The sequence below is a fragment of the Canis lupus genome, chromosome 21 (genome assembly GCF_011100685.1).
Source record: "Canis lupus familiaris isolate Mischka breed German Shepherd chromosome 21, alternate assembly UU_Cfam_GSD_1.0, whole genome shotgun sequence".
Taxonomy (NCBI): domain Eukaryota; kingdom Metazoa; phylum Chordata; class Mammalia; order Carnivora; family Canidae; genus Canis; species Canis lupus.
Window position 1 is genome coordinate 27584832 of NC_049242.1, and position 63142 is coordinate 27647973.

At 37.6% G+C, this 63142-nt stretch overlaps 3 protein-coding genes and 1 pseudogene across 3 annotated transcripts; 2 read left to right on the forward strand and 2 right to left on the reverse strand.

The window, feature by feature from the left end:
* Positions 1-5382: 5382 nt before the first annotated feature.
* Positions 5383-6327, reverse strand: LOC119864987 (olfactory receptor 52R1-like). Its single transcript, XM_038568843.1, has one exon. It carries the CDS (start codon positions 6325-6327, stop codon positions 5383-5385), a length of 945 nt encoding a protein of 314 aa, XP_038424771.1.
* Positions 6328-23552: 17225 nt separating this feature from the next.
* On the forward strand, positions 23553-24162 carry cOR51F2P (cOR51F2P olfactory receptor family 51 subfamily F pseudogene; annotated as a pseudogene).
* An 8567-nt stretch (positions 24163-32729) lies between these two features.
* Positions 32730-33671, forward strand: OR51A8 (olfactory receptor family 51 subfamily A member 8). The gene has a single exon (XM_038568844.1). It carries the CDS (start codon positions 32730-32732, stop codon positions 33669-33671), a length of 942 nt encoding a protein of 313 aa, XP_038424772.1.
* A 5282-nt stretch (positions 33672-38953) lies between these two features.
* OR51S1 (olfactory receptor family 51 subfamily S member 1) lies at positions 38954-39919 on the reverse strand. Its single transcript, XM_038569352.1, has one exon. The coding sequence runs from the start codon at positions 39917-39919 to the stop codon at positions 38954-38956; it is 966 nt and encodes a 321-aa protein (XP_038425280.1).
* Positions 39920-63142: the final 23223 nt, after the last annotated feature.

Genomic DNA, 63142 nt, shown 5'->3' on the forward strand with positions numbered 1-63142 from the left:
TTCCTTTGCAAATTAAACAAGTTAGCCTGTGTTCCCTTAATTTCCTTTGCAAATTAAACTCTTCGAACACAAAGAGTGGGTCATGGGAAGCTCTGATTTATAGCCAGTATATTAGAAGCATACATAGGGAACAATATTGTTCCTGTGATTATTATCAGAGCACTCCTCTTCTGTAGGACTGAACCCTTAAGTTGTGGAATCTCATGCTATCTCTTGAATTGTGCGGTACACTGTGGTGTCCTGAGATTCGCTTGTTGGTATGGTGTACCCCAATACACAATGAGAGTTTGGTCTCTGAATACCATTGTAGAGGGAGAGGGAGAAACAGAGTAAGACACACAGAAAGTAAGAGACCTAACTTCACTTGCCTGGTAGACTGGGGAGACCTCTGGTCCCTGAGGCCTCTGCCTAGCCTATCCTCAGGACTAGGCAGGGGTGAGAATAGGGGGAAGTCCTAGTGTTATTGCAAGAAAAGAATTCAAAGACTGACCAGTCACAGTGGCTGAGTGGTTAAGTGAAGAGTTTATAAAAGAGAGCACACTCTGGAGTTGTGGGATGGGAAACTCAAGGGACAGCTGTGCAACTCAGGGTTTTGGTTTCTGTATTTTATTGACAGTTGGTAACTAGATAGTGGAATATTTATTTCATGAGAAGATTGTTTTATGGGAGCAATGCTTAGTGCCTTTTTCCCTTACTTTGGTCAGGGTCTCTGGCCTTCTTTGTCTTGGGCCTGTCTGGTTTGATCTGGCCTTTTGTGAGGTTTCTAATAGCTGGCCATGATTCACCTTTGCTATTCTCCACATACCCTGTTAAAATGCAATTACTCCAGAACTGAGCACAGACAGCATAGCTCACTCAATTTTGAGTACTACTTAAAATCCAGGAGAAGCTGACCTGATTTGTTAAATGTTTCCTGACCTCTCCTAGTCAGTAGGTCACCTAGAGGTGTGTGCTCTCTCAGAGAAGAGACACACTGTGATGACTCTGACCAACTCACAAATGGGAAGTCCAGTCCCAACTCAAAGCACTCCCTTGACAGGTTTTGGAGATGAATACAGACATGATGGAGTCAGTTACAGAATTTATGTCCTGGACCTAATGCCTTCTGGTTCTTCAGGTTGTAATGAAGGCAATAATCTGTTTTCACTGATTCAGAATATTTGAGGATACTTCTAATCATGACAGAGCTGTATGGCTTGCAGCTCTTAGCAGCAAAACTAAGTAATTAGTTTTCATATTAGAGCTGGAATTATAGCTGTCCAGTGTCCTTCTTTTGGTAATTTGATACTAACTACATTCTCTGCCAGTCTCTCTTGTTCACTATGCTCTCCCATACTTTTAGAGAATGTTTGGTGCAACATAATTGTTCAATAGATATTTCTTGGATAGAAACTTAAAATGTTCCAAATATTTGATATTTGTTAATAAAAAGAAGTGAGTGAGGGAGAAATTGTTATTTATATATCAAATTTACCTTCTTTGACAACAATATCCTTTCAAGTTTCCATGAAAAAATGAAAAAGTCTGGTATCCCACTTGGCATCCCACAATACCTGCACATGCCATCTTGTGGTCAGCAATGGAATTGTTGTGACAATGGTACCAGGCAACTGTAACCATTTAGTCATTCTTTCATGGAAGTAGGTTTTGTTTTGTTTTTCTTTGTTTGTTTGTTTTCTAGTGAGCTAGGGTTGAGTATTGGATAGTGAACACCTGTGCTATGCTTTTATGGAAGTTATATTCAAGTCAGAGGAATAGATGGTGAATAAGTACTTCAATAATTACATATAGTGTTAAGAGAGGGAGGAAATGAAATATTTGCGTTGCGAAAAATTACAGGAGCAAGAACTAGATGAGATAAGGAAGTTAAGAAACATCTCACTGTAAAGGAGGGTACTAATTGAGACCTAAAGGATGTCAAGAGGAATATCATATGCTTTAGAAAATAACAGCTGAGGAAAGAAGGAAGATTTAGAGCAAAGCTGTAGGCAGGTAAGAAGTGGATATGTTTGGAAGAAGGCCAGAAGGGCTGTAGCCAAGGAAAAAGGTAACAATTGGTATGGTAACAATACCTCAGCGAGTGTGTTGAAAACATAGACTAGACTACGCAGCAATAACAGGAAACGACCTACTTCTCATATATGCAACAGCACAGCTGAATCTGAAAAAATGTATACTGAGTGGAAGACACCAGACTCAAAGAATGTACTACTTATTCTGTCATCTATCAAAGTGCTAGTGAGAGAAAAATTAATCTATAGTGAAAGACATCAGATCAGGGTTTGCCTGGTTGGGGTGCAGAAGGGGTTTTGACTCCAGAGAGGCAAGAAAACGTTCATGAAGTGATGGCAATGTTCTAAGTATTAATCGGGCTGGTAGCTACAGAGGCATGCTGTATGTATCAGAGCTCTTCAAAGTGGGTGTTAAACTATTTATATTTTATTGTCACAGTTATGCAGCAACCAAAATGATTCGAAAAAGAAAAAGAGAGCCTCACAATCGGTAACGGATTTGCTGATGTCACAGTCATTACTGGTTTGCTGATAACAGGGTCATGGTCCCTTTACATCTCTAATATTTGGGAATCATGAAAATGCTCCTTCAGAATACCCATTCATTTCTGGGGACACTTTGGCTCTAATAGTTGTTTCTCCTGGGAGAAGCAAACATGGTCCCGATTCCTCTTCAAGCACCTTCATCTAATGTTGGTTTTAGTGACATAGGAGCCTGAGATCTAGAACCTTCTTCACTATTGGCTTTGACAGGAGAATAGTGAAGGAGGATAAAAGGACAAATGCAACAATGGTGATGGATGATTTTTACCTTGCTTATGAGGATGCTATCTTGTGTGTATGCATATGTCCAAATCCGTCAAGATGAATACATTATGTATGTGCAACTTTTTGTATAAGGACACCTCAATAGAGTTGAAAAAATAAGAAAAAAATACAGTTTTCTAAAACAGCTTAAATTTTTAATTTAAAAGAAATTAAATATTAACAAATACTCAAATTTCTAGTGAATTTCTTACTACCTGTAACCATACAATATATCTTCAGAAGACAATCTCCTTTTTCTTTCTTTTCCAAAACTTCTTCATTGTGAACTTTATTGTCAACAGGGAATAGGCCATTTGTGAAAAGAGAGATCAACACTCAGCATCCCTATTCCTCACAGTCAGCAGTCTCAAGGAGTTGTGATTCTGGCAGCACTCTTACATCAGATTTTCAAGCTTTTCTGGAATTTGCTGTATTCATGAGTCCTTCATCTTCTCAGATTACCCCCTCCGTTCCCCTAGGCTTTAGCACTGAGTTAACCTGTTCTGTACACTTTTTGGTGTTGTGTCAGTTACTTTTTCCTCATACTAAAATTAAACTTCCTAAATGAAGGATGTTTTTCAAAAAATACATGAAAGTGCAAAAGGGAAATGGAAATACCACAAATCTCACTACTCTGAGTTGCTATTATTACCATTTAGATGTATTCCCAGAATCTTTTCTATGCAAATTGTTATCAGCATTATGGGCAAATGTTATGTGTCTTTTTTCTTTACCACTATATCTTGATTATCTTTCACATCTATCTTTCACATCACATACTCTAGCAAACACATTAGTTAAATGATACATGATATTCAATTGCTCAATCTTTCTCTGGGTCTTACATATCAATATGTGGACATTTCCCTGTTTTTATAAATGATGAATCTATACGTGTCTTTGAACTTTTTCCATCAATTCTATTTTTATAATGAGATTCCAAGATGGGAAAATATGTACACTTTTTTTGCTGTTTTAGTGGCAAGTTCTAATCTCCTTTTTTTTTATTGAAGTTCAATTTGCCAACATATAGCATATCACCCAGTACTCATCCCATCAAATGCCCCTCTCACTGCCTGGCACCCAGTCACCCCATCCCCCCACCACCTCCCCTTCCATCAACCCTTGTTCGTTTCCCAGAGTTAGGAGTCTCTCATGGTTTGTCACCCTCTCTGATATTTCCCACTCATTTTCTCTCCTTTCCTTTTATTCCCTTTCACTACTTTTTATATTCCCCAAATGAATGAGAACATATAATGTTTGTCCTTCTCCGACTGGCTTACTTCACTCAGCATAATACCCTCCACTTCCATCCACGTCGAAGCAAATGGTGGGTATTTGTCGTTTCTAATGGCTGAGTAATATTCCATTGTATACATAAACCACATCTTCTTTATCCATTCATCTTTCGATAGACACCGAGGCTCCTTCCACCATTTGGCTATTTTGGACATTGCTGCTAGAAACATCGGGGTGCAGGTGTCCTGGCGTTTCACTGCATCTGTGTCTTAGGGGTAAATCCCCAAAAGTGCAATTGCTGGGTCATAGGACAGATGTATTTTTACCTCTTTGAGGAACCTTCACACAGTTTTCCAGAGTGGCTGTACCAGTTCACATTCCCACCAACAGTGCAAGAGGTTTCCTCTTTCTCCGGATCCTCTCCAACATGTGTGGTTTCCTGTCTTGTTAATTTTCCCTTTTCTCACTGGTGTGAGGTGGTATCTCATTGTGGTTTTGATTTGTATTTCCCTGATGGCCAGTGATGTGGAGCATTTTCTCATGTGCTTGTTGGCCGTGTCTATGTCTTCCTCTGTGAGATTTCTCTTCATGTCTTTTGCCCATTTCATGATTGGATTGTTGGTTTCTTTGATGTTGAGTTTAATAAGTTCTTTATAGATCTTGGAAACTAGCTCTTTATCTGATATGTCATTTGCAAATATCGTCTCCCATTCTATAGGTTGTCTTTTAGTTTGGTTGACTGTTTCTTTTGCTGTGCAAAAGCTTCTTATCTTGATGAAGTCCCAATAGTTCATTTTTGCTTTTGTTTCTCTTGTTTTCGTGGATGTATCTTGCAAGAAGTTACTATGGCCGAGTTCAAAAAGGGAGTTGCCTGTGTTCTCCTCTAGGATTTTGATGGAATCTTGTCTCACATTTAGATCTTTCATCCATTTTGAGTTTATCTTTGTGTATGGTGCAAGAGAGTGGTCTAGTCTCATTCTTCTGCACGTGGATGTCCAATTTTCCCAGCATCATTTATTGAAGAGACTGTCTTTATTCCAGTGGATAGTCTTTCCTCCTTTATCAAATATTAGTTGACCATTTTTATTGTGTTTTTGTGATGAACATTTGTCCACTCAGCATTTATGATCAGTCACATGCCTCAGGGAGCTCTTGTTCTGGACATTCTGAAAATTGTTCCTTTTGCTCTGGGGGATCGCTAACCTCTGGGCCTTTTGTTCACAAGATGACTTTGTGCTGATATGCGATGGCCTGGCAAACTTTTTGCATTTATGTTCCCAGATCCGTGGGGCGATGAGGTTGTTGTGATGTGGTGACCCTTGGCTTAGGGATCTTTTCCACAACAACTTTGAATAACCCTGTCCCTGATCTGCTTGGTTCTGACTCCATAGATGATGGGGTTGAGCATGGGAGGTACAAGTAGATAGAAATTGGCGAACATGATATGGACCACTCGGGGCACATGATGTCCAAAGCGGTGGGTGAGGAAAGTAAAGAGGGCTGGAATATAAAAAGCCAAGATGACACAGATATGGGAAGCACATGTGCCAAAAGCCTTGAACTGGGCTTCATCAGAGGGCAACCCCAGAACAGTTCTCAGAATCATCACATAGGATATACTGATGACAATTATATCAAAGCCAACCACAGAGAAGGCCGCAAAGAGCCCATATGCACGGTTTACTCTAGTGTCTGCACACACCAGCTTTAACACAGCCATGTGCTCACAGTATGACTGGGCAATGACGTGGTTGTTGCAGAAGGGCATCCTGGAGACCATAATGCAGAAGGGGCTCACCCATAGCAAACCTCTCATCATCACAACTGCTCCCAGTTTACCCACTACAGTTGGGGTCAGGATAGTAGAGTGGTGGAGTGGGAAGCAGATAGCCACATAACGGTCCAAGGCCATAGCCATGAGCAACCCGGACTCCACGGAGGAAAAGGCATGGATGAAGAACACCTGGATGAGGCAGGCATGGTATTCAATCTCATGAGCATGAAACCAGAGTATAGCCAGCATTTTAGGTTGTGTGGAGGAGGATAGAGCCAGGTCAGTGATAGCCAGCATGGCTAGAAAAAGGTACATGGGCTCATGCAGGGTGTGGTCAGTTCGGATTATATGAAGGGTAATGAAATTTCCAACTATAGCTACTAGATACATGGCACATAGAGGAAAGGCAATCCAAAACTGGTAATTTTCCAGTCCTGGGATCCCAAGTAGGATGAAGAACACAGGATGTGAAGAGCTGTTCCCTGATGCCAGCATCACTCGATGGGTAAATTTTTCTCCTTTGCAAAGGTAATCTACTCTCTGTCATTGATAATAATCAAGTAAGTAATTATTATTTTTAATATTTGAAAGAATCAAACAGTGAAGCATTTGGGATTAATGGAATAATTTCAACTGTTTTAATTAATAATTTTTGAAACAGAAGTGATGATACTCTTTGTCCCTCATTCATATTTATGTCTTCAAAATGGGATTAGAACACACTAGCTGTGTGATTTTCGTGGAACAATCAATATGTTCCTTGAAAGTTTCTGCCAACAGATAACTATTCTGACACTTAAGTCACTAATATTCATTCTTGCTCTTCTATTCTTCAGAACTAACAGATTTGTTTAACCTTCCCATAGATTCTTTTCAGCTTCATTCTTTTCTCTGAAGCTGAAAAGTTAGGCATTTTTTCAGGGTTGGAAGCTAATTTGGAAAACACTTTGTCTTAAAGGCTCATAGTAATAATGTATGTAGTGATGCTGAGTTTGTTCTGACTCTAGGAGTTACCAAGAGAATTTGGGCTGGAGGATAACTGACGATTGTACACCTCTGACTAAGCCTACTGTCCTTAGTGTATGTCCTCCTAGATTAGAGGCAAGCAAACTTTTTTGTTGTTGCTCTTAAAAGTTACATCATACATATTTTAGGCTGTGTAAACTATAGTTGCAAGTAGTGAGCTTAGCCACTGTGGCATGAGAGCAGCCACAGTCAATACAGCAATGTGTGAGTGTGGCTATATGTAAATAAAATTTTATTTATAAAACAAGTCTGCAGGCTGGATTTGGTCTGCAAGCTATAGTTTTCTAATTTCTGTGCTAGATGATAATTTTTATGAGGTGAGCCCTGAGCAGTGCACCATTCCTAGCACCTCTGTGTTGGCACAGAATAGGGATATAATAAAGATTTGTTGAACCAAATAACAAATAAAAGTCATGGTTCAGTAGCAATGGACTTTTTAACTGATGAGCCATATCTTAAAAATATCCTGATATAACTCTCTAAACACTACCTTGATGGCATGCCATTAGACCACTGTATATATTTTTTATACCAAACTCTGCCCTGCTGGCCAGTGAAAGAAATGAAAGTCCTCCTCTGCCTATACTTTCATTACGTGATTGAACCTGTCTAATCCCTCTGGTGACTGTCACTTACATAGGAGTCAATGACACAAAAGTTTACATGGTTCTTACTCAACAGCATTTTACTATGTCATCTTAGTTGACTCCTTTGTATGAGTCTCCTCCATAAGAGAAACACTCAGACAAGAGGAGTATCTTTTCAAATCCCCCTTAACAAATCACCTCTTTTGACTAACAAATGTTTCATCCAACCAGACCTAATGGTTCCTAAAAAAGCTATCTTTGAGATCCCAAATACGTGACATCTTTCTGATTTTCCCTACCTCTATAACATTTTGAGATAAATGGAGTTTAGGCTTTATCAATCTTGCTGTAAATTGGAAAGTTTACTACCCTATCTTGAAAATAGCTATAGGCTTCTTCAAAACAAATACTTCTCTCTAGAATATGGTGAAAATTCAGACATGCATTATCTAAAGTCTACAGCTGAGCTTTACCCCTTCTGTTGGCTTGGTCTTCTAATTGTATGTTCCCTTTGAACCAGAGTCTTCCTATCTAACCTCCCTCTGCCCCCTGTATGTCACCCTCCATTTGTCAGGACATGGTCATGGAGACTCATGGGCACCTGAAAAACTACTTAGACCATCTTCGTTCCTGTACTGGGTGCTGGTGAAGGTGCTGGCTAAACCTACAATTTCTAAGTGCATAATAATCTCTTTAATTAATTGTGGAAGACATTGCTGTTTTTGTAAATACAACACTGTAAGCTTTTACATTTATTGTTTTTAACTCACACCAAGTTTCTGCCCATGAGCCTTAATGGAGAACTCACCTGTTCTCCATATTCTGTTCGGAGTAGTGAGTCTTCATAGGTGGTGAGCTGGGACCCAAGTCTGAAACAGGAGATGGGGGCTCTTGACAGGTGCCTTTCTTTCTTCTCTACACTTATAATACCATGGAATCTGGTATCCTCACTATCAGCAATCCTTTTGCCTTTTTCACCCTCAGGCTTATGAACTCAACATGTGTAGAGTGAAGACTACAAGTCATGTGACTTGGAGAGGGAGTTAACCAATGTTAGATCATTCTCTATAGTGTGTGAGGTTTGCAATAGTATTTCTGAGGGAGGCACAGGTTATCAACTTGCTGCTGGGGGGGGAGGGATGATTCCCGAAAGAGTAGGAAAAGAAGAGCAATATACTTTCCTTTCTTGCCCAATATTCCTTCCCTCTTTCCTTGCTTTTAAATATGTACCTGTCCCTGTCCCTCAGGGGCTAGACGTCTTGTGAGTCCCATATGTAGTGAAAGAAGAAATTAGGTTACCTTTTTTTGGTCTTAAAGCTAGGGTGATCACACATTGCACTTCAGAGTCAATTTTTCTGTTCTCCAAAGTACAGGCTAACTTGTGCAAACTTGGCATAGCTTTTGGTTGAGGAAATACGGTTGCAAGAAGGATGTTCTTACACTGAGGGAGCTCATTTCATCTGTGAGTGTTGGTTTGAGTCCAGTGCTGGTACCACTGGCTCTACTGGACTTCAAGTACTCCTTTCATTAGGTGGAGTTATTTATGTCCATCGTTTTAACCATGTTGCTCAAGCCTGAAAGGGTGGAGGATAAAGTGGACTGAGAGCTTGCCAAGGAATAGTTTCAGAGACATTTAGTCTGTTTTCTCACTTTGGGGTATCTAAAACCAAGGCACAGAGTAATGATGCTGGAGCATGGTTTCAGATACAGTGTCCTTCCTGGAGGGAGTGTGTGTGGAGGCCGCCTTCTTACTTTTCCAGAATTTCCCTGGAGGACACAGTGTGAATAGCAGAACTTCTCTCCATCTCAGAAGGAAATCCATCAGTCAGAGATCTCTGGACCTGGAGCGCCCAGGGAAGCAGGCCATCTGCACAAAGTATTGCCTTGTCTTCCAGCTTCTGGAATCTCCGTGAGTCCTGCTGTTCTCTGGGAAGGGCAGAAGTGACTGGGGCACAGGGAAAGCACTCACCTTGAGCTCTGCTTCACCTCTGACTGGCTCTCTAACTGGTTGAGCATCTCTAACTGGCTCCTGTGATTCAGCTTTTAGCAGAGACTGTAGATTAGGACCTATTTAAAGACCTGTTAAAGTCTGGCCCTTCCCTTCCCCAAGCATTAATTTTCCCCCTCCTGCTAGGCCCCCCTGCCTCCCACTCTGGCTTCCTCTGAGACCAGAGAGTGAAGCTAGAAGCATTAACCCCTAACTTTCCTCTGTCCTCTGTGTACACAAATGCAAAGGGTGGGGAATTGAATGCATGGCCAAGAATGTGTGTTGTTGAGAAAACAATTGTGAGCTTATTGCTATGCATGTATTTTTTGTTAGCCAAGAGTATTTACAATTGAGGAGGTATTTTATACAACGTGAAAGTTTGTTGATGCTTGTTGATGTGTATACCTGAGAGACGTGTTAATAAACGTGTGTAAGGACTGGATTTGCCTGTGAATGTATGTGCATAACCTTGTGTGTTTGTGCAGGTGTGAATAATCATTTGTGGTAAGTATACACATTTCGTGGGATAGCATGGCTCTGTGAGTACAAGGCCACTGCATACACATACTTTGTGAAGACGTATCCTGAGCTCCAAAGCTGACAGTGTGAGATTATACATCAGTGTGTGTATATATATGGGCATGTATAGACAAACTGTATGGGTTTGAAGAGGTGTCAACAATTTTTTGGTGATATCATATGTACCTAGGAAGCTCTGGTTTTGGTGTCCTCTTTCTTCTTACGTGGAGAGGCAGGAGGACTTCCAGATGGAGGACTTGTCATAGTTATTTTTGAAACTTGGTGAAGTTGGAAGGCCCTCCTCACTCAGCCTGAACAGTCAAGCTTATGCAGAGCTTCCTCTCACTCACTTCCCATATAGGGCCTTGCTGGAATTCTCTTTCTTCTTTTTTCTCAGCATTCTATGATGTCTGATATGTCAAAAGAAGATTTGAGAAGAAAAGTGTATAAAAACAGAAAGTAAGAATTTATGTGTAGAATTCAAAAGTGTCAGATATCAGAAGCTATGCCTCACAAAATCCACAACCCCACATACATTTATAGGGAAACAAATCACTCAGAATTTTACCATGACTTTTAGGTTTACAGTGATCTGTTTATGGTGAATTGCCATCATCATGTTCACAAAGTCAGGATTTATTTTAAGATATCACCATAACAAAAATCTGGGATAGAACTGTTTTTGTGAGAGAGTCCAGGTTTACAGGGCAGATTCAAGGTTTTATTTTATTTTATTTTATTTTATTTTATTTTATTTTATTTTATTTTAATTTTATTTTATTATTTTGGGGATCAGGCTGGTATTTTAGATTCATCTCTGCTTGCAAATTCTTTTTCTTTGTCTGCTTCTTTTATTCCTTGTAGATTAAAAACTCAGTATTAGGAAAGTAGAAACGAGTTTTAGGTTCTCTTTCTCTCCCTCCTCTTCCTCCTTCTCTTCTCTCCCTCTGCAACTCCCTGCAACCTCCCCCTCTCTCCTGCCTCCCCCTGCCTCCTGTTCTTCTTTCTATTCCTCCTCCTCCTTTTCTCTCTCCTCCCCCTCTCCCTTCTCTTCCTCCTCCTCCTCTTCTTGCTCTTCTTCCTTGTACTCCTTTCTCTCATTGTTATCTTCTTTTTGTCCTTCTTGTCCTTCTGTCCTCCTTCTCCTTTTTCATCACTAGAGGAATGTTTCTCCTCAAATAAAATATAACATCTAGGGGTAGGTCCTAAATTCCTTATCTCTTGAATGTTCCACTTCCCAAATGCCATGCTGGCTTCAAGCAGTCATGACATCCATGGTCTTGTGGAAGTTACTTGTTAGGCCAACCACATTGTTTTTCAAGTTTAGTTGAAATGAGTATGCAGTAGGCACACTTTCTTGATTTACCCTCATAAATGTCTCCTCATGATTTTTGTCTTTCAAAAGCTTGTATCTCTGCAGAATGTATTAAGGATTTGGGCACCTGGTTCAGAGCCCTGCTGTAAACCCTGGTCTCAGGTAGAATGTGCAAAGATTTGTGACCTGTATTGAGAGGCTAGTTAAGGTCTGTTACCATAGAGTTCTTGTCACACCAATGTTCTGTATGGATAGATACTTTTGTGATTTGTCCTACATAAGCAACCATCTGGCCCTGCATGCACATAAGTAGGCTAAGGAATGTAAGACTTGTGCTGTGCGAATAACCTTGGGTGCCTAATAGTTTAAAATATATGATCTGGCCTCCCGTTCAGAACTGGCCCTTCTGTTTCAGATGACAAGAGCTACACATCTTGTTCACATCTCCTCCTGCTCCAGGCTAGGTTGGGCTTCTAGAATGGGCTCTGGGAGGGGATGCAGACACACATAACCCAGGGCTCCTTGAAAATACAGAAACATGCTAACATAAAAATGCAGCTCACTCCAAACTGTACATAGGCGAATAGATGTTTCATGTAAAACCCTATTATTTCCCCTATAAATCTGTCCTTTTGGGGGTGGTCCGGTGGAAGTGTCACTTGAAGAGCACCCTCCACCCATACCTCTTAATCAGCTCCAGCATGGCTGTTTTCATGGGGCATCCTTAGCTAATGAGGTTGGATGTTTTAAGTACCCAATTTGATGTAACTTGTCTTATTCTCATTTATTGCCTACTATTACCTTCATCTATGTGTAGATTCCATTTCTCTTCTATTTCTATTAGGTTTATACAATAATAATAAAGTTTTCTTTCCTTTTTGAAACTGAAACATGTTTGTTGTGACTCTTTTGTGCAGAATAACCAATCTGTGAGTTAAGTTTTGTAGGGTTGTGAGGGAGGGATGACAGAGAAAAATGTTTGGAAAGGAAGTTTTGATGGAAGAAAATATTGTTGAGAATATTGGCATGAGAATCTTGGGATACTTCATTATAACTATGTCAAAAACTCATTCATATTCATAGCTTCATAGCTCCTATATCCTCAGGTATGTTGACCTTTATCTCCATAGTAGACAGTCAGTCATGTATGCACATTGCCTGAACCTTGTCACAGCTCAGAGCTACTCAACCTCTGAATTCTTGAGCATCTCAAACTACACCAACTCATCTTTCTAGTTTTTTTACACATTCCATGTTTTCTACATCATCAATTCCTTCAAATCCTATATATTTTTTTCAGTTCCTTTAGGCCCTCTTCTCTTTTATAGTTCTTTGCTATAGAGTTCACAGAGAAATCTAGTCCTCATAGTTCATCATTTCAGCCATACTCATGAATAATTTCAACAACTATCTATCCATCACAGCTACTACTCCAAGTGTCATTGTCTCCTGCTGCCTCTGTACCACTGAGCAACTGCAAGAAGCAGTAATGATCAGATTGGAGCCATCACAATTTCATGGTAACTGACTTTACCTGAGCTTTCAAAACAGCCCTAACTATTTTCACATTTCTCTCACTGTCATTGTGCTGAGACATGGTGCTAGGTAATATAATAACTGACCTCCCTGACTAAGTATATTGTTCAGACTTGGTCCCCTAATTATAGTTAAAATCTTTTGTTCCTTTCTGCATCACCTCAAGAAGCAGAACTTCCAACCATAATGTTGAAGAGGAAACCTTCTTCTGTTGGGCCTCAGAAGGTGTAACACCAGATGGCTTTTGCCTGCCTCATTTCTTACATACCTAAACCAGGTGTTCTCACTGCCAGTTGCTCCAGCATTCATGGTTCATTACCACATTCAAATTAGGAAATCAAATCTGGGCAGAGGGGAAATAATTCGGTCTATGCTCTGCTTCCTCAATCCTCAGGGAGAAACTTACTGATGTCAGCATTATAATAAAGGTCTTAAACACTGCAAAAAGGCAAGAAAACGTATGTGCATTGATTGGAGAATTGTTATAGTTTGAATTGTGTTCCCCCCTTAAAATCACATGTTGAAGTTCTAATCCCTAGTACCTCAGAATATGACCTTATTTGGAAATAGGGTCATTAAAGATGTAGTTTAGTTAAGATGTAGTCATAGTGGGGTAGGGCCCACTATTAGTAGGGTGGGCCCTACTCCAATGTGACTGGTGTGTTCTTTTTTTTTTAAGATTTTATTTATTTATTCATGAGAGAGAGAGAGAGAGAGAGGCAGAGACACAGGCAGAGAGAGAGAGAAGACTCCATACAGGGAGCCCAATGTGGGACTCGATCCTGGGACTCCAGGATTAGGCCCTGGGCCAAAGGCAGGCGCTGAACCGCTGAGCCACCCAGGCATCCCTGACTGGTGTCCTTATAAAGAGAGGAAATTTGACACAGAGACATATAAAAGAGAGAGAATGCCATGAGGATAAGAAGGCAGAGATCAAGATGATGTGTCTCCAGCCAAAGTTTCCAGCAAACCACCAGAAGGCAGTAGGTAGGCATTGAACAGATTCATCTTCATAGCCAACAGAAGAAACCAACCTGGCTGATACTTTAATCCTGGCCTTCTAAACTCCAGAACTATGACACGATACCTTTCTGTTTTTTAAGCTATTTAGTTTGTTGTGCTTTGTTATGGCAGTTTTAGCGAACTAATATAAAAATAAATATATTTTTACCCATTATTTTAAATCTTCGTCTATAAATAATTGTACTTCACATGAGCCAGTAGATTACTAAATGTAGTTTTTATAATTAATTGTTGAATGTAGTTTAATTAAATTATTTATTTGTTGGGCAGCCCTGGTGGCTCAGTGGTTTAGTGCCGCCTTCAGCCCAGGGCATGATCCTGGAGACCCAGGATCGAGTCCCACATTGGGCTCCCTGCATGGAGCCTACTTTTCCCTCTGCCTGTATCTCTGCCTCTCTCTCTCTCTCTCTCTCTCCCTCTCAAGAATAAATAAATAAAATCTTAGAAAATTATTTATTTGTTTACCTAATTAAATTGTTACCTACTTAGGGATCCTACAGTGTTCTGCATACCTTAGGAGTGGCCTCGTATTTATGTAAGGATAGATCAATACATTATGAAGAAATGATTTAAAAAAGTGGAAATAGCTCTAAGCACAATTAATTTTCAACAGAAAAAATGCAAATCAGTGACAGAAAAATGTCATGGCACTAAACTAAATTGTCTGTCTAAAAACAAAATGAGGGACACCTGTGTGGCTCAGATGTTGAGCATTTGCCTTCAGCTCAGGGCGTGATCCCGGAGTGTCTGGATAGAGTCCTACATTGTGCTCCCTGTGAGGAGCTTGCTTCTTCCTCTGCCTACGTCTCTGCCTCTCTCTCTCTGTGTCTCTCATGAATAAATGAATAGAGTCTTTAAAAAAAAGAAAAGAAAAGAATAGAAAAGGAACCTCAACTACCTCAATGTGAAAAATCTTTGAATTGTAATATTAACCTAAATTTGAAAGATAAAACTATAAAGATCCTAAAAGAAAAAAATAGAATAATTGATTTTAATGAGGTTGAGAAAAGCAAAGATTTCTTAGTCTGCCAAAAGCATAGCTATAAAAGAAAAAAATCAAGGATTGAACCTCATCATAGTAAAAACATCAATTTCAAAAGATAGCATTATAAATTTAAAAAGCCAAGTCACAGATGGGGAAAATATTCACAATGCATATAACTGAAAGAGAAAGTTCTACAATCAATTAATGGAAAGATAACCCATTAAATTTTAAGTGACTGGTTTAAACAGGTACTTCACAAAGAGCAGTAGATGAATGGCTAATGCACATATGAAAAAGTGCTCAACATTATTATTCATGAGGAAATAAAAAATCAAATCAGAATGAGATACCAATCAAACTTATTAGCATAACTAAAATTAAATACTACAAAACTAAATACATAAAGTATTGGCAAAAATGTGAGTCAATTGGAGCACTGAGGCACTGAGTACAGTACTTCAAGAAACTCCTCTTCTAGCTCATACCCCCAATTGTTGTTTTTTAATTTATGTACCAAAAACATCAAAGAATATTTGTACTAGCTGTCTATATAGCAGCTAAGATGAGAAAACACCCACATATGTCAACTCGAGGTTAAACAAATTTGCTGTATCTATCCAATTGAATACTACTGAGCAAAGAAGGAAAAAGTATGAAGAAGGGGAAAAACGGTATACAGAGAAGCAATATTGTGGAATTTCAAGGTACCAAGAATAAAAAAAGTGGAGCCTAATGTAGTAGAGTAGGGAAAAAATGACCTATAAAGGTAAGAAAGTTCAGTTTTGGTTTACAGAGGCTTAGTTATGAATAAGTGAGGTTTAATTGTTTCTACATGCCAAAGTGTATTCTACTGGTTTTAAAACTACAGAATTACTGATTCTATACAACTCAATACAATAGATATCAACATTTTACAGGTAGAGAAACCAAGTCACTGAGGAGTTAAGTTTTTACAGTTTAGACATATAGAACCAGAATTTTATCTCTAGTCTTCTTTACTATATTAAACTAAACCTTAAAAGTGTTCAGAGAAAATTATTACAGCCTCGCAATTGTATATACAGCCAATCCATCAATAAAGTATAAGAGCAAAAATAATTTTTTAGACAGGCAGGAACCCAGAAAATTTATCATTTTCTACAACCTTTTTTTTTTTTTTAAGATTTTGTTTATTTGAGAGAGAGAGAGAGAGAGCAAGAACAAGTACATGCAGGCAGAGGGGCAGAGGGAGGAGAAACAGACTCATTGCTGAACCAGGAGCCTGAGACGGAATCCATTCTAGGACTCTGGGATCATAACCTGAGCCAAAGACAGACACTTAACCAAATGAGCCATCCAGATGCTTCTGCATCTTTTTTTTTCTTCTGAATAAAACCAGAATATGTACTTCAGCAAAATAAAATAAATATCCAGTTGCTAACCAAGTTTGAACGGAATTTATTCAAGGATGGCTTGTAACGTAATCCCAGGAAAGCAGTAACCTGATATGCCTTTTAAAAAAACAGAGGATGTATTAAAGCCTTGCACAAAATATGGCCTCAAAAAGTGATGTCAGAAATTCAGAACTCCGGTCCCATCCCAGACCTAATGAATCATAATTTTCATTTTAACAAGATCTTGAGGATATTTGTATGGTCATCTGATTTTGTAAGCATTTAATTACCATTATGGATAAATAGCGGTAAGTAACTAGGGAGATGATGAAGAAAGTCCATCTTATCCTGTTAGCATGCAAAATGGAAGATGACTTTAATTTTAGAGAAACAGAAAGTTGTCCTAGAAAACCATGGTCCAGTGTGAATTGAATGGAAATTTGACATAATTGTGGGCAATTGAATGAGTGGAAAAGGAAGGAATTGATTTCATATTGATGAATATGGGTTGGTGATATAGGATTCTATGCCATTCTTTTTTTAGTCATACCAGGTATTCCAGATACTGTGTTGAAAAATGTGTATTTAATCATATTTCAATAAAAATTTATTTGCTTTAAGGTTCAAGCAACTGAAACATGAATGTATAATATTTAATCATACCTATAAGATTGTACGTAGGAATGTCTGGGTGGCTCAGTGGTTGAGCATCTCCCCTCAGCCCAGGGTGTGACCTTGGAGTACCGGAATCGAGTCCCACATCAGACTCCCTGCATGGAGCCTGCTTCTCCCTCTGCCTGTGTCTCTGCCTCTTTCTCTGTGTCTCTCATGAAGAGATAATAAATAAAATCTTTTAAAAAAAGACTGTATATAAGTTTATATATCATATCCAGGCAAGTATTATGCTGTAGGTGACTAAATTTGGGAATGAAGAAGGGAGAGAAGGTAGAAGTATGAGAAGTTTAAGTATTTCTTGTCTGCAGCCTACATGGCAGTAAATAGGATCTAAAGATAATGGAGAAAAAAAGAATGTTTATTGAAAAATATTATACATTTTTAAATAATTAAAATTAAATTTAAATAATTAAATATTAAAAAAAGTTAAAAGATGGTAAACATATTATTTAGACTTTCTTCAGTATGATGAGCCTCTTAGGAAAGCCTAGTCCTCACACCGAGAATTATGCTGCTCATCTGATATTATCCCTAAGCCCCAAGGGTCTCTTGGCAGCAGGGCTGGGTTACATGCTGGGATCCTTATAGAAGCTCAGCTCCAAGAGGTACCTGTGTGCATACGTGGCTGGGCAGTGAGTGGGAAGGGCAATTCTCCCTCTGCTGGGAGCCAGGTAAGATGCCAGAAGCAGAAAGAGCAGACCAGGGAGAGGGACTATTGAGAACTAATCTGGAAGACCAGGAAGAAATGGAGCAATGGGAGCCAAGGAGCAGGGCAGGTACTGAGAAGCACAGGACTGCAAAGCAGAGGTAGAAGAGTACAGATGATGGGAAGTGGGTTTCAGAGTGGCAGGCAAAGCTGAATGTTGTGGGAATTAAATGAGATATCAGCAGCAAGTTTGCAAACAAATATTTATTCCCAGGGGAAAAAAAAAACATTCAGTTACATCAAGGAAATGTAGTGAATTGTGATTCTGTGTGGCCCAAATTTGACATGTGTTATGTATCTTATTGTTTCACTCAGCTTTGAAATTTGACTGATTCCCATATCCCTATTTGCTAGAAAATAAGCTTTTTGGGTTATTTCATTTAGCTTGAGCTCTACCTTTTTACAGGATCCTGGTAGTCGGAGCTTTCTAATAGCTGTCTTCATAGAAGCCATTTATACTTAGAAATAAGTACTTCAAATACATCTGGGTATTTGACCAATCATCACAGACAAACTGGAAATAGGCAGATCAGGGATTTTTTTTTAAAGTTTAAGGTTTACCTATGAGGAATATTAAATGGGAATGGGTCACCAAGGTCCTACCTCCCATCAGTGTAGGCATAAGGACACCTACCTTCATCTTTATTATGCTACTGGACCAGAATGATGCATCCCAATGTCCACCGTGTCCTTCATGACCAAAAGTTCTGGACACAGGGATCTACTGTTTCCTATTCCCCAATCCCCCACCATCGCTCAAACCAGACTATCATCAAACAAACAACAGATGCACAATCTAGTTTGAAGTGCAAGAAGCAGCATTCTTTGGTCTTGGCCTTCTAATGCATGTATGATATGCTGTACTTTTTATTTTGTTCACAGGTATCTTGTGCAAACAAGAGTATTTAAATTTGAAAAAAAATAAATAAAAAAATAAATTTGATACAGTATTTCTTATTAACATTTTGCTTAATGGCTTTAATTTCCTCTTAAGTAGGCCTTTGCTAAAGTCATAAATGCATTTTCTCTTATTTATTCTAATATTATCATAACTGTTCTGTTTTACCTTGAAAATCTTAATCCAAATGCAGGGATCTGTATAAAATAGGGGTATTTTAATATTTTTATATTCATGAAATTTTTAATATTTTTATAAATTGTTAGCCAGTTGGCCAAACATTATTTATCACGTCAGTTATTTTTTCTAATGATATAAGATGCCATTGTCATCATATTCTTTATCTTCATTCACACATTTTTTGAAATGTTATTTTTTTCTGGGGATATATATTTTTAAACTTTTGACAATATTTGTTAATATAATAACTTTACATTACATTTTGATATACCAAAGGACAAGTTTCTTCTCTTTGTCATTTTCAAAATTATACCGAATATATTTGCATATTTACTATACCTAATACACTTTGGGATCCGTCTGTCACTACCCATTAAAAACTCTTGTGTTTTATTGATTGATAATGCTTTAATTTATGAGAATATTCATGGGAAAATTCACACCTTTTCACTATTGAATATTCCTATCTTCAAGAAAGAAATAAAGGATTTTCTTTATTTTCTTCAATAAATCTTTAGAGACCTCTTCTCTCCCTGCCAAACACAGACATTGTGTTATACAATACAGTTTATAGTTTTATGGCTATTTGTAAATAAATCCTTATTTTAATAAAATTTCTTCAGTGGTTAATTATTATTAACAGGAAAAGCCATTAATTTGTGATACTGATCTGTTATGTGGTCACTTTGGTGAACTATATTTTAAGAGTTTGCAGTATGTTCTTTTAAATTTTTAAGGTAAAGAGTCAATTAAAACCTAAATAAAAACTTTGAGAAATTTCTTTTCAAAAGTAGCACTCTCAAAAAAAAAAAAAAAAAAAAGTAACACTCTCCTTTCATTTACTTGCCCTTTCTCATTTACTAAGACTTATCTATAGAATGCTGAATAGTAGTTGTGATATTAGCTATCTTTATCTTTGACTGGCTTTAATAGAAATACTTTTAATAGGTCACCAGTAAATATGTTTGCTCCAAATTTCTAGATGTCTTTCATTCAGGAACTTACTTTGTTCCTAAATATCAATAATTTTATTATGAATCGCCATTGAATTTTCTGATTTTTTCCTCATCTCTTGATCAGGTTTTTCCTCCATTAATCTTTTTGTATAGCCATTCCATTGATAGATTTCTTAGGTTGAATAATTTTTTTCATTTATGAGACAAAGTCCATTGTTTCAAAGTGCAATATTCTTTAAAAGTACAGTTACATCTGACTTGCTAAAAAGTCATTTGTCCTGTTTGCATGTGTCATCATGAGTAATTATATGACTAGCTTTCCAAGAATAGGACTTTTCAACCTCAATCCTGTTAACATAGTGGGCTGAATAGTTCTTTGTTGTCATGTGCATTTTAGGATGTAAGCATCCCTGGCATCAACCCACTGGATCCAGTAGCACTCTCTCCCCCGTTGTGACAACCAAAACTGTCTCTGGGCATTGCCAAATGATCCTTGCTGGAGGAGCAAAATTCCCTCTTTTCCATTCTACTAGAATTTATAAAATATAGAAACACTCTACTTTTTTTTTTTCTTCAAATTTGGTTGTGGGAGGTTTACTCATCTTTGACATTTCCTCTCTGCTGGATTTGATTTCTTAAACTAGTTTGGTGACTGATGTTTTTCTATAAAGTTGTCCATTTTGTATTTGTTTCCAAATCTATTGTTATGCCATTATATTTAAAGTTTTATTTCTCCATACTTTTGTTTTCTTTTACATTTCTCATGAGTTAATCACACTTTTTCTAAAATTTTCTTGGACTAGTCTTGGAAAAAGTTCACATATTTTCTTTTTAAGTAATAAACTTTGGTTTTATTTTTAACCGATTCATTTGTACTGCTAATCTTTGTTAATTAATTTTTCTCACATTTATTTAAATACTTTCCTAGCATCGTATGTTGAAAAAATTTTAAATTATTTACGTCCTCATTTTCTAACAAATGTGTATTCTTCAGAATACACACTGCACTCCATTGTCTTGCCCTACAGGTTTTCATATGTGGTTTTCTTATTTTATTCAGTTTAAAGGATTGTTTCTCTCATTTTTATTTTTCTGGCATAGAGAAAATGCTTAATAAATGGATGTTGTTATTGCTTTGAAAGTCTTGTCATTTTATATTTATAATACATTATTATTTGTAGGTTAATTAATAGACTAGGTTATACAGAATGAAGACCTGGAAGAGATTATTTTGTGCTTAAATAAAGAAGAAGTGGAAGAAGAAAGTCATTAGAGTTTGAATAGAAGGGACTTGGTGATTGATTGGGAAATATATAAGCATACAGGACAACTCCCAGAGTTCTTATTTAGAGAATTGGTTAATTTTTATGAAAATTATAAGCTTTATTCAGAATATATAGGAATAAGAACAATTATAGGGGAAAATGATCAATTTGGTTTTGAAATATTGAATTTGATTTACTCGTGAGAAATACCTACGGCAATGTTCAGAAGGAAGTTCTAATCTTCAAGAACCTGGAAACTACGGCTGTCTTCAGATATCTTTTTGAAATTTTTCATTAAATAGGTGAAAGATGAAACTGTGAAAATAAGTGAGATAATTATTTAAATGACTCAAAAATGGGCAAAGCACAGAACACTGAAGGATTCCAAAGTTAAGGTTCTTTGGGTACAGTATGGGAAACCAGAGAGAGAAATTGCTGAGTGATGGGAGAAAAGTAATAGAGACTAGTGCCTAGACATGAGGAGAGAAAATTTCCAGAAGGAAAGTATCCTCAGTAAAATATGTAAGTGTTGGATAAATGAGAGGATCACAAAAATGAGTCAACTGAATTTGGCAATTCTTTTTTTTTTTAAGATTTTATTTATTTATTTATTCATGAGAGAGGGAGGGGGAGAGAGAGAGAGAGAGAGAGAGAGAGGCAGAGACAAAGGCAGAGGGAGAAACAGGCTCCATGCAGGGAACCCGACGTGGGACTCGATCCAGGGACTCCAGGATCACACCCCAGCCGAAGGTGGCGCTAAACCGCTAAGCCACTGGGGCTGCTCAAATTTGGCAATTCTATTTTGCTGTTATTTTTCATAGTGCGTGTAGCCTTGACAGCTGATTCTCTGGAACCTTTGCATACAGAGACCATCAATGATAAGGTTCCTTTACCCCAGAAGCCTAAAGAGCTTCATAATGACATAATTCACAGGGAATTAACACCTGGAAATTATTTACTCCAGAGATGCCATATTGACCAAAATGTGTCTGGAAGGCACAAATCTGAAAAAATATTTACCAGGGACATTTTGTCAGACTGGTTTAGAGATTCCTCCTATGTGTTCCTCAGCCCTATTAAATGAAGGTATTGGAGTCATACGCAGGTTAGCACTGCATCTTTTCTGATTATTTGAGAAAATTACTTAATTGCTTTAAACATCAGTTTCCTCATAAAAATATTAGGGATAACAACTGTATTTCATTGGGTAATTGTGATGATTGGATGAGATTATAGATGTAAAGATGTTTGCATCTGGTACACAGTAAGTGTTCAAGAAATGATGGCTGTTATGGTTCTTTGTGTTTCTAGAGCAGCCCATACTATTTATCAAAATGTAATGCTTACTGCACTATGTTAAAATAATGGAAAGGTTTGCCTTCCTCTCCCTCTCTTTTTCTTCCTTCCTAAGGTCGAGAAAGGGAGAAGACGAGTAGAAGGAAGAGAAGGAGTAGAAGGGAAAAGAAAGAGAAGAAAGGAAGGAAGGAGGGGGAGGGAGAGGGAGGGTGGAGAGAGGAGAGAGGGAGGGAGGGAGGGGGGGGGGGGAGTGTAGGGAGTGGAGGAGAGGGAGGTCGTGTAAGTCGTAGAGTAGGGCGGTTGAGGGAGTTCGGATGGATTGTGCTGTTCTGTCGTATCTGGATTTGGTCTTTTTTCTTGCTTGTTTTCTTTCTTTCTTTCTTTTTTCTCTTTTTTTCTTTTTTCTTTCTTTCTTTCTTTCTTTCTTTCTTTCTTTCTTCTTTCTTTCTTCTTTTTCTTTCTTTCTTTCTCTTTTCCTTCTTCTTTTTTTTTCTCTTTCTCCACCTTTGTGTTTTATATGGTATCTCTCAACAGTTAGGTGGTGCTTTATAAAGATAACCTTGGGAGATTAATTTTTGAGTTTTAGTTTCCTCATATGCAAAATATACTATCTACCTTCTAGAGTTGGTATGTGGTTGAAATTACATAATGCATATAAAATGTCAATAACAGAGAACTTTCAACAAGTGGGAGTTATAACTATTTTTGTTAGGGTGGTTCTTTGAACCATCTTGATATCACATTTATAAACATACATGTCTTGGGGATATCTTTAGCATTCACTAATAATATCCACATTTCAAATGTAACTTGATTTTTCAGTGCTTTATTTCAGGATTAGTAATTTATTTAAAAATACTGAAAAACATTTTATTATTATATTCTACACTTGAAACTAATATAAGACTATATGTTAACTATACTTTCAGTTAAAAACAATACTGGAAACCAATTTTCTCATCACGTTTAAATATTCTTCTGGGAACTTTTACAGGCAGGGATGACTTAATTGCGTTGTTTGTTGTCACCAAAGAGTATTACAGGTTTAAAAAAATGTGATGTGGCATAATTCAGGGAATCCTCTCTTTTCATTAAATGAGGAGAGTCATGGGGAGAAGCATCCAGTACTAGAAAGCTCAGGAAAACTAAAGTTCTTAAATAATCAGCAGTAGTAATTCAGTGAATGTGAGAGTGCCAGAAAAATGTTCTAAGTAATAGCTATATATTTATTATGTATTATGTTCAATTATTCAAATATTCCTGTCCTCTCACTCAGTCCCTCATTATGTTGGTCCTCAATAATACCAATGCTCAACCTCTGACCTTCTTCCTGACGGGTATCCCAGGCCTGAGAGCAGCCCAGGTTTGGATCTCCATCCCTTTTTGTCTCCTGTATGTCATCGCCCTCTCTGGGAACAGCATGATCCTATTTGTGGTCTTCCGTGAGCAGAATCTCCATGAACCAATGTATTATTTCCTCTCTATGCTTTCAGCCACAGACCTGAGCTTATCCCTGTGCACACTTTCTACTACCCTTGGTGTCTTCTGGTTTGAAGCTCGAGAAATCACCTTAAGTGCCTGCATTGCCCAGATGTTCTTTCTCCATGGATTTACTTTCATGGAGTCTGGGGTTCTGCTGGCCATGGCCTTTGATCGTTTTGTAGCCATCTGTAATCCACTGAGATATACCACCATCCTCACCAATGCCAGAATTACCCAGATTGGGGTGAGCATGTTGATAAGGAACGTTGCTGTCATGTTACCAGTGGTGCTCTTTGTTAAGAGGCTGTCCTTCTGCGGTGCAGTGGTCCTTTCACATTCTTACTGTTACCATGTTGACCTCATTCAACTCTCATGCACAGACAACAGAATCAACAGCATCCTCGGTCTGTTTGCACTTTTCTCCACAACAGGATTTGATTGTCCTTGCATCTTGCTCTCCTATGTACTGATCATCCGGTCTGTTCTCAGCATTGCCTCCTCAGAGGGGCGGCAAAAAGCCTTCAACACCTGCATATCCCACATCAGTGCTGTTGCCATCTTTTACATCCCCCTTGTCAGCTTGTCTCTTGTCCATCGCTATGGCCATTCAGCACCTCCATTTGTCCACACCATCATGGCCAATGTCTTCCTTCTCATCCCTCCCGTGCTCAACCCCATCATCTATAGTGTGAAGACTAAGCAGATTCGAAAGGCTATTGTCAAGGTCTTAATTCAGAAGCAGCAATAAATCTAATTAATAGTTATCTTAAAATAGAGAAAGCCATTTCTGAATGAGTGCTTTGGTAGAATAAGGTAATTGTCCCCAAATGGCCTAAATATGTTTCCAATAACCTTAAACTAAGTAACTTACACACTGTGTGATACTTGCTTAGTCATCTTGTCAGTAATTCAATATTAATATCTCCTAAATTATGTTCTGTTTTCAAGGTAAAGTGAGATAATGTATGTAAACAACTATTCATATTTGCAAGTAGTATGAGACCTGAATAAAGTATTCATCAGACTGCATATGATTCAAAAAGTCCAGATTTAATGTAGGAAACTTTGTTAATAAACCAGTTGTTCTTTTCTTAATGATATCCAAAGGACACTTGAATTAATTTGATTTTTTCTTCTTAAAATTCTTAGTTACGTGGAAAAATAGTCATTCTATAGAGTGCATCTTATAAGCATATCAATGTAATTTAACACTGGGTCATATATAGGTATTTTGCCTTTTCTTATGTGTAGGAATATATCTGTTGTATATACAAAATGCCATTATCAAGTGCTCAAGATCCGTTCCTGCTATTAGGTGATATTTTAAAGATTTTATTTATTTATTCATTCATGATTGACACAGAGAGAGAGTCAGAGACATAGGCAGAGGGAGAAGCAGACTCCCTGTGGAGAGCCTGATGCAGGACTTGATCCCAGGACCCTGGGATTATGCCCTGAGATGAAGGCAGACACTCAACCACTGAGCCACCCAGGCACCCCTATTATCTGAATATTAAAAGTTGATGATAGCATTGCTAACAACCCAGGAATGAGCATCACACAATTCTCCTAAGATTAGCCTTGATAAAGGGAAACTTACACTTTTGGCTCATGTTTTATCTCTATCTCTGTCATTATGACTCACTCCATCTGTGGGCCCATTAGATCAGTAGCAGTATAGCCTAAGCTTGCTGATATTTATATGTAGCTCCTTTCTGATTGTTGAGTTTCTCCTTTGAGATGGGTACCATTTAGTGGATATTAGAAATGGGATGCAAAGATTTCTACCCTCTGTGCCCATTTCAATATGTATTTCATATTCATTTTCTATAGACTTATCTCTGTTCTTTCAAATTTGCTAGTTCCATTAACTGACCAACTATCCAAGCCTTTCAGCAAAGTAAAGAAATCCATGTAAATCCACATAGCTCAGGCAATCTCTCTAACAACCAAGGGCACTGTCCATTATGAGAATTTTCCTTTAGCACTTTTTTTTAATGGCCACCCATGTGTGAGGCTGTTGTACCACTGTATTCTCCTCTTGGTTAGTACTAACTTGCCTACTAATCCATCCATGAACCAAGCCTGTATGTTTTCCTTCTCTTCCAGTGACTTATCAGAATCTTCAGTGAGGCCATGGATGTGAATTAATGGAGAGGCACATATAATACAGTAATAAGTATCATAGGATTCTGGGACAACTATTCACAAACTTAATTTGTGCTTACTTTGTATGTCTTTCCTACTGTAATGGTTTTAATTTCTCCGATGTGCTAACATGAAAGTTTTCCCAGTTCATAAGTGTAATATAACCAATTATATACCTAGGCATCTGGGGGAATAACTACAGGTATGAAAATCATTATGTTCATTGTGAGATAAAATTTTCCATAATTCCATTAATCATCTCATCCCAATCATCTCATAATTTAATCAAAAAGAGCATGATGGCACATTTGGTTGCCTGTTATGAATAAGAGATGATATCCTTTGTCCAATAGTCCTCAAGGAATTTGGGTATTCTCCTTTCCTTAAAGAACAAGTACATTTGGAAATGAACAAAGATCCATTTTGGAAAAGATCTGGATAATTTGTATTGCCTAATTCCAGTGGCATGGCACATTGTTTCATCAAGGGCACCAAGATTCTTGTTTAAGTAATGGGCTTTAGAAATGGTCATCCTATTTAAATTCTTAAATAGACTAAGCAACTTAAATATTTAAATTTCCCATTAGGGTATTTGATGTCAGCCTGATGCTCACAAGTTCTTTATTTTAAATGCATTTCAATTAACACTCTGATGCTGTCCATTGTGCTTGTCTCCAGAAACACTTTCATCTATTGCAATAGATGGGGGTCCTGTCACCCTGATTGCAATTTTAGCCTTTCTACTCTCTACAGTAATTACATTTAATTTACTTCTGGTTTTTAAGTTCTGCCATGTGTCTCAGGATTCCTTCATCCTCATTGTTAGTAGGGAGGTCAGTTCCATAGAAACAGCTTTCATTGCCAAGTCTAGCCTACAGAGCACAGCAATCACTGAACTACAAAGACACCAGATTTAAAAAATGAATTATTTATTGCCTTAGTGAAGGAGTATACTCTCTTCTCCCAGAGAAAATAATCATGTGATAAGTTCTCTGGTCTTAAGATAAATCCATTCTAACATGTCTACCTTCTTGAGATTTCCTCTTTTTTTTTTCTAAGATTTACTTATTTATCTTAGAAAGAGAGGGCACGTGAGCAGGGATGGGATAGAGGGAGACATACAGACTCCCTACTGAATAGGGAGCGCAATGACAAGGTACTTGATCTCATGAACCTGAGATCATGACCTGAGCTGAAACCAAGAGTCAGATGTTTAAGCAACTGAGTCACCCACATGCCCTACCTTGAGATTTCTATAGTCCATATTATGCCAAGCAGATCTGGCATCTCCACCTCATTTGCTATAGGTAATCATCATGTTCAAGCTTCAATCAGCCATCCCAAAAGTGCATTATCACAATATACAGGTATCCTTGGTGTAATGGTGAACCTTAAATCATAGATGAGCATCCTATTAATAATGTCAAATTGTTCATGTCAAATTATTCTCTATGTCAATTTACATTTATACCACCAGCCACTTCTTCTGCTGACTTTTATGTAATACTTTCAAGATCCTTTCCTATAGATATTTATTTGATTCTAGTTATTGATATAAATCGGTAGTTTCTGCAATGATGTCAGTGGTTAAGCTATTTTCTCCCAAAATGTTAATAACATTTCGCTGCTCAGGTTTTGCCAAGATCAGATTGCTTATTGCCTTGGGTATAAGGAGAAGTGATTGGCCAGATCTTGCAAAGGAAAAGCATTGTAAAGCATTGTCCCCAGGTTTGGTTTTTGTAAGGTCTTCATACAAGATAAAATAAATATCCTCTGCTAAATGAGAAGGGAACTGCTTTGGCTAACATGGGATATTTAAAGGTTTCAAGATTTTTAGGCTTATTTACTCAAATGTTAACATCCCAGGAGTGAGGATCACACCATTTCCCCATTTTTTTTTTTTATTCCCAGTATTTTTCAGTGTTCTGACTTTATAAAAGAAGACTTCAAAACTGAGAATTAAGTCTGCCTTGCAGCACTGTCACTTTTTCAGTTAAATCATGTGCTGGATTTTTAGAACTATATAATCTTTGGCTGAAGATGATAAAGATTTCCTTAAATGTTCCTATTGTGGCACTCTGACTTTCACAGCATGTCCCAAGTTGCCGATTGGCTATCCTAATCTAATCATCTTGTATTTAAGGTTTATAATGCAGATGGTTTATTATGCCATCTCATAATCTTTATAGTTAATGTTTTATTGGTACAAATGGGAGATTAGATTCAACACCCATAGTTACCATGTAACCTAATATCTCACCTTTCACCTGAATCTCATCCAATCAACCACAAGTCATAGTCATAGTAGTTTTGATGCCATTGCATTTCAGGAATCATTGTAAGCCCACTGACCACTGGCAATAGGGTCTTAGTTGTCAATTGACTATTCTATTGGCAATGTGATTCTGGGGAACATAAGTGAGGGATAGCTGAAGTCAAAAAAGGGAAGAAAGTAAGACAATGCAAAAATTTATTATTGATTTGGATACTATTATTCAGAGTCCAATCAGGAGACAGAAACAACACAATTATTTGTAAAGGAAAAGCTTGATGTTAAGAAGTATATTAACAGGGAAATAGATTAGTGGGTAAATTGGCAAGTAGACTCAAGAGAATTACAAAGAATCTATGAATCTGTGAGATTCAAATATCTGAATCTATGAGAAGCAGATATAAGGAGCAACCACTACTCTTAGGGCAGAGATAGATCATTCAAGAAAGCTCTCCTCTCTTTCCTCTAAGTCTGTGAAGTTACTAAGGTGTCAACTGGTGAAGCTTGCAAAACAATCTGTCCTCTGGGAGTGCTAAGAAAGGTACCAAGTCTCTGAACTCTAGGTGCCAGACAAGTTTATGTCTGCTGGGCACTGCTGGAATTGGGATATGGAGAGAGTGCCCTTTATAGGACTATAATATATTTCCAGGTGAGGCTGAGGTGGGGGTAGCTCAAGGCTACCCTTATGAGATGAAGTTGGGTAGCCAGTTTGCTAGATGGCTAGCACTGTGCTGCCCCAATTTATAGATTTATATACACATACACAAAGCTAAGGAAAAGAGGTAGAAGAGGTTCACTCAGCTACAGTGCTGGTACATATTGTCTGGGACTCTGGTTATGTCTTTGTTGTCCCAGTGAGGAATTGGAGAACCAGCTCAGTGACTAATACTGGGAGCAGCTATGCACTGCTGGAACCGAGTACTGAAGAAATCACACAGTGCCAAGCAATGGAAAAACAGCACATTCTGTGGGAGTACCGCCAACAAGCCACACAGAAACCAGGAAGAGAAAACTGCCTCTCCCTCCAGTGTTCCTCTACCACCTCCACTGACAAGTCTTAATATTGTGCCAGCTGGAAAAAGAGAAATATTTACAGAGTCTAACACCATCATCATAGAACAGGCAAAAAGGAATTTGGAGCTAACAGATGGTAAATCAATAATGAGCCAGTCACTATTAGGGTGACTATTGACCATTCCTGCAAACCCAACTCTGAAGCTTTATCAAATACATCTCATGATAGTCCATCCAGGAAAATAAGGAAGGAAACATTTATCAATTGGATCTCATTTACCATTAGTCGATGTTTATCCTGTGAGTTGTTAATTCCCCTATACTTCTTCACATGTATGAATACCAAGGAAATACCTGAGAAGCCATAATCCCATTATGATCCCAGATAGAAGCTGAATTAAGCACATCAAGGTTAAGAATTTGTATTACTTTATCTAATACTCTGACTGTAATATATGTATATTGGAATGTGGAAAATTATAATAAATACTTTATAAGGCTCTTTTCTACAATTTTCTGCCTGCCCATGCTGATGACTATAGCTCTCACCTCTAGCACATCCACTTTTATATTAATCTGAAGACCAATTGATTATTATAGGCTTATGTAAATCAGTTCATTTACCTGTTGTTATGCTGTTTCAGGCTGAAGGTGTTTAACTAGATAGTATTTTCTATTCTGTCTCTGAAAATAATATGTCCTCCTATATATGCCACCAGAATTATACTTTTTATTTATTTGAAATTTTCAAAGTTGAGAGCTGAATAAAAATTTATACTTCTGATAACGAGGGTCTAAGGTATTAGGATGCTTGTGATTCTGGGCTTTTATTTATTTTTTATGAGATTAAATGCCTTCAATGGCCAATAAATGTGAAGAGACTTGATATAAGAGAATACTGAAATTATGAGTCAATGATAAATAGGGAAGCTTGTGACCTATCTAAATCCACTCACATTTACAGTAAAAGTAGACATTGTGATGAACAAACAGAACATACCTGTGGGAAGAATTCCACATAAGGTCTGTGATAGTATCAGATTGAGTCTACTAAGGCATACACTTATTCTTGGAGCCATACCTTGATATAGACCACCTTACCAATGTCTGAGACAGGCTCTCCTAAAAGCCTGCATCTGATGTAGGAACATTACCTCAAGAGTTCATTAAATCTATGACTGTGAGTCAGAGCCTGCTTTCTGCATTTCTTAGGGGAACCTGTTATTGACAAACCATGTTGAATCTAGAGAGTCATTGTTCTCAGGGGATTAGGTGCCTGTTAATTCTCAGGAGGATATGCGTATGGTAGGAAAGAGTATGAGGGTATATATAAGAATATGGATTCCCAACATGGTGCTGGGGCAGAGAAGTTACGGAACCTGAAGAGTTTGAAACTTTTCACCCTTGCTCTGATATAAGGAACCCAGGGGCCTGGTAGGTGTCCTAGAGACTTAAGTTGAATTTCCCTAAGATTATTTTATGTTTCCCAGTGAAAACTCTGTAATTTATAGAGATCAACTTTATGCCTTTGAAAAGGCTGGATGTAAAAATTCTTCACAGGTTGTCAAGCCTGAAGGATCAAACTGCATTTGGAACAGCATTGAGAGCTGAAAAGGTTAGGGTACATATGTGGGATGTGGTCTATCTTTGCATGATGAACACAGTTGAAAAGAAAATGTTATCTTTTTAGTACCATTTTTTTAGTACCTAAATTAGGTTGATAGCTTGTCAAGAAAGCCCTCAGATGTGGAATCTTAAAAATGACAATTTTGAGGAGACTTTTGAGCAAGAATGGATAAAAAATGTGTATCACTTTTCTCCCTCTGAATCTCACTGCACCGACAAGACAGAGTGTCAGCTGCACTATTGGAGTTTTTCTGGCTTAGAGCTGTTAAAAGGAGAGTCACCCAAAGTATGAATGATGCTGGTCCCAAGAACATGAGAAGAATCAAGCTCAAATACCAGAGATAAGAACCTGAATTGGTCACCAACCTAAAGGGTAGACATTAAACACCCAGGAGCAATAGCAAAGGAATCCAAGAACAGGAAAAGAAGGGCAAGAACTATGCCATTCTGAGCTGGGCCAGTAGCAATTGCATGGAAACAATGTGAGTATTTCAAGCACCTACAAAGGGCAACAGTGGTGTGTGCTTCATGTCAAGGAAACACTCACCACATATCAAAGGCTGAGACAAAAATGGATGCTCAGTACTGAAATTATGTTCTCCTCATCTAGCCTTATCACTTCTCCATATGACACATCCTACATACCACAAACTGTCAGAGACCCTATCTTGAGTCAAATGGAGGCAAAGGTCTTTCAAAATTTTGACAGCAGAGAGAAGAGCTAATAACTGTTCTCCCCTTCTTCATTGCTTTATATCTCTACCCTTCACCCTGTAATTTCTTCCATCTGGATGCAACTTCCTCTTTCTCCACCCTTGCCAAGAAATATTCCTTAACTCCCCACAAAAGGACCCATGCTTAAGCCTGGCCATTCCCTTCTCACCACTTATTATGGTCTACTAGCTGGCAACTCACCACCTAGAGGATGATAACTGGCATCAGAGTAGTCCTTCCTCTGCTCTCTGAGGTGATGTGCTCACTCAGACAGCCTCAGGCTACAGTTAATGTGCTGATGAATAATGCTTGGTCCTGGAGATCACTTGGAGGTTTATGGTTCAGGGAATGGTGTTGTATAAGACAATTTGGAGGGGGAAGAATTACAAGAATATAGAAAAGTTCAGAGCATTGCCCTGTGTTTTGCAATTCTTTTGGGAAAATTTAAAACATTTGTGTATTTGCTTCATATGTTATTGACTTCTTTTTAAGTGAAGAAAGATTACTCTTAAATTTCAAGTTCCCTTTGACCCATACTCCATTCCCACCATACTCATTATACTGTGATTGTTAGTGTCTGTGTGCATGTGCTTGTATGCATAATTTTTTAGTACAGGGGTCAAGAAACTTTTTCTATAAATGGCCAGAAAGTCAATATTATAGTCTTTTCAGGCCACATATTTGTCTGTCATATATACTTATTCTTCTTTTTAAAAATACTCTTTAAGTATATTTTTTAAACTCTCACAGGTTAAACAAAGCATGTGCTGAATTTAGTTCTGCATTTTTGTTTGCAAAACTCCGTGGTAGATCAATTTTATATTTTCACACACATGTACCATGAACAATAATATAAGAGGCTTCCTTTAACTCCTACTACTGCAGAATCTGTGATTTGTACAAGTATATGAACAATGACCACTTTCAGGATGTTATAGTTTTTCCAGGTTGCAATGTATTCCAACTTAGTTTACTTGATGCATAAATCTCAAGAAGTGTAGTCTTAATAAAAAAGCTTATTAAAATACTTTGTTGCTTCTAAGCTATTGCTTAAAAGTATATCATGGAATGAAGATAGACTTGAAGAGTATAAAGGTCTCAAATGAGTGTCATGAAGAACCTGTTTAAATCTACTCTGTATTTTTCTTTATATAGAAAAAGTTATATTACATTATTGCTTGATAACTAAGGATGAGCAATATTTAATTTAACTGACAACTGAACTTGTGTTCAGTAAATACAACTAAAAGAATTTCTAATTATTATTGATGTTATTTATCTGCTAGGAGCATATAAATGAGAGACCTATTTGTGATGTTTGCTCTCAATACCTCAGAAGTTGAAATCTCCACCTTCCTGTTGATTGGAATCCCAGGGCTTGAGCATGTGCACATTTGGATCTCCATCCCCATCTGCTTCATGTACCTCCTGGCCATCCTGGGCAACTGCACCATTCTATTTGTTATCAGGACAGAGCCTTCTCTGCATGAGCCTATGTACTATTTCCTCTCTATGCTGGCCCTATCTGACCTGGGCTTGTCTTTCTCTTCTCTTCCCTCCATGATGAGAATCTTCTTGTTCAATGCCATGGAGATTTCTGCTGATGCATGTATTGCCCAGGAATTTTTCATCCATGGATTCACAGACATGGAATCCTCAGTGCTTCTAATCATGTCCTTTGATCGCTTTCTAGCCATTCGCAACCCCCTGAGGTATAGCTCTATTCTTACCAGCTCCAGAGTTTTGCATATTGGACTGACATTTGCTATTAAAAGCATTCTACTAGTTCTTCCTCTTCCTTTCACTTTAAAGAGACTCCAATACTGTAATAAACGCCTGCTTTCACACTCCTACTGCCTCCACCAGGATGTGATGAAACTGGCCTGCTCTGACAATAGGGTTAACTTTTACTATGGTCTGTTTGTTGCACTCTGCATGATGTCAGACAGTGTGTTCATTGCAGTTTCCTATGTGTTCATCCTGAAGACTGTATTGGGTATTGCTTCCCATGGGGAGCGACTGAAAGCCCTTAATACCTGTGTATCCCACATCTGTGCTGTGCTCATCTTCTATGTGCCCATCATCACCTTGGCTACCATGCATCGCTTTGCCAAGCATAAATCCCCTCTGGCTATGATTCTGATAGCTGATGCATTCTTGTTGGTACCACCTTTGATGAACCCTATTGTGTATTGTGTAAAAACTCGGCAGATTAGAGTAAAAGTCCTGGAAAAACTGAGTCTAAAGTCTAAATGATGGGGCAGAGGTGGAAGTTCCATTTTTTCTACAATAAAGTGTCTTAGGATCAGGACAATATTTCTTTCAAAGAGAAAATATTTTCTTTTACCTCATAGTCCTTAAGTTACACTAATTAGTCAATCAATAAATTAATCCCTAAAAGCTATCCAACATACCACAGCATATCTGCTTTTAAGGAAGAGGAAGCCTGTATTTCAGAGACTAGGTAGGAATCTTTTTGTTATTGTTGGGGAGGGATTTATGGTACCTATCTTTAGGTATGAATGATGAGCAAGAATCCAGAGAAACTTCTAAGGAAAAAAACTATGATGAATGGCCCTAAACTGTGACTGGTAGAGCTCTGCAAGTTTCTGGAGCCATTTAGAATCGTTATATTTGCTTGCCTTACTTGATTCTTATTTGTGATTTACATTAAGCCCTTAATAATATGTCTAAGTTGATTTATATATCTTCCTTGCTACTCAAAGAGTGGTACACTGCTCAGCAGGAGCAGCATCACCTGGAAAGTAACTAGAATTGCAGAATATCATGCCCTGATGCAGGCCTACTAAGTCAGAATCTGTATTTTACCAAGATCTTAGATGATTGGTATGTACACTAATGCTTGGGGGAAAAAAAACTTGTGGGGGGTAATGTGAAAGGAGAACCTAGAGAGTGTGTCTTCTGCTGAAGCCAAATGGAGGGAAAATTGTAGGAAGAAATTACAACTGGGCATTGGCATTTGGCAACATTTCTAGTAAAGGCAAGGGGCTGAGTCCTTGGGGTACAATGGATAGAGACTCAGAGGCATCTTTCATATCACACACATGTCTCTCTCACTGACTACATTATGAATTTCCACCAGGAAAGAGTTGTGAGTTATTTGACTTTAAAAGTCTCCTCACAATAAATACCTTGTTCAGAGTATGTGCTTAGTAGATGCATATCAATTTGAAGTAAAAGAATAGTCCAAAGTTTTGCTGGGGTGGTGATTCAGGGGTGAATCAGGTGGTCATCATCTAGACTCAACTCACCTCTGCATTGTCTGCACCTCTTACCAGGAAGCTAATTTAGACAGGGAATATAAGCACCCTTTGTAAGAGACAGAGAATTTAGGGCAGCCCATAATACCATTAAGTACCAGTAACTGTCAGGCCACAACACAGAATCTGCACCACTGTGGCCAGACATCCAAATGACTTTCTTATCTGAGGCTCCTGGGACCCACCTGTCACTTCCTGGTCTTGTAAATGGAGACAGATTAGAGTGTTTCAAGGATATCCTAATGCGAAAGTGTCAACAAAGAAGCTTTAGGAGCTATGAGAACTATGCCATCTTTATTTAGGGGATTAAGATCCAGGATTTCTGCTAATCAAGAAGATATAATGTAGCTCCACAGTGGGGATTTAGAAGCCAACAAATAGAAGAAAGAGTTAAAAGGCCCTATCAGGGATGACATGTCCTCTTTCTATTGTGATAACTTACTCCTACCAGGGAGGTGGTCAGAGGTATAGAAAGGCTCAAGACTCAGCCAGGAAACGAGTCCTCTAATTTCACCTCTTCCATTTCCTGTCTATGTGGTCTTGAGAAAATTATTTTATATGTGTTGTATATTATGATAGATTTCATAGGTACTTTGATATTAAAAAACAATTCCAAAAAATAAAAAAATTATTCCTTCTTTCTGCATTGCATGGGCTAATATGTTAATCTTCTTCAAAGCCATAAAATCCAAATATGGTCTTCAGACAAATTTATTTAGACAAGATAGCATTTAGTTGAATTCATATAAAAATAGATATTTATAAGTTATCTTAAATGTAGGAAGATATGGTACATGAGGTCTACATTTCCATGTGGAAACACCCATTAAGAACCCACTTAGAAGTCCACATTATCACAGTTTGAGGATGGGCTTGCTCCACTTATTGCTATTATTACTTTGTTCTTCTACATATTTGAACTTATGATCCCTGTTATGAATTCCTTTTTTTGTATTTTTTTATTGGAGTTTGATTTGCCAACATATAGCATAACACCCAGTGATCCCTCTTATGAATTCTTACTTGCTTTCTCATTCTGTCTCTTTCACACACACACACACACACACACACACACACACACACACACATTCTGGCTACAGGTCTGTTTAGCAGTAGGACCAACCCAGAGACCTGAATTTTGCGATGCTTTTCCTGGTTTTTGGTTTCTGCCAATCCCATGTAGCACTGTTACATTTTGTTTACAATTATAAACATTCCTGCTAATCCCTCAACCCCCTTGTGTGAATATTTTCCCTCAAATCTGTCATGTAATTGCAGAGAGATCCATGTGCACTGATTGACCAAAAGCGATAATATCGACTATGGGACACTTGAAGACTGACATGATTGAGTGGATGTAACTATGGCCAGAGAGAGTGTGAAAGAGAGAGTTCCAAGTTGCCTTGTACTAGTAAACACATGAAGTCACAGGTGGTTTTGGGTTTAATCTGTCTCCTGCTGATTTACAAAGGTCCATGCAAAAGTAATTTCAGTCAATCCCAAATTCGGCTGAACTTGGAATCAATAAATTGAGGTGGTATGAGCTGAAAGAATCTTCCAACTGTAAAGTTATTTATTTTCATTGAATATGCATACAAGGTTTAAATATAGTGATTTTTAACTTCATTAATTCCAAAATAACTATCATTTATTAACTATATCTTATGTTCAGACACCTTGATAAAGGGACTTAATTTCAGGGAGCCTGGGTGGCTCAGTCAGTTAAGTGTCTGCCTTCAGCTAAGGTCATAATCTTGGAGTCCTGGGATCAGCCCCATGTGGAGCTCCCTGCTCAGTGTGGAGTATTCTTCTCTCCCTACCACTTCCCCCTTCCCCTGCTTGTGCTCTCTATCTCTCAAATAAATAAAATCTTTTTTTTAGAAGGGCCTTGATTTTCATGCAAACTTTATTATACCTTTTTTGTAAACATAAGAAAAACTGTTGACAAATTTCTCAGGAAGTAGTACAGCAAGAATTCAAAACTAGGCCTATGTGACTTCCAACTATTTTTTTTAATAATAAATTTATTTTTTATTGGTGTTCAATTTGCCATCATACAGAATAACACCCAGTGCTCATCCTGTCAAGTGCCCCCCTCAGTGCCCGTCACACATTCACTCCCACCCCCCACCCTCCTCCCCTTCCACCACCCCTAGTTCGTTTCCCAGAGTTAGGGGTCTTCATGTTCTGTCTCCCTTTCTGATATTTCCTACCCCTTTCTTTTCCCTTCCCTTCTATTCCCTTTCACTATTATTTATATTCCCCAAATGAATGAGACCATATAATGTTTGTCCTTCTTTGTGTACATCACTCCACTCTCAGTAAATAAAAGAGAAGCTGGAGGTCGGTGTCCTAGGGAGAAAGAAAGGGTAAACTTTGGGAGAAGCAGGGTTTCTCAGAAACTCATTCCTGGTGCCTCAAGACAGACCAGGATGTCTCTCCATTCAATAATTTTAAAGAAGTATTTTGTAGCAGGGGCTTTGGATTAAGCAAATTTGAATTAAATGCTGCCTTTGCAACTAATTTTATATATTTTAGGAATTCTTAAATTCTCTATTTCAGTACTCTCATTTGTGAAATGGAGAGACTAAGTATCTAATTTAATAAGAGAATGTATAATATGCCTTAGAGAGAAGCTTGGTATGAGATGAGAATATAACTAACTGTTCCTGCCTTCCTAGAGTATATCGTGACATATTGTATGCTCTTGTTTTGGAACTAGGTGGATTCAATTTGCTACTTTTCACTTAAAATGTCTTCTTCTATAATCACAAGAGAATAAAGATGTTTCAATATCAGAAATTGAATAACACATTAAAGCAGACAATTATAGGGGTGCGTGGGTCGCTTAATCTTTTAAGCTGCTAGCTCTTGGTTTTTGCTTAAGTCATGATCTCAGGATCCTGGAATCAAGCTCTGGGTTGGGCTCCATGCTCAGTGGTGAGTGTGTGTGGGGTGGTCTCTCTGCCTCTCCCTCTGCCTCTCTCCCCTCTCATGTTTGTGCTCTCTTTCTCCCAAATAAATAAATAAATCTTTTTTTGTAAAGCAGACAATTATATTAATGGGTGCTGAAAAAGCACTTAATAGGATTCATTGAATAAGCTTATTAAAATCAATAAAATTGGAATACATATATATATTATTTAAATATTGAAAGTTTACTCAAAGATCTAGCAGCCAACCGCTGTTCTAATAGGTGAAACATTAATGTCACTTCTGTTAAAATAAAACATAAGATTTGAATGTTCACTTTCATTCTTAATATTTCATAGTCCAATAAATTACATAAGTAAAATGAAATAAATTGTATGAATAGTAGGGAAAAGTTACCAATCACCTATTTTTACTTACATATGCTAAATACAAATAAAATCCAAAAATAAAAATCTACTGTAATTCATATGATAACTTGGTAAAACATATATTAATGCAAGATAAAGATTTTTTTCTCAGTATAGCATTATGTACATGGAAATAGAAATAGGGAAATATTTTATTTATAAGAGCAACAAAATCATACATTTTAAAACTATAAAATATTTAATGCAAATAATTTTGTTGAAAAAAATTTAAAAGGTGTTAATAAGTGAAAAATCTATCATATATCCTTGGATGTGAAGCTTATCATCATAAACATTGATTCTCTCACATTTGATCTACAAAAATAATATTTCTTATTATTCCAAAGCTTTTGTTTGTTTTATGAGAGGAGGATCACCTTATACAAGTTTAACTAAGTCAGAGTATGAGGCTATACTAATAGATCAATGATATGTGATTATATACATGACAGGTATATATCAAAATCTATGAAAAGGTCTGTAAAGCAATGTACACACACACATACACATAGAGTGTCATCATATGTTTCTGTCGTTTCATTTCTCTGCTGTGTAGCTGTTTAACTCTTCCAGTTTCCTCAATTATTGGGGTATAGATGTGGTGAGGAGACTAATAAAAACAAAACAACAACAGACACACATTTGGTGATTGTGACAAGACCTAGATCCTGGCCTCTCTATGCCATGGATCTGTAGTATAACAATGGGTAGACCACTGCCATTTTCTGGAGCTTGTCAGCTTTCCTTAATATACACATGCACACTTGTAAGGACAGGCAGATGTCATCCATGTATATGTGTTTATGTGTCCCTGAGTGACCATTTCATGCATGATTAACTTGGCAAACTGAGTTCTTATTATGGAAACCTTTGTATCATGTAGCCTTGAGCCACCAAATGTGGAGGGGCATCCTTTTCATTGAACACAACCCACCTTCCTGGGCTGTAACCTCTTGAGTATTCTCTCTCTAATCTCCTTCATCTTGACACTATAGAGAATGGGGTTTATCAATGGAGGAAGCAGGAAGTGGATATAGGAGAGAAGAGTATGGGCAGGCTGAGGTATTGGCACCCTGAGACGGTCAATGAGAGCCAGAAAGATCATGGGCATGTAAAAGAGGAGCACAGCAGAGAGATGGGCAGCACAGGTTTGACCAGCCTTCCAGCGATCCTCACTGGATCCCAAACCTTGCAACACCCTGCCAATTAGGCCATAGGAGAAGAAAATAAGCAGGGGATCTAATCCCATGGCTGACAGAACCACAAAGAGGCTATAGAATGCACCCCAAGCTCCTGGACAGGCCAAATGGGCTATATCTGGGTGCAAGCAGTAAGAATGGGTCAGAACCTGTGGGTGGCAGTAGGGCATGTGAGCCAGGAGGAATGGCAGGGGCAGGTGGAGACCCAAGCATCGGAAGGCTATAGCCAGGCCAATCTTGCTAATGACATCATTGGTGAGAAGTGTTGGGTAGTGGAGAGGGCGGCAGATGGCTAGTGCTCGATCTAAGGCCATGGCAAGCAAAACAGAGGACTCCATGACAGAAAAGACATGGACAAAGAACATCTGCAGGAGGCAAGCTGAGGCAGGGACAGCATGGACGCCAGCAAGGGCAAGACCCAGCAGGGTGGGCATCAGGGCTGTGGCCAAGCCAACATCAGACACACTCAGCAGGAAGAGGAAGAAGTACATTGGGCGGTGCAGGGTGGGATCCAGGGCAATGATCCAGAGGATAGTACCATTGCCCAGGGCAGAGAGAAGGTAGATGGTGATGAGTGGTATTGTCCACCAGGAGGGTACAGCTGACAGACCTGGCATGCCCACCAACAGGAAGGTGGGGGCCATTGAAGTGTTATTGTGGACTGCCTGGTTGAATGTTGACATAGTTCAGGATCCCACTTTGAACTCTGGAACCTGAAAACTGATGGGAAAGATTATTTGGTATTCTGACACATTTGCATGATGCCATCTAAAACAGCCTGCCTCCTCCTTCCCCAGCCCCCAGCACACACATTCTCTCCCTGCATGCACATATGTTCTAGTAGCTATGCCATAGTCATCTCTTGTCTTGACAATTTTTCTAAAGTTGTCCTTAAATCTGTTTCTCTCCCTTGTTTCCTCACTTTCCTTTAACCCTGCCTTTTCTTGTAACTTTATCCTAACTTATGTCCTGCCATCAATGGCAAACACATGTGAGAGGGTCTATACTCCTATAAACATCTTTTCTGCACTCCCCTTCCCCAACCCCAGACATTCTGACTTCAGTGCTGCTTTAACACACTCACATTTCAGTGTGCTTTAAGTGCTCTCTTTAAAGAGAATATCAATTACCCTGTCGTACTAAATCAAAGAGCACTCATTTTCCTATACTGATATATTTCTCAATGAGCTTTGGCTGTTTATAAATCCATTTTCTCCTTTTCTAATTCTACCTCTCAGAAGTTAAATGCTAAATTCACCTTGCTATGTCCCATCAAAAGTATATCTTGGCAATTTTGAGGGATCTTTATTTGGGTATATTCTTTTGCTTTAGTGGTCTTACCTATTCTCATGACTTAAACTTTGTAAATTGATGAATCACAAACATATCCCTTAGATCATTCTATATTCATCTCACCCTTGCAGTCTCTACTCTTCTCTTATGTCCCATTTATTTTATTTCTTATTTTTTAAAGATTTTATTTACTTATTTGAGAGAGAGTGCAAGAGCAAGAGCGAGAGTGAGAGTGAGAGAGAGAGAATGAGCAAGGGAAAGGAAAGAGGGAGAGGGAGAAGTAGACTCCCTGCTGAGCAGGGATCCCAATGCAGGGCTCCATCCCAAGACCCTAAGATCATGACCTGAGCCTAAGGCAGACGCTTAACCAACTGGCCACTCAGGCAGCCTTGCCACTTTTATTTAAAATTCAAATAATCCAGAACAGATCTTCACAAATGCATCTTAAAACCTCTTCCAGTTTCCTTAGTTAAGAGTGGTAGGGAAATTATACATATATATATATATATTATATATAATTGATATATATATCAATTGATATATATATCAATATATATATATCACACACATATAAATGTAAACACATTTATATAAATGTATATATATGTGTGTGTATATATACATATACATATACATATACATATACATATACATATATATATTCAACTCATGCTAGGAGTACAGTGTGACCTTGAGTCTAAAGTTAGACAAAGATATCATGGAGAACTATAAACATACCTCTAAGTAAATAGATATAAAAATATTAACGTAATAGCAAATCAAATTTAGCAACATGTAAAAAGAATTATATAAGTGCAGCTTATCCCATAAAGGCAAGGTTGGTTTTACATTTTAAAATCAGTTACAGGGGCAGCCCGGGTGGCTCAGCGGTTTAGCACTGCCCTCAGCCCAGGGCCTGATTCTGGGGACCCGGGATTGAGTCCCATGTCAGGCTCCCTGCATGGAGCCTGCTTCTCCCTCTGCCTGTGTCTCTGCCTCTCTCTCTGTGTCTCTCATGAATAAATAGATAAAATCTTTAAAAAAATAAAAAAAATCAGTTACAATAATATGTCATATTAATAGAATAAAGACCAAAAACATCACAGTCATCTCAATAGACACAGAAAAGGAATTCATCAAAATCCTATAGTCATTCATGATAAAAATTCTTCACAAAATAGAAATCGAAAGGAATTCCTCAATCTGGTAAAGGGCATCTGTGAATAAACCTACAGCTAACATCATACTTGACTGTAAGATTTACAATGAGGAAGTTATTTGCTTTTACCACTTCTATTTTGTACTGAAGATTCTAGGTAATGCATGAAAGAAAACAAATTAAAATATCTACTTTAGTAAGGAAGTTATAAAATGATCTGTACTCACAGATGGCATGAACCTATGTAAAAATTCTACTAAGTAGTAGAAAATTTAGTAGTAGAAAAACTACAAAAACTAATCAATGAGTTTAACAAGGGCACTGGATACAAAGTCAAGATACAAATATCAATTGTATGTTTATAAATAGCAATGAGCAATCTGAGAATAAAATTAAGAAATTAATTTTAGGATCCCTGGGTGAGTCAGCGGTTTGGCGCCTGCCTTCGGTCCAGGGTGTGGTCCTAGAGTCCCGGATCGAGTCCCACGTCAGGCTCCCTGCATGGAGCCTGCTTCTCCCTCTGTCTGTGTCTCTGCCCCTCTCTCTCACTGTGTCTCTCATGAATAGATAAATAAAATCTTTTAAAAAAGAAACTAATTTTATTCACAATAGCATCAAAAATTTTTAAATAGGAATAAATTTAACCAAAAAATATATTATTATATACTAGAAAATATGAAATAATGCTGAGACAAATTAAAGAAGCTCAAAATAAATGGAAAGATATTCCATACTTATAGACTGGAAGACTTAATACAGTTAAAATATTTATAAATAAGGAATATTTATGTGGAATATTTATAAATATTCCTCCAAATTACCTGTAGTTTCAATAATATCCCTAATGAAGGGCCAGCAGCCTTTTCTGTGGAAACTGATAAGCTTATCCTAAAGTTTATATGGAAATTTTTTGGAACTAGAAGAGCCAAAATGATTTTGAAAGAGAAAAAACAAAGTTGGGAAAGTTACACTACCCAACTGCCAAACATACTAAGTAAGACAGGGCGTAAAGACAAACATACAGACGTGTGGCATAGAATAGAGAGCCTGGAAATAAACTTATGCATATAAATATAATCTACTGATTTTCAACAAGGATGCCAAGAATATGCAATGAAGAAAGGAAAATTTCCTTAAAAATTGGTGTTGGGAAAACTGATATCCATATGCAAAATAATTAAATTATACTAGTATCTTATACCACACATAAAAATAAATTAAAAATGGGTTAAAGATATAAACATAAGACCCGGAACTGTAGGAAAAAAATATAAGAGAAAAGTTTTGTGACATTGGAATTAGCAGTAATTTCTTATACATGACATCAAAAACATGGATAATAGAAGCAAAATTAGACAAATTAGACTACATTAAACTTAAAAACTTCTGCACAGTAGAGGAGATAGTCAACAGAGTGAGAAGCCAACCTACAGAATAGGAAAAAATATTTGCACATTATATCTGATAAGGGTTTTTTTTAAGATTTTATTTATTTATTCATGAGAGACACAGAGATGTAGAGACATAGGCAGAGGGAGAAGCAGGTTCCCTACAGGGAGCCCGATGCAAGACTTGATCCCAGGACCCTGAGACCACTACCTGAGCCAAAGGCTGATGCTCAACCACTGAGCCACCCAGGGGCCCCCTGATAAGGGTTTAACATCCAAAATATATAAGACACTCTTACAACTCAATAACAAAAACAACTCAGTTTTAAAAAGGCAAAGGAACTAAATAGACGTTTTTCTAAAGAATACATACAAGTATATGGAAAGATGCCCAACATCATTAACCATCAGGGAAATGCAAATCAAAACCATAATTAGGTATCACCTCACACCTGTTGGTTAAAATGGCTATTAGAAAAACAAATAATAAGAGTTGGCGATGATGGAATAATTGGAACCCTTATAACTTGTTATGCTTAGTTATGTAAAATGATGCAGCCACCATGGAAAACAGTATGGTGCTTCCTCAAAAAATAAAAATAAAAATAGCTTTATCATATGATCTAGCCATCCTGCTTCTGGGTGTATATCCAAAAGAATTGAAATCAGGATCTTGAAGGGTATCTGCACTCCTATATTTACTGTAGCATTCTTCACAATAGCTAAGATATGGAAATAATCTAAATGTCCATGAACAGATGAATAGATAAAGAAAATAGGGTGTATACATACAATAGAATGTTATTCAGCCATAAAAATGCAGGAAATCCTGCCATATGCTGCAATGTGGGTGGATCTAGAGGACATTATGCTAAGTGAAATAAACTTTGTTGTTACAGAAGGACAAATACTACTTGATTTCCACTTGTATGAGATATATAAATAGTCAAACTTAAAGAAACAGAGAAGAGAATGGTGGCTTCCAGGATCTGAGGTGGGTGGAGACAAGGAATTACTGTTCAATGAGTATAAAGTTTCAGTTATGTAAAATGAATAAGTTCTAGAGCTCTTCTGTACAACGTTGTGTCTATAGTTAACAACTTAAAATTTTGTTCAGAGGTTAGAGCTCATGTTAAGTGTTCTTACAACAATACAAAAATCACAACAACAACAAAATCTTATAACAATAGTACTATATAGGGTTTGAAAGATAAGGGAAAGAATCGGACAGAGTGATCCAGAATGGAACATTTGCAACTTACATTACTGAAAAAGGTTTAAATTTGAAATATTTAAGGAACTACAAATAAATAAGACAGAGTTGGGCAATCTAATGCAAAATCTAGCAAAATATGAGATGTGATTTTATATAAGGGTATATATAAATGCTAAACAAATGTATAATAAAAGCAATCTCAGTGGTTACTAAGAGAACATATTTAAAATATGTCCATATTTAAAATTTACATATTTTAAAAATTATAAAACATTTTTTTTACCTGTCATGTGAGATAAATGATAACATTTGATAAGATTATATGCTGGAAAAGATATTAAAAGACTGCCCTTAATCAAGTCTATTGACATTATAAAATTTTGTAGGTCTTTTGGGACCATTTTTTGTACATTTCATTAAAATAAGAAATTTACTTAATTTGGCAATTCTAGCTCTTGAGAAAGACCCATATGCATGAAGTGACAAAATATTTTTGTTTTTAAGAGGAAAAAGTAGAGTTCTTCATAATTCTTATACTAATTCTGATAACTAATCAGAGAAATGGTCATGGTGCATAGTAGTCTCAACAGTTAAGAATGAAAATATATTCTTGAGTTTAAAAATATACATAATATCCATTATGGTATCATATATGTTTTAAAAGCCTCCTAATCTATCCCCAGATAGCTACATTTGTGCATAAGTGCCTAGAAGTCCTAGATAGATATGCATTACTTGATTTGATTAAAGTAATAATGTCTGGGGCAAAGGGACTACTACTGAATTGAGTTTAGGATTCAAAGATGACTGGCCTTAACCTCAACACTTTATTTTTCTTGGAAAGATATATTCTTATATCAAATGAGTAACTATAAATAACTTGGTAAACTCCACCGTCTCATCTCAAACTTTACTTCTCTATCCACTTCCACTCATCAACAGTGTTTTGGGTTTTGCAGAGGCTTTTGTTTGTATTATCCCAATTGTTTTCCTTGTTGCCAGTTTTTCAGCCTTCCAGACTTTCCTCCAATATAGATGTCACAGAGTTATTTCTAAAATGCATTCTGATAACATAGCTGTGGCATCTTTCCTTACTATCTGATATTACACAGCTTTAAAATAAAGGCCATACCTTTATTTGTCATAGGAACCTCTTTGCCATCTTGCCCCAAACAACCTTTTTTACTGCTTAACTCATTTTTATTCTATGTCTACACATACATTTTTAGCCTTCTAGACCTACTGTGATTCTTCAGATATGTCATTAATTTTCACACATTCAAAAATACATTTTATAAGTAGGATGTCGTCCTCTCTCATATATATCATGAAATTCCAACTCAGATATTGTTCCTCTCTTCCTGGAACACTGCTGACCACCTTTTCTCAAACAGGCTCTGGGACAGATTATTTACCCTCTCCTATCACACAGTATTGCACTCTCTGATATGGCTCTTGTCATTTTCAATTATTAATATTTCTTTCTGTGCCTTCCTCAATGGACTGTTAACTTCCTCAAGAGATAGTTCTTTATTTTATTCATTGTTGTAATCTAGTTCTTGGTTTATATTAAACTTCACAAAGATGTGCTTCTTAAACCTCTTATACTACTATTTTACACATTTGCAATTCTTTTCTCCTCTAAATTTTCTCCTGGATTTGATCCCTCTTTCTGAAATGCTTGCCTAGTTTTATTTTACCATTAACTGTCACTTTTCTCAAAATCTTCTCATCCATCTGTCATGTACACCTCATTAATTTTCTCTAAAATGTTATTCCTTTCTTCAGTGGAGTCCTTACTTTTCAACATGTTTCTACTCCCCACTGTCTTAGAGTCTGCCTCTGCCAGAGGTGTTTCACAGATGGATATTCTTTTGAATGGCTGGGCTTGCAATCCCAAAAACAGAGGCTTCTGCTGTATCTCACACATTCCACAGAACGTCCTTGCTCATTAAAAACAGGTCAGGTAGGTGGGTAGACTTGACAGAAGGCAAAGCAGAAAGAGGTTTAGGATAGACGCCTGGTGAAAAAAGCCTGTAAGGCTTTTGTGGGGGTATTTAAAGCTTCACAAGGGACCTTCATATTTCATAGGCCCACACATTCCCAGAATTTTGAAAGCATTCTCATATGTACCTAACTAGCATACAAGAAGCACATGAATTTTCTACCATTTACACTATTCCAACACAAAAAGATATTCACATTTTGTTGTTGAATACATTCCCACACATAACACAGACATATTTGCATGCACCCACACACGTGCACACACACAAACACACCCTTACCCAACTTGATATGCAGAAACACTTATGTAAAGAAGATTTATATTCATGAACAGAAATGTGTTTGAGGCAGATGCGTATTAAATTAACAGATATTCAAACAAAAATGTAACTTATAAACACATTCAGAGGTGCAGAAATATGCAAATACTTATTCCCTTAGAAGCAGTTCTGAATACCTTCTGATACAAATGCATGTATAAATGAAAAGGCTTATGGAAACAAAAGTGCCTGTAGGTGCACATATGTTATCTTATACGCACTCATTTCCACAAATTGTGAATGGCAAATGTTCTCTTTTTTAAAGGATTTTATTTATTTATTTGACAGAGAGAGAGAGTGAGCCTAGCAGGCAGAACAGCAGGCAGAGGGAGAGAGAGAAGTAGCTCCCCCAATTTCCAGGGAGCAGAGAGCCCAGTGCAGGGCTTGATTCAGGACCCTGGGATCATGATTGAGCAGAAAGCAGATGCTCAACTGACTGCGCCACCCAGGTGCCCCAGCAAATGCTCTTAATTAATATTTTGCCTCCTCCCACAATCACAGCTAGGTAAATTTAAAGATTCATTCTCCAGAATGTACATATGCAGCTAATGTGTAGCTCTTATCTCTTCACATACACAAATATTCATCAGATGTTCACAAACATCTTTTCAATATGCAGCCACATACATATATCTATATATATCAGAAATGCAGGGGATTGTAAACATACATCTTGAGTCATATTTTACATCACTCAATTAGGCATTGTTATTTTACTTCAAATATCTGATATGTTGCTCTAAAGATAAGTAAGCTCCCTTTTTCTCAAACTGAAATCTTGCTCTCTACAGATTTACTTGGGGTCATTATCACCAAAACATGTGTATAAATACCGAATGATGTTTCTGGGGATAAAACAAAAGTTTCATTCATTACCAGATTAGTTCCCTTCCATCTGAAAGACAAATCAAACAAGGATATTTGGTTATGGGGCAGATTTGATGCTGGTGCCATGGAGAGCTCTGAGCAGCCAAGTAGAGATGGCAGAGTAATATGAACACATTTGCTCACTTTACATTTGTGTCCTATACCTAGTCCTGGGAATTAGGGCCCTCACCGTAATTCTCCCCACTATTTACAAGACCAGCATTGAAGACTATATGTCAGACAGGTCTTTGGTTGCAAATGAATGCTGCAGTATTAGGATGGCCAATGTGTAAGTATTTATATCATCAGTTCCCTCAGAGGTGGCCCATCAGGGATAAAATGGAATAGAAGGAAATGGCTAAGAGAGTGGATTTGTCTCCAAAGACAATGATTGCCTCTCCTTATCCTGAGAGGCCCCTTTTGTCTCCACATTACCCTGGACTTTACTGAAAGAGCTATCTTCAATGCTGAGCACCAAGCAATCCCCTGAAAACAGGTGGTATATCCCATGGATAACCACTTAACAAAGTAGGAGATCAAATCAGGTACATTATGAGATATTGACATGGTAAGAGACCTATGCACATTGGGAACATAATGAAAACAAGCATAGCATGTGTGTGTGTGTGGGGGGGGGGGGTGACAAAACAATCTAGGGAAGAAGAATGGTTAGGTAAGCTATAGGGCCCGAATTTAGAAAATAACCTCCCATGTTCTTAGTCTCAAACCTTAGTGGATAGTTGGAATGTAAGACAACGATCAGTTCTGCTGCTCCCTATATTCACATTACTTCTCATGCTAAGTCTTTACTGGGGAGATAGAGCTTTGCCCTGAAGATGTGGGACAAAGGATCCTGACAGGTTATAGTTGGGCAAGATAAGTGGAAGATAGAAGATACCACAACTAAATTTTCAAGGTTCCTCCAAATTCCATCATTCAGAGGTTTTGGCCACCAGAAACTTAAAACTGCACTATGCAATTTGAAGACATCCCTTCATGATCTATTTGGTCAGCAAAGTCTGCTCCACATGACTTCCTAGTTCTAAAGTATGATTTGAAATATTCAGTCCCAATTCCAAATACTGCATGCCTGGTCATAATCCTTGGCTTTGCACTTACAGTTACCTCTCCCTTCTCTCTAGTTTTATATCTCAGGAAATGCCTTTCCTTACTAGAACGCAAATGCTCCCAGCTCCCACAGGCCTTCTATCGTATTGCTCCCTCCCAATGAATCACTCCCTCCCCTACTACTCTTTGCACACCTCTCGCATAAGCAAGTATGCTACTGGAACTCTCCCCATGCCTTCCTACTGCTCTGTGAGCTATTTTAAGACAAGAACTATCTTTTGCATTTTTCATCCCTATAATAACATCCTTCCATCACACATGAAATAAGTTTGTTGAATTACATGAGCTGTTTTAAACAGCTGGCTTAGACAAAAATTAGTCTCACCACCCAGATTCTGAGCCCCATAGCTCCCTGCCTTCTGCAAAGGGCACCGTGCTTTTCTGATCTCTCCACCTGCTCTGTCCCAATACTCCAGCCCCAATCTACCTTCCAACTCTTCAAAAATTGAAGTAACTTTCTGATTATATTCAAATTCTTTGCTCTATCTCCTTTCTGTCCTTCCAGGCACAGAAACAGAAACTTCCACACCTATTTCTCCCTCCCCTCTCTTTCTTGTTTCATTTCTCCACTTTCTTCCTCTCCACATTTATTTTATCACTCTCACCCTGAGTCTTATTGTCCTCCCCTCACCTGCTTCTCCGTTTTGCAGTTCACTCACCACACTTGGTTCTCACAGCGACCCTTACACATTTTGATGTTCTAGTGGACCGACTCAGATGTATTCTTTATGCAACCCTTATTGTGCCCCATCTGGGGGAGTGGGTGGGGTATGGGATACAAGAAAGGTGAGCACAGGTGTCCAGCCTCTTGTTGCTGAACCCCATGGGGAACCTCAATGAGAATGCTGTGGTTAGTTAAGGGTCGATTGCTTTGCCCAGAGGAAGCACCATAATAACCTTTGAACTGCAGTAGGAATGGAAGAGTCCCTCTATCCTTAGCATCCAATCCTATTCCCGTTAGCCTGTGAAGCAGGTTCCCCTCCACCCCATACTAGTTCTGAGCTCATAGTCCTGATCAGTCCTGATATCCTGTCTCACCCTGGCCTGTTTTCTCTTTGACCATTACCACAGCCTCTCCCCAGCCTTTTTTTCAGAGAGTAGATAATGAGCCCCAGAGAGTGCCCCAGGCTCAGTCCACAGGGACACCTTCTGGTTTTGTTGCCTGTTTCTGTTTTGACTAATTGCCCTTAGCCCAGTGGAGTACCACATGGTGCTAATGGCTCTGAGGTCACAGGTTCCATCTCTGCAGAGATCACTTAGTCATTTTGCTTTACATCTTCAGGCTAAGGGCTGAATCAATTCAAAGACTACCAGGAGTATAGAATGGCCTTTTTGTTAAAGTTTCATCTCCATCCCTGGCCACATGCACACAGCTATCCATAAAGTCAACTCTCTCTGAAATACAATGGCTAAGCTTGACTGGACCCCCTCCTTCTGGCCCAGTCATTTTGGCTCACTATCTTTCTCTCTCTCCTCTTCCCTCTTTCTTTTCTGTACTTTGTACTTTCTCATTCTCCCTGCCATTTCTTGTTCTTTATAGATGCCCTGTTTTCTGATGGATCAGGTATTGCCAGGTACCCCACTCCCCATGCCAGCTTGTAGCTTTTCCTTCACACCCTGGACATAATCAGCCCAAATCTCCATAAAAGCTAATTGTGTGCCATGCTGTCCACTGCTCCTCCCCTCCCAGAGAACTTTCAGGGTGCTTTTGTTCCTGTAATCCTTGCAGCAGACCTGGGTAACCAGATCCCAGCTCGTGGGTTTACCCAGCTCATCCTTATACTTCTACTCCCTTTCAGGAGATGGTGCCTTAATCTCTCTATTCCCAGGGCACAGCTACACTTCTCCTGGACTCAGGTTACCTTCCTCACACTCCTTCCTGCAATTCCAGCAGGTGCACTCTGTTGGACCTGGAAGCTGCCCTTTAACTCTGCAACTGAAGTTTAATCTCATGGTGAATGGAGCTGAAGACATTGACTAAATGAGTCTTAGCACCTCGAACACTCACAACTCCATAACTGGGTCCTGTCTCAAGCTCCCTGATCAGTTCGGTGAGCCATTCTATATCTTATGTTTCTACATTTGTGTGTGCAACTGTACACTTAAAGATGGTTAAGGTTCTTTGATTAGGCCATGGAACAAATGACAAAATTATCTGTATATTCCCTGACCAATCACGGAACATTTACTAAGTTCTCCGAGTCTCTATACTGCATTCCTACTATGTATATTATTCATGTCTCAGCTCCTGTTAATGCTGCATTCCCTTTGGTCTCCTGTTTCCTGTTGTCCCCTCTTCTTGTAAAGAATGTATCTTATTGGGACACCTGGATGGCTCAGTGGTTGAGCATCTGTCTTTGGCTCAGGTTGTGATCCTGAGGTCCTGGGAGCAAGTCTGGCATCAGGCTTCCCGCAGGGAGCCTGCTTCTCCCTTTGTTTATGTCTCTGTCTCTCTCTCTGTGTCTCATGAACAAATAAATAAAATCTTTAAAAAAGAATATATCTTATCATGTCATTTTCTGCTGCAGAATTTTTTTATTGCTTATCCTCTGCCCCTTAGATAAATGTGAAATTAGTAATAAGGCCACTAATATTACTATTTCCAATATTTTCTACTCTTACCACTAATTTTGCCTCACCCTGTAACCTGCAGTGTGGACATAGTGCATTGTCTCCTGAAAATGCCTCGAACTTTCTCACCTACGTGCTTTCACATTTGCTCTCTCTACCTGAAATATTCTTCCTAATAGCTCTGCAATCCAAATCCTAATGTTTCTCTAATACCTAGTCTAATTTCACTTCACAAGTTAAATTTCCTCTGTCCTCCCTGCACCCCACCAGCTAACAATGATCTTCCTAATTTTAAATACCTAATCTGGGTCTGAGCTCCTCAGAGCACACATAACACTTTAACTTCTCTTGTCATTATTTTAATATTAATTTCTTTTCTGAATCTCATATACACACAGATCTCCAAAACTTTTGATCTTACAAATATGAAACTCTATACTTATTAAACAATGACTCCATGTTTCCCTTTCCCTACTGCCCCTAGTAACCACCATTTTATTTTCTGTTTCTATGATTTTGACCTCTTTACATACCTCATGTAAGCGATATCTTACAATATTAAAAGGACATAACTCATATTTTTTTCATCACTCATATTTTTAACATTTCAATAGTAACTACTTTTTAGTGATGTTATTGACAATTATTAAAATGCTTTTTTTCCCCATAAAGTTAAAATTTACAAACTTTCTCTGGTGATACTTAATGCTATCCAAATAATGTTGAAGTCAATATTTGAGCTTTAGCCATTAATTCAAGAAAACTTTCATGATGTATTCTATATAGAGGCTCAAAACTACAGTTTTCATCATTAAGGAAATCAATAGTTACTCTTGATCAGATTTTTTCTATATATACATATCTTTAAAAAAGTATCAAAGGGGCCACTTGGGTGGCTCAGTGTTTGAGCATCTGCCTTTGGCTCAGGTAGTGATCCCAGGGTCCTGGATTGAGTCTCATATCAGGCTTCCCACAGGGAGCCTGCTTCTCCCTCTGCCTATGTCTCTGTCTCTCTCTGTGTCTCTCATGAATAAATAAGTAAAATCTAAAAAAAAGAAGAAGTCTCAATGAACCATTTGATGGATGAAGGGTATCATTACATATGGTTTTATTTTTAAAGTTTTTTAAAGATTTTATTTATTTATTTATTCACGAGAGACACAGAAAGAGAGGAGAGAGAGAGGCAGAAATCCAAGCAGAGGGAGAAGCAGGCTCCATGCAAGGATCCCGATGTGGTACTCGATCCCGGATTCTGGGATCATGCCCTGAGCCAAAGGCAGACACTCAACCACTGAGCCACCCAGCAGTTCTACATATGGTTTTATAAATTGCTTTTGAAAGCAAAGTCCAGCTCAATTCTCTTTTGTTTTATACAAATGAAAAGAAGAGCTTCTAAAAATATTGCCCATATCTGTTAAATTAAACAAAGAAAACAAAATAAACATGAAATAGTTACAAAAGACACAAAACTCTGTTCTTATTTCTCTGGTACCTCCACAGTAGAGTTAGTATTAAGGGGGGGGAACATAGTATAGTATGTTCAGGCAGGTGATTATTATTTCTGATTGCTCAGTGCAATGGGAGAGAGACTAGAGACATAATAGAGAATTAAAAGGTTTAATATATTTTATTTTGCCCTCTATACTATACAATGTAGGCCTGATTATTCAATGCAGCCAAAAAACTACTGATAGACATATTAATACTTATCTAAAGTTTATCAAACAAACATTTTAAGCAAGATCCTGGAAGTCCGGAAAATGAATCAATCAAATTTGATAACAAAATGTTCATAGAGGATCAAATAACTTAATGTTTATATTTCTGAGAAAGCATGTTCCATTTGACTACAATGTAGCTTCTTACCTTAGCAAAGTAAAGCCCAGTTATGGAATTTGTCAAGGTTATTAAATATTTCCAGGTAAAAAGGTAGAAGAAAGGATATAAAGTACATTTCTGCTCTCCTGTCCTAGAACATTTGACTCATTCTTTCTTTCAACATTGTTTCTTGCTCCCTGGGAGGGGTAAGGCAGCAGAGCTTATGATGGCATGGTTGACATCAGGACCTTGTTTGGCCACATCACATGGCCAGAAAGGAAGGTGGGAATAGCAACAGAAGGCACAGTGCTTGACACATTTTGCTTTTAAATGCGGACATCAGAAGCAAATGGTTGAAAATTGCTTTGAAGGAGCATTCAGTTAGGTAACAAAAAACCTCATATCCTGTGCATGCTAAGAGTGAAAGGCTCTCAAGAAAAGGAAAATAAGCCGAACTTGAAAAGGGGGGGGGGGGGAAGAGAGAGAGAGAGAGAGAGAAAGTTACAGTGTCTATTCCTGAGGATTTACAGATAGTCTTTGTTCCACAACCATCCTCACCTAATCCAGGGTGTCCTTCATGGAACTTTCCTGAAAGAGCAATGAGGAAGGAAGAAGTCAGTGGAGTTGACAGTGCCTAAGCAACCTAGATACCACTCAATTCTTTTTTTTTTTTTATAAAGATTTTATTTATTTATTCATGAGAGACACAGAAAGAGAGGCAGAGACACAGGCAGAAGGAGGAGAAGCAGACTCCATGCAAGTAGCCTGATGTGGGACTGGATCCTGGGAATCCAGGATGAGGCCCTGGAACAGAAGGCAGATGCTCAACCACTGAGGCAACCGCCCAGGCATCCCGATACCACTCTATTCTTTTTTTTTTTTTTTTTTTTTTTTTCCGATACCACTCTATTCTTAATGAAACAAGGTTTGCCCCAAATTTCCTGGGCTGAGACTCAAGAAGGAAATTTCTGATTTGTAAAGAAACTCAGAGATTTGAGCAGAAGATTGTTTAAAAAAAGAAAGAAAAGGTCCAGAGTATTATGCTAAGTGAAACAAGTCAGTCAGAGAAGGACAAATACTGTATGATTTTACTCATATGTGGAATTTAAGAAAGGAAACAAACGAGTATAGGGGAAAAAAGAGAGAGAGAAGCAAACCAAGAAATAGGCTTTAATTGAGAACAAACTGAAGGTAACCAGATGGGAGGTGGGTGGGGGGATGGGTTAAATAGGTGGTGGGGATTAAGGAGTGCACTTGCTGTGATTAACACGGTATGTTGTTTGTAAGCATTGAATCACTATATTGCACACCTGAAACTAATATTACACTGTATTGTAACTGACTGGAATTTAAATAAAAATTTAAAATACAAAAAGATTCAGCAAATACATTTTTGTCCACTGTCAATGTTGCCACAAAAATGTAGCACTTAGAATAATTTGGCGTTTTGCCAAATTTGATGATAAATTCCCTGATTTAACATAAACCAGACAAGCTCACTACTCAGCAATTACTTAACATTTACTGAGAGGGAAAGAGTAAGCAAACGTACTATACTTGTATTTCTTGAGGCCACTAGCAGGCTGCCCAAAGTGTACCACAATGGCATATTAATTATTTTGAATTGAAACTACCTGGAAATAGCCAGTGCAAGGACACTCAGACTCTTTTGTCATCCCACAAGCAGGAAATAAATCTCCTATGAAAGGTAGCTTCTCTGTACCAAGAAGTGAAAGGACATCCTTATCACCAGAAGTAGAAACTTTAAAGCTGAGAAAGCTGCAGAAACAAACCTTGCTATTTTATTACTAATTTACTAACTTAGCCCAAATTTTACTTACTGGAAATTTCACTTAAGCTCTTAAATGCCTGTTTTGTCTATTCTGCCAATTTCTCACAAATTTATTGTCTCTTTGTCTAAAATGTATAAAAACTGCCTGCCCTGTCAGTTGTTTGCATATCAATTTCATTACTAAGCCTGTGTGCACTTAATAAAACCTTGGAGTTTTCTTCTGTTAATCTGTTTCATGTAAATTTAATTCTTAGTCCAGCAAGAAGAACCTTGGACAAAGGAAAATTTCTTCCTCCTCTTAATAGTCTTTATAGGTAAACTATTGCTTCAAAATTAGCCAGTATTTCCAAAAATATATGTGGCGATGGAGTTTAATATTTCTGCTGAGTTCAATATTTCTTGCTCAAGCCCAAGGGAGTGGCATAATAAAAAAGGCAAAACAAGACTCAGTCGGTAGGCTCTAGTTTGTTGGCTATTGGTTTTGAGGTCTCATATCCTAGAGGCTGCTCTTATCCTTGCCTGTGGTCTATTCCGCATTCAAAGGCAGTAATAGCATGTTGAATACAACACATTTTTATGGCCAAAACTCTTAGCAAATTAGAAATACAAGGGAAACTTCATAATTTTACAAAGGGCATCTATAAAAATGTTTTTTTTTATTTTTCTTACTGGAGTTCAGTTTGCCAACATATAGCATAACACCTAGTGCTCATCCTGCCAAGTGCCCCCCTCAGTGCCCATCATCCAGTCACCCCAACCCCCCACCCACCTACCCTTCCACTACCCTTTGTTCATTTCCCAGAATTAGGTGTCTCTCATGTTTTGTCACCCTCTCTGATATATTCCACTCATTTTCTCTCCTTTCCCTTTATTCCCTTTCATTAATTTTTACATTCCCCAAATAAATGAGACCATATAACGTTTGTTCTTCTCCAATTGACTTATTTCACTCAGCATAATACCCTCCAGGTCAACCCACATCAAAGCAAATGGTGGGTATTTGTCGTTTCTAATGGCCGAGTAATGGAGTGCAGGTGTTCTGGCGTTTCACTGCATCTGTATCTTTGGGGTAAATCCCCAGCAGTGCAATTGCTGGGTCGTAGGACAGATCTATTTTTAACTCTTTGAGGAACCTCCACACAGTTTTCCAGAGTGGCTGCACCAGTTCACATTCCCGCCAACAGTGCAAGAGGGTTCCCCTTTCTCCACATCCTCTCCAACACTTGTTGTTTCCTGCCTTGTTAATTTTCACCATTCTCACTGGTGTGAAGTGGTATTTCATTGTGGTTTTGATTTGTATTTCCCTGATGGCCAGTGATGCAGAGCACTTTCTCATGTGTTTGTTGGCCATGTCTATGTCTTCCTCTGAGAAAATTCTAACGTTACAATTGGTGATGAAAGACTTCATGTTTTCTCCCTAAGACTGGGAAAAAAGGCAAGAGTATATGTTCTGATCATTCTTGTACAACATTGTACTGGAAGTTCTACTCAGTACAATGAGGGCATATAGAAGGCATAGAGATATAGATTGGAAAGGGATAAATATGCAACTGTGTATTCACAGATAGCATGACAGTCTATATTTTAAAACTCCTGAGAAATCTGTGAGAAGGTCCTAGAAACTTTGGCAACTTTGGCAAGGTAACAGGATATAAAGTCAATATAAATAAATCAGTTATATTTCTATATACTAGCAATGACTAATTAGAAATAGATTTTGTTAAAGTACTATTTACAATAGCACCAAAATGACACACCAGGGTATGTAGCTAATGAAATTTGTGCAGGATTATTATGTTGAAACTATAAAGCATTGCTAAAAGAAATGAGATGACCTAAATAAGTGGTGAAAATAAATTTCAGGACTCAACACTTTTTAAGATATCAATTCTGTCTAAATTGTTCTACAGATTTAATACAATTGCCATCAAAATCCCAGCCATGTTTTTGGTAGAGATAGATAACCTTCTTCTAACATGTATGTGCAAGGGTGCCTGTGTGGCTCAGTTTGTTAAGCATCCAACTCTTGATTTTTGGCTCAGGTCATTATCTCAGGGTCATGACCTCAGAGTTGTAGGATTGAGCCTCATGTTGGGCTCCATGTTCAGTACAGAGTCTGTTGGAGATTCTTTCTTTCTCTCTCTCTCCCTTTACCCCCACTAACATGTGCTCTCTAGATAAATAAATAAATAAATAAATAAATAAATAAATAAATAATCCTTAAAAATAAATAAATAAATGTATGCAAAGTCAAAGGAACTACTATAGACAAAACAATTTTGAAAGAGAAGAGAAAGTTTGAAGACTCAATATTTAACTTCTAGACTTCCTATAAAGAATTGGAAGGATTTGGTTTTGGCAAAGGGATAGATACATCAGTGAAATAGCATAGAGAATCTACAAATAGACCTACAGAAATATGGTCAATTGATTTTTGAGCAAGAAAATCATAAACCTAAATATAAATCATAATACTATAAAACTTCTAGAAGAGAAAATATAGAGTTCTTGAGACTTTTTGTTATGAAAATAATTCTTAAATTAGACACCAAAAATGCAACTCAAAGCAAACAAAAAATATATATATTTCATCAAAAATATTTTTATAAGACATATTTTTATAATAATGCTTAATGAAAGACACTGTTAAGAGAAAAAGCAAGACAGACTGGGGGAAAAGTCACAAATTACATAAACAACAAAGTTTTCTTAATCAAAATATATATTAAAATAAAGCTACAAATTCAACAAGAAAAAAGTAATCCATTAGGAAATAATGGGTCAAATATTTGAACAGACATTTCACCAGAGAAGACATATATGTATGGCAATAAACACATAAAAAGAGGCTCGGGGATCCCTGGGTGGCGCAGCGGTTTGGCGCCTGCCTTTGGCCCAGGGCGCGATCCTGGAGATCCGGGATCGAATCCCATGTCGGGCTCCCGGTGCATGAAGCCTGCTTCTCCCTCTGCCTATGTCTCTGCCTCTCTCTCTCTCTCTCTCTCTGTGTGACTCTCAAAAATAAATAAAAATTTAAAAAAAAGAGGCTCAACATTGTTAGTCATTAAGAAAATATAAATTGAAAACACCATGTTGAGAAATCACTATATGCCTGTAAGCATGACAAAAATAGATAATTTAAGGTGCTGGTTGGAACAAAAGCAGCTAGGACTCTCATACACTGATGATGGGAATACAAAATGGCACAATGACTTTGAAAAATAATTTGGCATTTTTTAAATAAAATTAGATACATACTTAAGATATGCCTGGGATATACACTTCTAGGTATTTAAATAAGAGAAATAAAAACTTACATACATATAAAAACCTATGTGTGAATGCTTATAACAGCTTTATTTGTAAATGAATTTCCTTCAACTGCCAAATGGATGGATAAACAGAATATCACCTATATCCATAACAATGAAACACTGCTTAGCAATAACATGGAAAATTGTCAAATGCATTATGTTAGATGGAAAAAATCAGATTTGAAAGATAACATACCATTTAATGAACCAAAGTTATAGGGTCAGGCAACAGATTCGTGCTTGCTAAGGGCTGCAGTAGGTAGAAGGGATCAATTACCAGGGGTAACAACATGAGGGAATGTTTCCGGTTGATGGAGCTTTTCTGCCTTTGGATTAGAGTGGTCGTTATGTGACTGCATTTGCCAAAATTCATAGAATTGCACAAAAAGAAGTAAATTTCATTGGATGTAAATTTTAAAACCATTAAAAAATGTAAACCATCATTAGAACATTAGGCAATTTCAGTTCTTTAAGATTTATCTTTCAAGGCTCATTCATCTTTTCTTATGTTCTCTTTCTCTCCCATTCTCTCATTATATTATCTTCCCTTGCTTCCCAGTTTTTTTCTTCCTCCCTTTCTTCTGTCCTTCTACACTTCCATTTTTTTAATAAAACAAATATGTTTTGATCAACTTTGGATCATGAATTGAAGCATTTGTGTTTGACAAATTCTAGTAATTCTGTTTTTTAAATGCTTCAGAAATGTGGTAAGAATGAGTCAATAGAAAGAATATGTTTTGGGAAAAATTTACACTTGCACAAATGTTAAAAATAGTTTTGATGTTATGAAAAGTCCTTAAGGATAAAGAAGATATATTACATAAAAACTTACAAATTATTTGCAAATGCATTTTCAGTGTCTCATGATTATGATTTTTTCATAAGGCTTTCATAAGAAAGTCAAATTTATGTGGCAATGAAATAATTTAATTACATATAATAAGACATCTGTCCAGTTCAAATTTGGTTAGTGCCAAATATTATTAGAGTAATATTTTCTAAAGAAACTGACAATAAAAGTAACCTGATTTCTCATACGTAGTTAAGAGAAAGAAGGAACAAGGAAGAATAAGAATAAGCAAAGCAATTTATTTTATGTAAGTAAAAAAAGGTTAGAATGTTAATGAAGAAGTCCATCTAGGAGAAACAGAGGGTGTGGAATTGTATAACACTGTTAGATATAGAAAGAAAGGAACAATATTAGAAATATTTAAGAGGTAAAAATGTCAGGACTCACTATTTATTGGATGACTTATATTTTTGTATTTACATTGACTAGATGGATTGAACTATCAACTGAGATATAAAATTAAAAATATAGCTGGTTGAAGTATGGAGGAGAAAGCATAAAGTTGCTTTATAAAGTTAGGGATTTGTTGAATGAATATGTGTGATGCAGAAGTAAAGATGATTGCCACAAAACAGACATATAGAACTGTCTGAAGCTCAACACCAGCATGAGGATCAGAAATATAGATTTGGAAGGAATCTTCTTATATGTAAAGTTGAATGAGAAAAACAAGAGTTAAAGTAGGAAATGGAGTCAAAGACTCTAGTACTGGGGTAGGGTTAATATTGATCCTGGAAAGAGGCAATTTATTTGAACTCTGGGAAGGAAAGGATGAGCGTGGATATATTTTAAGAAGTACTTAAAAGGGGGTGAGTTACTGAAAATGATTGGAGCAAATCACAATTCTTTTGAATTAATAGGGAAAGAGTTTTGCTATAAATGTGATGGGAGAAAGATTGAGTGGGAGGGGGGTTGGAAATGTGAATTTTTGAAATTGCTTTTGATAGGAATGGTATTAGTATATAATACAATCCAATAATTAATGGAAGATAGCTTCTCTAAATCTATAGGACCATACAATCTGACCTATTGCACGGTCAGTGTCCTCTATCCATTTTCAGCTTTGGAGAGGTTGAAACTTAAAAAGAGAGGTAGTAATATTTATTTATATATTTGTGCTGACATATAAACAGAGAATGAAAAGAAATCAGAATCCAGGGGCACCTAGGTGGCTCAGTTGGTTAAGCATCTGACTTGATTTGGGCTCAGGTCATGACCTCAGAGTTGTGAGATTGGAACACTGTATAGGGCTCCACACTGAGCATGGAGCTTGCTTGGGATTCTGTCTCTCCCTCTGCCTCTCCCTGCTCATGCTCTTTCTCTCTCTCTAAGAATAAAATAAAATCTTAAAAAAATCAGAATCCATGTGAGATACAAATGCTCAACCTATATAAGTAAAAAACCCAACCAAACTAAACCAAAACAGAGCAACCAACCAACAAATCAACAAACAATAAAAAATCTTTGGCTGAGGGATTAGCATAAAATTATAGTGATTCAATTACTCAAAACCCCTATGTGTCAATATAGATGAAAAATATGAGTAAGAATGTGACTGAGTTGCAAGATATCATATTTGTAATGGGCAGTGGAATATAGAGATTAAATTATTCCAAGTAGAGCAATTCCACAGCTTAATTACTCCAATCATTATTAAATCATTATTAAAATAATGATTATATGATGTAGAAATGGATTTTATTTGGTTAAGGAACTGAATACTTTGAGAGTCTATGGTATTGAGGAGTAATCTGTATTAATGTTAAATTACTATGGGACTATCATGTAGATACATGCAATTGATAAAGAGAGCTTAGTCTATGAGGCTCATTCTATATGAGAATTTCTTCCTTATCTAGTCATGTTGACCTTCAAGATCCAGGAAGTCTGGATCAAACATGGGGCAGTGAGGAACCCCTGCTCTATTATTTCTATCACAAGTAATTTCTACAATAAAAATACTTGTAGTTACATCAACAATCTTGACTAATTTGCAGTACGATCCTCTTTTCTCTTTGGAAGCATATGATAATACTCACCATGTAACTTCACAAGAGTTTTAAAGTCGTGAGGATTTATGAGGATTGAAAGCATAAAGCAAATGTGATAAATTATATAAATGATGAAGTTCAGAATTAATATTAGATATTTTATTATTAATGCCCCTGCTGTTATTAGTATTCAGAGGGAATATAGGGACGGTAGCATTATCTGAAGGTGATAACTGGATATTATGCAACATAAATTGCCTCTTGACTGATTGGTATGATTGATGACTCCCTGTAGGGCTTCTTGCTTTCCTTTTGCACAGCGCATGGCTAGGCTTATTAGGTTGCTACTGAAAACTGAAAAATGCAGATAAAACATCAGGAAAGGGCAGCCCCGTTGGCTTAGCAGTTCAGCGCCGTCTTCAGCCTAGGGCGTGATCCTGGAGTCCTGGGATTGAGTCCCAACTCAGGCTCCCCGCGCGAAGCCTACTTCTCACTCTGCCTGTGTCTCTGCCCTCTCTCTGTGTGTGACTCTCATGAATAAATAAATAAAATCTTTTTAAAAAATCAGGAAAAAATTCATTCACTAGGGAGCCATTTCAAATGTATATTTCATGGGAAAATAGAATGGGAGAATCTTGGTCACTTTTCCTTGAGATATTTTTGTTAGTTAGTTTTGCTGTGTTTTGAGAAACATAAAGGCAACTATCATTCATTTTAGGGCATGGGAAGAGTGAGATGGCTAAAATGGCCCTGAGAGACCATGATTTTTTTTTTCCAATCATGGATTTATTTATTTTTTTTACATATGTATATTTTTTTAATTGGAGTTCAATTTGCCAACATATAACATAACACCCACTGCTCATCCCATCAAGTGCCCCCCTCAGTGCCCGTCACCCAGTCACACACACCCCCCCCGCAGCCCACCTCCCTTTCCACCACCCATTGTTCATTTCCCAGAGTTAGGAGTCTCTCATGTTCTCTCTCAGAATGAGCAATAAGCAAATTCTGAAATTGATCCCCTCCACACACAAACGCTTTTTTCCACTAGCCTTCTCAATGCTATCTGATATCACAGACATGAATATCTAGGAAGTGATTTTACAGCCCTGGGGATGCTTCTTCAATCTCAGAAGCTCCCGGGAATACTCTAGCTCATTGATCTGTGAAACTCTCCATAGTGTGGTGGGAGGAGGACTTTTGGAGCAGTGCAAGAAATAAAAGTCCTCAGGTGGGTAGTGGCAATGGCTATGCCTGGCGAGTCTTAGGCTGTTTAAGATCCTCTTCTGGTTAGGGATATTCTCAGGAAACAGGTAAGTTTTAAGGCAAAATCAGAGGATAAAGTTGGCTTATCAACAGACTGTTTTAAAATATATTTAAATATATATTTTAAAATATTGAAGTTTCTAATAGTCTCCTCCTAATCACTCTGTCCTGTCCCTTTATCTCTTCTTTGTCCTTTGTTCTCTAAAAAGCACAGTATGTCCTATATTCTTGCCCTCTTTCTCATTCACACCTTTCAGAGAAAGATGTGAAGACAACTTCTTTAACCTTTGTTGAATAAGTCACCTTTTCTAAGAGATGGATAGATGGCTGATCTCTGTAGTAAATGCATTGCCTTAAAATGTAGGGAACTCCCAGTCAATGGAATAATGTAGGCAGAAGATAAGTGTCACCTACAGAATACTGAGTAATAGCTTCTATATTGGTTAGACATTGGACTTCTAAAATTTCTTTCATTTAGAACCCTAAAATGATTGCAGTTTGGGAATTTCCCCCTTGATAAGGAGGTTTGCAGCTCTATTATCAGAGAAGGTGTTGTTATTATTAATCTTTACATCAGGAGGGTTTTTCTGACTTCCTATTTCCTCAGGTTCTCTATGGCTATCATACATCCTGATAAATGAAGAGTGTACCTCTCGTTTAAAGGCCAGTCCCAATCTTATTTTATCATCTACAAATATCTTAGATTGCTTAGAAACTTGGAAGTTTCCCTAATACTTAACAGCAGATAGAAGTGTATTTTTTGCTTATTTGTTTGTTTGCTGTTACTCGCATAAGAGAGAAATGTAGTTTTATTTTCTTGTTTATCTGCTCCTATATTTAGGATCTATAATGAGGCCCTATAGCTTGTGGTAGCCTTAGTGCAGATTCAGAACACTCAGGACAATCTGTTTTTCCATAAATATGGC

Coding starts and splice junctions, on each gene's coding strand:
- LOC119864987 (XM_038568843.1), bottom strand. CDS start 6,327: ATGCTGGCATCAGGGAACAGCTCTTCACATCCTGTGTTCTTCATCCTA.
- OR51A8 (XM_038568844.1), top strand. CDS start 32,730: ATGTTTGCTCTCAATACCTCAGAAGTTGAAATCTCCACCTTCCTGTTG.
- OR51S1 (XM_038569352.1), bottom strand. CDS start 39,919: ATGTCAACATTCAACCAGGCAGTCCACAATAACACTTCAATGGCCCCC.